The sequence below is a fragment of the Ruditapes philippinarum genome, unplaced genomic scaffold (assembly GCF_026571515.1).
Source record: "Ruditapes philippinarum isolate M1 unplaced genomic scaffold, ASM2657151v2 ctg1463_1_1_1_1, whole genome shotgun sequence".
NCBI classification, from domain to species: domain Eukaryota; kingdom Metazoa; phylum Mollusca; class Bivalvia; order Venerida; family Veneridae; genus Ruditapes; species Ruditapes philippinarum.
The window spans coordinates 38,562-110,650 of record NW_026855209.1 but is presented as its reverse complement, the minus strand read 5'-3'; the positions used below and the strand labels follow the sequence as shown (position 1 = coordinate 110,650).

Below are 72,089 nucleotides of genomic sequence, written 5' to 3'. Positions count from 1 at the left end.
GATCCTAGAATACAAGCTTATCTCTTTATCTCTTTCAAATAATCAATGATGTTTTTTGATGTAATTGTATTATAGAGTTCTTTGAGTGATTTACACAATAGAATCTATTACGGGCTTGTGAAAAATTATGACATTCAAAAAGAAAATGCTTGACAGTAAAATTTTCATTACAAGCTACACAGAAAGGAGCATTGTCATTTGTGAGGAGATAAGAGTGGGTAATTTTAGTGTGTCCAATTCGGCATCGAAGAAAAACTGTTTGATCATGGCGGTGTGACAGAGATAGAGATGGTGACACATCAAGAGATGTCTTTATATCCTGAAGTTTATTAAAAACGGTATTGTCCCAATTTGCTTTCCATTCAGATGACTCGAGTTTATTAACAGCCGGTCTAAAATCACAAGCAGGTAACAATAAACAAAAACAAGAATAAAGATCAACAAGGCAAAGGCAACGTTCATAGGACGGGCCACCGACATACCCAAGCATGACACCCAGAAGGCACCAAACAAAAACCCGGAGTGGACACAAGGGTGAAAGGAGTGGGACATGTAATGTGAAATAATATCAACTTAAACGGGCCCATAAAAGAATTAAAAGATATAAGGGCTGTATAAGGATGAAAAAGGTGGGGAGGGGGTTAAAAATGGGTGAGGGGGGAATTGAGAAAATACCTACCGTCAACGATAATCCAACAAGACAGACATCACAAAACATGCCCATTGTTATCTCGTTAAGGGCACACGCTTTTTATTACTTGGGGACCATATGCCGCTTTTTATGGAATGACACTACTGTGTCACATTGAAGGTTTCTATGATAACTGCCATATGAACACATCTACGGATGTTTCAAAACTCTAAATTTTACTTGTTCATGTTAAATGTTGAATTCTGCTTAAGCCGGTGCTAGGCGGCGTGACAGTATTTTGCACTTGACAGTACCGTCCATGAACAGTCTCAATCACACCGAGCCTGCAATATTTTCAATTTTGCCGCGTTGGGCTTTCTTTAGGAATTCTTATTTCACTTTATTTTCTCTTTGAAATGTTCAGGTGAATTTGATGACTTTGTTAATATTTATTTCCTGGTAATTAAAAGTCCAAGGTGGAATATCTTCATCGTCATTTTGAAGAATACTGTCTGGATTAATTTTAAGTTTATCTAAATTATCTTTTAAACGAAGGTCTAATGGTTTAACTTCCTTTGGTTTGTTAACAATTTTTTCAGTATAATAATATCTGTAGCTGGATTTTGCTATTAGATAAAATTCTAGTTGCATATTGATGTGGTAGCTTTTTTCGACGAAGTTGAAGCGATGGTTGCCTAGTTTCCGCATATAGACTTTGTAAAGGTGAGTAAGAAAAAGCACCTTAAGCTAAACGTTATCCCTGGTAATGTATGGTATCTAGCATTTAAAGATATGATTTTCTTGCAAACCAATATACTACAGAACCATAATCTAATTTCCGTCGGAAAAGACTCTGTATAATTTCAGTAATGTGGAAGAATTTGATCCCAAATTTGTACTTGATAAAACCTTAAATAAATTTAAAGCTTTTAGGCATTTAATTTTCAAATGTTTAGTATGTTGTATAAAAGAAAGATTTTTATCAAATATAATTCCTAAAAACTTAGGTTCATCAACTACTGGAATTTTAGAACCAGATATGTAAAGTTCAGGGTCATTGTGGTGTTTCTGCAACGACCAAAATGAACACATTGAGTTTTTGACTTTGAAAATTTAAAACCATTTTCTATTGCACACTTTTGAATTTATCTAAATTTTGTTGAAGTTGTCTTTCAATTGTTCTCGTAATTTTCGATCGATAGCAGATAAGAAAATCGTCTAAATATAAGGAACAATCTATGCTTGGTGTAAGAGCTCTAGCAATATTGTTTATTTTAAGGCCAAAAAGTGTAACAGAAAGTATGCTTCCATGAGGAACACTTTGTACTTGTCGGTGGTCCTCAGAAAAAGTTGAACAAGGTATTACTTTTTAGAAATCAGAAATGAAAAGAGGGGATTCAACATTATTCAAGTAAGATTATTGGAACCACCCAACTAGACAATGCCAAATAGTTCAAACTAGTGCAGTCTGAAGGACAGTTAAAAAAACAAGAATTAAGATCAGCATGGTTCATAGGACGTAGCCTCCCGACACACCCAAGTAGGGCGCCCAGAAGACACCGAAAACTCCTCTCCAGCAACCAAATAATGTGCTCTGCACATCGTCTCATGATGGTTATCACTTGTGCCAAGTTATTTTTTTATATGTTTCAACGGTTTAAAAAGTGTAGGGCGGTCACGAAATGTAGTCATTTTATCACTTGACCTTTATGTGTGACCTTGGCTTTGGGGGTAGCAACCCAAATATTGCGCTCAGCACATCGTCTTATAACGTCGATCACTTGTTCCAAAGTGTTTTATTTTTAGCGGTTTAAAAGTTAGAAAGCGGAAACGAAATGCCAAATTTTTAACACTTGAAATTTAAGTGTGGCATTATTATTTTACTCTGCACATCGTTTTATAATTGTAATCACTTGTGCCAAGTTATTTAAAACAAACTTTCAGCGGTTTAAAAGTTATTGAGCTGACAGGAAAATTAGGTCTGATCACTTTTGCCTTAAGTGTGACCTTGACCTTAAAGGTAAAAACCAATTATTGCGTTCTGAACATTGTCTTACAATGGTTTAGTTATTTAAAAGAAATTTCAGCGGCTTTTAAGTTATGGAGTAGACATGACATTGTTACGGACGGATAAACGGACGGTCGTGCCAACATTATTGGTTTTTGTGTTTCTATAATTATATTGCATATTTCCTCAGCTAGTAAATTAACCACACCCAGTCGGAACTAGACTATGGTCGGAATGACGCTCATAAAAAGAATAAAGGTCAACAAGGTAAAGGCAACGTTCACAAGACGCAGCCACCTGACAAACCCAAGCAAGGCACCCAGAAGACACCCAACCATTGTTAAGAATTATGCATTCAACAATGACTATAAAAAATCTCTAATTTTTAACAGTTAATTCTAAAAATGTAAATTTACATTCTATAGTTCTCTATATTGTTTTATCAAATAATTGTCTAATTCATCTGCCCCTATGTACTCATTATCTAAATGAATATGTATACATGTTAAAATCATGAAACTTTTATCAAATTGATATACACCAACGTCCAGAATAGACTCAAAATAATTACAATTTATTTGTTTCCTTACGTAAATAATCTGTATGTTTCAAATATACAAATCTCTCTTAGGTTCTTACAATATATTGTCCTAAAAATGGATTTAGAATAGTCTTTGATGATCCTGTCTACCTTGCTAAGAAAGCCCATGTCTATGAAAAGTGACATTTTTTTCTGAGTTTTGGCAGATCCTTCTCCTTGAAGTTCACTGCATCTTTTAAAAGTTATAGCAATCAGCAATGCTGTCTTCCACGTTAAAATAACTTTCCTAGTTTCATTGGTTCAAATGGGGGCTGTTTCAGTATCTTCCAAACAATAGGTAAATTCTATTCAGGAATCAATTAAAGCACTTTTTGACAAAAAATTAGGGCAAATATTAGGGCAATATTTAAGAAATTTTTAGTGCTAAAATTAGGAATTTTATAGTAAGTAAAATAAATTTAGGGCTAAAATTTTGAATTTTATTACTAAATTATGACCCCAAAAGAGCATGATATGGACTTAACTTTGCATATTTGACACAAAAGTAACTAACAAATAATGCTCTGGTTCAGTGTTCTTTAGTCAACAGTGAATAAATGGATTCACTGGTCAACTGCCTTTTAACTGCCTACGCTGAATAATAAGAGCTGAAAACTACATTAAAAATAACTAGAATGAATTTTTTTTTAAAGTTAGAAGTGTCCCGGAACAACCAACATTCAATAAGTTAAACTGTTATTAGCCAATAATGAATGGAAGGGGAAATTATGTTTTAAATTTATTATAGCTATAAATGCATTTATCAACATTATTTATTTTAAGGTTGGTAGATTGTCAACAAGTCTTGATCTTTCTAAGAAAAACAATAAAAACAAAAAGACACAATCAGGTCATTCCCAGGAATATTTGAACCTAAATTCAGACAGCAGGGTAAACACCACTGACGAATTTTTCAAGATAAAACAGGGCTACAAAAAATTGTAGAAAATTTTACAACAGTATCAGCCTATACAACGCTTTTCAACAGTTTTTTCCTGATTCAAAAAATAAATTTAACTAAATGTTATAACATAGGTATAGTACATTACATTGGCATGACTAAAATTTATAAAATGGCAGCTGAAGGTGTCACTTCTTAGTAGTCTCATTGGGATTCAAAATGGTAAAAGCATAAAATCATTACGGCCAGCTTACTTCCCCCACTTTATCATATTACCAAATATGGAAACTTGTCTAGATCTGTTAGCTGGTATAACTTACAAAAGATCTATTCTAGAGTCATTGCCTGAAAATAACTTTATTACAAATTAACATTTTATTAATCAGGACCCCTAAATAAAGTCTGATGAATATTTAATGGTACAACATATAAATAGTAAATAGTTGTTTTAAATACATCCAAGACAACGGTAAATGGTAAAACTCTGTAGCCAATAAAAAATTAACTTGCTTTCTCTTTTTTAAACATTTAAGTGACTATTTTGATGTAGTCAAAGTTTGACAATTTTAAAAAAACAGTTTCTTATTGTTTTTCTGATAACATCTGACAATAAGTATGGCATTTTCTGCAGGAGTTTGAATTGTATATTATATAACGCGTGACTTGTATGCAATTAAGTCAACATGACAATTCAAGCTTTGTTTCAACATTTAGGTTTGTGAATTCAAAAAATGGTTGTATCGGGGATAGGTATTATAACAAAAGAATAAAAACAATAGAATTTAGTGAAAAAAGGGTCATTTTGAGGAATTCCTTTCCATTTGTTAATGGAATTTGTAGTCCAAAAGCTGAAGAAAACTTAGTACTTTTGTAGGAATTTTAGGGACGCTGGTACAGCTTATGCAAATTTACATCTATGGAGGTTTACTACATAAAATAGTCTAATTTCAAATACACGCAGTAATGTTCAATTAGTGAGTGTTACAGAAAATGAATTGCTGACTTTTATGTCATTCTCTCTCGACATATGGTTCTTCATCATTTTTAAGCTCCATGCACTTTGTTATGAAGTTGGTCACTGATTCATTGAAGCATTATGGCCCTGGGTGCCCATGTATCATGGCAACAGGAGTTGCCTTAATTTGTAAGAGGTTATGCTTTTTCCAGAGTTTTTCTGTATCGAAATGACCCATTTTCCAGAAAGTCAGAAAAGTCAAACAGAAATGTGACAAACTCTGCGTAGATTCAAATCCTTCTTCCACTATAAAATTGACCCTGAAACTCCCTTCCCACTGACTGTCAGATAATTCTATCTGTTCCTTTGCAGTCATCATGAATTGATAACGTACACTATGAAGGGTACGGGGTTTTCCTTATTCATTTGAATAAAAAGACTGTCAAAGTAGCCCTCCAATTTGGGGGCCTCCGTGCCCGAGTGGTTAAGGTCGTTGACTTGAGATCACAGGTCCCTCACCGCTGTAGGTTCGATCCTCACTCGGGTCGAAATCTTTCATGTGGGGAAGCCATCCAGCTGGCTAACGGAAGGTCGGTGGTTCTACCCGGGTGCCCGCTCGTGCCTTAAATAATGCCCGAAGGGGCACCTGGGATCTTCCTCCACCAATGAAGCTGGAAAAAAATCGACGAAAAAAATCTCGGCGGGACGCTCTAGGATGGCCCGTCGCCCATATGGGCTTTCCGGCGGCGACCTTAAATAAACGCATTAAAAAAACCAACAAAAAAACCTCAAATGACCTTAAATGTATTATGAAAACAAACACAATGAAACAATATTCAATTGGTGATTTTAACGTGATAATGAAAAAATAATAATAATATAACTGGTATCAGATACAACAAAGAGCTTGTGGATGAGTAAAAAATATGAACATATATCAAGTTACTATCCTTGTTTTGAGTTTGATTCTTACCCAGTTTTCATAAAGAGATCCTTGCCTCAGATTTTGAACTGGGGAACCAATGTAAGTCAGTATATTTCCTTATTCAGAATAACTAAATATATTAATGCCCTTATTAATATATAAAGAGATGTTAATGCCTGAAATCAATGTTCGCCGTCACCACAATAATTACCATTATCACTTTTTATGGAAGAAGAATTCTTAAACTTATTGCTCAAAAGCCTTTAATCATCTGCTTTCTTGTCTAACAACATCGATAAGAAATCTTATGTGACTCCAATGACATCTATTAGGTCGAGCAAATGGGACACTCCTCAAGTCAGCAGAGTATTTGCAACATATAGACAATTATATCAATCAATCATCCAATTCATTCCATTGCCATCCAAGTCGATGAAGTTGACTGGAATAAACGTTATTACATGTTCATTTCCAAGTTTAATGATGTTGGAATATTTATAATTTATCCATAAGTAGGAAGTATTATAAATACAACCACAATTCATTTATATCTAAACGATGTAATTCATAATTTACAACTTGAACTCTGGTCAAGTTCGTAATAATGTGGCCCTTTGTCAATCAGTATAGCTGTCAGGGGCATTTTAATCTGAAAGTACATGTTTTTTTAAAACACTGATTGCAATCTTCATGTACCTTATTTTTGTGGCATTCGTACTGATATTAACAATTGCTTACGTCAGGATTAACAAAATTGTTATATTATCAAAAATAAAAATACACTGGAAATATTTAAACTGACAGATCAAATGGAGGACTCTAGCCCACTGCCCTTCGGGTAATAAAAAAGCTTCCGTACCAAATTTAGAGTTAATCAAACTTATAGTGATCAAGTTATGCTTAAAAATCATGAAATACAGAGTACCGGTTTTTATTTCACTGCCAATGAGATCTATAAATCTTTTAAGTTTCAAGCTCATGTTTAATATTTGAAGTAGAAATAAAGTATGAATTATTAACGAAGGCAATAAACTAATAAAAATAGTGAGTGGAGAATGACGATATTGTGCACTGCACTTAAGGTCATTGAAAGAAGCATGTATATCCAAGTTTTTGTAGTTAATCCGTCTGATAGTGAGTTTATTGAACAGCCTAAATGGGACAGACGGCAACGACACTGCTTTTCAAGGCTGACACAAAAATGGCTTTTTAGTACTGAAAATTAGAAATAGAGATATCTTAAATGTTTTATTATTTTGCGAATGCAGATTGTGGATACTGGGAAAAAATTAGACAATCATTCCAAATGTAAAATTTGCCACACGGAGTTGATTAGGAAAATTACATTTAAGTACGCTGAATACTTTTTTAACTCTTAGTGGGCTTGACAATAATTTCAATTGACTGATACCGCAAACATGAAAAATCATGAAATCATGTAAAGGGCGCATATATTAGCGTAAAATTATGATATAGTTTTTTTTTATTGTAATATCAAGTCCCTTTAACTCAAAGTCCTTGCTTTTACTTGAAGGTAGTCCAATTGTCTAATGTGCTATATCAAACCACTCTTAGGAGTGACACAAAATATAAAAAAAATATTATAAAATCTGAAAGGCAAGGGGTATATGCATGCTAAGTAAAATATCAGACCCATCAAAAATAAAATGAATATTTGGATATTCTAAAACTGCATTATGGCATATACTTTAGCCTTATTGTAAGGGTAACTCTCCTGCGCATCGGATCGAATGTTCCACTATTCGCCCACTTCTTACCTCTTGCTAAATATTGTAGGTTCAGAACGCGATATTATCTATTTTTAGACAGGAAAAATCCGTGTATCTACTCCACCAATCAGTGGACTAGCTTACTTGTAACACGACTTTGTAACATACCTGGAATTTGACGCACCGTAATGTAAATCAATGCGTTGTTCATTTGTACTTTTACTTTAAATTGTTTGTTTTAAACGTTTCTATTATAATGACGCAAAAATGGTAAATTCGCGATGAATATATTATTTAACGGATAGTCAATTGTAAATGAAGTCTACGTAAACGGTGCTCTAATACGCAATAATGGGTTCCGCACATTCTGGCTGCAAGAATTAAAGTCCACGTCAGGCCGTTAGAATGTTTTCTTTTTTCTCAGATACCAGTAAGCATTTCGATCAATTAACTCGAACCATCCTCGAAGAGCCATTCTTATATTAAATTTGTTATATAACATGGTTGAATAAAGGAAGAAGTTATCACACTGCTGTTGCAACATGTAACATCCAGGTGTACACTATGCACAAATGTAATAAAAATATTAATTGACTTGATCATTTATTAGAACGCACATTTGCTACAATTGTCAGTATATCTAGCTTTATGATGGTCATTTAAGAAAAATCCAAGAATCCATATTTGACGTACTTATTCATTCTTCTAGTGTTCCTAAGAGAATTGGGTCAGGTTTTTGTATCAGTCATGATTATTCATGTATAGTGCCAAAATGAACATACTATTTACATACAGTATATGTGTCATAATCTGCTAACACAAACTTATTTGTTTAAACAGGTCAATAGTAAAACTGCATTGGTTACTCATTTTGAACATTCAAGTATATTCTATCTTAATTAAATATTGTAGCGTAATTCGGAGACTACCACAGTGCAACGCACTAAGTTTGTCCCATTGAATATCACAAGGGCTGGTCCAATAGAACAAGTTGTTCTCATGACTTGATGATAAGTTTTGATAACCTAAGGAATATTTCATTTTATATACATATGACTAATGTCTTTGCAGTTTTTTTAATGTTCGCATGAGGCGCATGATTCTCATTTAAATTCACAGTATGATGTAGTCCTTTGACAGTGGTACCTCCAATGGTATATCTATCATATTAATTTCGGGGGGGCCGTTGCCGAGTTTGGTTAAGGTCGTTGATTCATTACGTCATCTTTGTCACTTCAGTCCTGCTGTGAGTTGAGAATGCCTGACAGGGCTATTGGATTCTTTCATGTGAGGAAGCTATCCAGCTAGCTTTACGGAAACGGCTCGGTGGTTTCTACTCAGGTGCCGTCGTTTGCGTGCCTGAAATAATGCACGTTAAGGCCCAGTAGGTCTTCTCTGCTCATCCAAGTAAAGCTGGAACGTCTGCGATATGATCCTAATATCTAGTGTCGAATGTGACGTAAAAACCCTAAACAAAACTATACAAATTAAGTTTCAAGATTATAATTGTTGCAGCAAAACTTTATACCATGTATTAAAATCAGAAGTTTACGAGGTCATACTTTCTGTCAAAATCCAGGTTGCCTACAGTTACTGGCCGTGGAAAGTGACCATTTTTATGATTCCAAAATTGTGTGCAAAGTCTTTTACACATGAAATGATATGGCGGATTTCAAAACCAAATGGTGAAGTGCATAGTCCGATATAGTTGCAAACGAAAAACTTTAAGATGTTACATACTGATCGAAGATATTCCATGGTGTAAAGTGATAGCCCCATTTTTTCTTCAAAAAGTTATAGCTATAAAATATAACTGCACCGTAGATCATTCAATGAATTTATTTCATACTCTCTAAGTCTTGATTTTTCAAAATCAATTGTGTAATATGAAATTAACAAATCTATGTCAATATTTCCTTATTGATTTAATACATGTAATAACCACAGTCCTAAATATAATGTATCAAAGTTTGGATCAATTAAACATAACAAAAAAAGAGTACATAAGTTGGTCTGTAAGGTGACTCACAATCTACAGGGATAGAAATTGACAATCTATAATCTCTATCTTATGAAGTTTAACAATTAAAGTTAAAAGTTACAGTCATAGGTAAAATTAGAATAACAGCAAATTATCAAACTTGATCCATACAACTAATATATTATACTATATATATATATTATATTATATAATTATATATTATATACTATTATATACTATATACTATATATTTATATTGATATATATATTATATATATTATATATAATTAGTGGTTGGTATAACAAAGCTAGTTATTGCGTAGGCATGCATTTTAATTTCAGGTTTTAAAAGTTACAATTTTGTTGCCTTCAGCAGCTGTGGATTAATACTTAAACTTTCTGAGTCCAGATAGCCCAGGTCATATTGTTACTATGTTCAGTGAATATCATGACTACCATTCACATTTGTTACATTGTACAAAACATTTTACTAAATATGCATTAATCATAGCAAGAGCCTACAAGTATTTTTATCTTATTTTGGGTAAATCAGTGTGTAATAAGTTTAACAATTATTTTCTTTGCAATCTTTGTTTTTATTTAAACCACAATAGTCATGCTGTACCAAGCATTTCTTCAATAATATTATACAGAAGTAACTTAGACACTTAAGGATATATTTTATATGTTCATTTCTTATTCATTGTACGCATGTAATAAACAAAAACCTCCTTTTTCTTTTAAACTGTTTTGGATTTCTAAGCTTAATCCAGCAAGTATCTGCAAATTAATAATTAATAATTTCTCTAATATGATCATATGAAAAATCATTCACTAAGATAAAAAAATTAAAAACCAGAAGAGGTCATGAATTGGCCGCTGTATGAGTCTCACTAGGTCCTGTATATAGGCCCTCCAATTGTGGTTGGTCGCATTTTACCCAGGGGCTTTTTATTTGATCAAGACCTTGTATGGACCATTTGAAGATATTTCAAGATTAGATATCTAAGCTCTAGCTTCTTATTTTTTAAGTTTTTATCTTTTCACATTAAGGCAAAAACAATGACCCTCTTCTGGGCGGGGCCAATTTGGTCCTAGGGATTTTTTTGAACATATCTTGGTAGAGCAACTTCACTAGAAGAGTATTTTTCATGCTTAGTATTACCTTCTAGCTCGTTGGGTGCTTAAAGAAGGTTTTTTAAGTTTCTTACTATTTCACAAATATAAGGAAATTCAAAGGCCCCTGGGGGCCAATTTTAAACCACAGGCTTTATTTGAACAAATGGTAGATACCCATTTAGAAGATGTTTTCGATGCTAATATCCTAGCTTTAACTCTTAACGTTTAAAATAAATATTTTTTTAAGTTTTTACTTATCATACAGGGAAATAACAATGATCCCCCTGGTGGCGGGCCATTTTGAAACCATGGCTTTTAATTTGAAGAAAAATTTTTGTGACACCATTATCTACTCTGCTTATTGTGGGTTTTTTAGTAGAAGATTTTTTAATTTTTACCATTAATACAATTAAGAAGAATCAATGTCCCTCAGGGCGGGCAATTTTTTGATCGCCGCAGGGCATTATTTGAAGCAAACTGTATAACACTGAGCTAGACAGATGTTTGCATGCCAAATATTTTAGTCGTCGACCATCTTTCGTGGGTTTTTTAAGAAGATATTTTAAGTTTGTTTTTTTCAGTTGCCTAATGAGCTACCGGAGTTTTCGCATGGAAATTAAAAATTTGATAAATTTTTTGATGTTGAACTATTCAAGGAACTTTCTTGTGAATGTTTGGGTGAATTTATTGGCTTAAGCGGTTTTTGAGAAGTATATGTCGTTTTAAGTAAATTAGTTTACGGACGAAGTACGATTGTAAGCGATACATAAAAAAATCTCATCATTTCACTTTCGTGACAGGGAGGACTAATTAATATATATATATAGAATATTTTGACATTGCATAATAAAGTACTGGGGAAGTGTCTGGTTTTTGAGCCTAAAACTTCAGAAAAGGTATGGTAATAATTTTGGTCGTTATATTTAGTCATTATCATTTAGACAGTGGTAATTGGCTTTATTTTATGCTGATGATTGTAAATAAGCTATACGAGCTTATCAATAGAAAATGTTCAATACTGTTTTTGAACTTCATGCTTGCAGAATGAATCAATTATTTGAAATATAAATGACCTGCTTAAGCAATTTTAAGAAAAGTAAAAAGAATTCTTTTCGAGTTTCCATGTATTAATACCAATATTTTTCCCTCAGCGGAACTTATAAGGACTATTTTAATTGAGTTTCATTGTTTTTGGGTTATTTACGTAGATTGGTTATAGTGCCATTATGCAAGTGTTGAATAAATGCTTTCTTTGTTCACTTTACAATAGTTTTATAACTTTTTTAATACATGTTGTGAAAATTTTAATGAAAAATTAGCAGTAGAACCTTGGAAGAGTGCTGCTTTCATAGTCTTAGGAACACATAAAAGTTTTAAGCATGTGACTTTTAAATTGTCAGAGCCATTGAACCTTTTCCGACATTAATGCCTAGCTAAAACTTTGATATCTTCTCGCCCAGTTCATTAATACGCTTACACTGCATAAGAATCCTGAGTGATTGTGCTTTCATGCAGTATACAGCCAGGTATTGAAGACTGAACTGGCTCCACAATGATGTCATCACTCTAACATTTAACGTTTTCATTCGCTGATGTATGATGAAAAAAGGTTCACTTTAATTAATATGAAAGCCAGCTCATGTCCATTAAGAAACTCCTACAGCGCTATAGGGTGATGAATAGATTTTGCTTATCAATTTGCTTTCATTTTGCACGATATTCAAAACAAGTTAGTTCAACAGTCTATAAAGCCATTTTAAAAGAAAGGCTTGCAACGTCGTATTTGTTGTTCATGAACTGACAAATATCATGAAATAATTTCATGTTTAAATGCAAAACTTGTTAGTTCAGACATTTACAAGTAGAATTAAAGACTAAATTCTAACTTAGGATGCAGGACCATATTCCCTAAACAAAATATCATGCAGGAATTTAGTGCGCTTGTTCTATCTATGAATTTGCTATATGTGAAACAAGACTTGTGCACCCAAGTGTTCATAATGCAGATCATTTACCATTTATTATAATTTCCCCTGCTAGATCTACATTTATTGTAAGACTGTAAAAAAATTATAATAACTCATTGTTAATCTAATTAAGTTTATCATTTAGGGATGCATAGTAATCATAGATATTTCTGGTATAAATATCTCCAAAAATTAAAATTGTATAAAGGGGAATTTCTATCATTCACAAAATACTGGTGGTCCTGATGTGCGCGAGAAAATGGAGTCAACATAACATTCAACTTGTTTACATCCTTATTGTCTTTTAACAAACAATATCTTCACACAGTAATTATTCAAGTTTTTCAGGAGAACGCTAATTAATAAATATTTATCACAAAAATTATCAAATATTGTAAAAGGAAAAGATCTAAATTTACATGGAAAACTGAATCCAAGAAATTTTAAGACCTATGTACAGCCATTGATTGTGAAAGTGTTGATAGGATAACTAAGATCTGATTATTAATAACTGTTTAAAAAGTTTGAAATTCGCATCATGCACATGTATTTCCATATACGCAGTAATAAAATAATTTTAACCAATTATCTGCATATTACATCTTCTTGATATAAGGTCAAATACATGCAGGTCACCAATACATACATGTTAGTTCCATGATATTTGTCACCTATAAGGCTGTCGCTTTTTCAACAAAACTTAACATTTCGGGAAACTGCAAGTAAACTTGACCTGAAGTTAACATTATATCTTTTCTATTAGAAGTTAATTAAAAGCATTCATAGAAATGTATCCAACACAACTAAATCTTAATCAATATGTTGAATGCTTGGTATATAATCATATACTGAGGGTATGGTCGCATACTGTACAATATTGAAAGTCCCCTATACTCATATATCATACATTTTTTGTTCATGGTGAAGACTTATAAGACTGCTTATTTATGGTTCTGATTGAATTTGACTTGTATTCTGATTTTTGCTGTATGTAAATGATGTACATAATTTCGTCCATCCCGAATATTAATGCTTTAAATAAAATTAAATCAGAAGTTAACAATTCTTAATTTTATCTTCATGTAATGTCATGTAATACATTTCAGTCTTTGTTCATCATTTACTTCCCACTTACTGAGGCTCTTCTAGAGCACAGATACTTTGAATACTGATTTCTTCTATGTTTTCTGCCTTAGGAGTATCACTGTACATGTTACTATTTCTAGATGGTTATTTTATACATGATATATAGTAACAGCAATGTTTATTTGGCACAATTCTGTTGGTCTACTTGTAGCTGTAGCTGTAATGTGCTGCAATGCTCTCAACCCTGTGAAGCTACTGGATGAAGACACAATTTCTGTTTTTTTGTCATAGTAATCCTAAAAACAGAAATTATGGCACATTTATTTCATTATTATATACATGTATATAGAGATTGGTACGAAATGAAAACAATCATTTTACAGTAAGCAGTCTTGTTGTTTAAAGAAAATAACCACTTTTTATGTTAATAAATGTCGAAAAATAGTCCAGCTGTTTTCAGAAGAGGGATAAAAGTAATGGTGGTTTGATCCATTAAACACTACAGATTCAGAAATAATGTAATGCGAAACTTATGTTAAGATTTTATTTATTCATAATATAGAAAGAACTGTAAAATTTAAAATTATAATCTCCTAAATATTCTTTGAGTACTGTTTAATTTATATCTTTCAATACCGGCCATAGCACCTTACATTTGGGAATTAGTAAATCCTCTTAGTCTACGCAAGGCCAAACTTAATAAGTAACTTTGTTTTTGAGGGCGCCTTGTATATGTGACCTTAAACTCAAACACGATATTTGTTGTTTCTTATCCAAAAATAGCCTAATTATCACCACAGGTGAACGTCGCGTGGCCCATGACTTTAGCACATGTACCTCCCTGTTCCTGCCTTACAACCCCAAACCCTTAAACATTCAATCCAAACATTCATACAGTATTGACAGTTAAAAAATTTATGAAAACAAAAATAATGACTATAAAAATATATTTTATATTATATTATTATAATATATTACCACTGTGTGATTAATGAATGGCTACTTATAATTTTTTCCTATTATTCCAGATTTGAAAATTGAAAAATCTCAATTTTATGACATGATATTCATAGTAATATAAATATAGATGAAGAATGTTATTATATATACATTTCCATAGTACAATTATATTACGACATATATATATATTATCACATTGTACATCACATAAATTATTTTAAGCTTGGTCAGAAGGTTGATTAGGTACGAAATAGGTATATTTTGTAATATTTCGCTCAAAATGTATTTCCCTGCAGAATATGCATCTGTGCTAATCATTACTCCTTATAGTTCAGTCCTTACAAGCAGCTGTCTTATATCCTGAGGTACATGATTACGTGTACATCTTACTCACTGAAAAGCTGTCCCTATTATATGATAGTCTTTGGCTATTGTACCAATGCATGTTAAATTTGACAATGAAAATTTTTAATAATAATTTTTGTGTGTTAAATTTAATTATGTTGTTTCTTCTAGATGTATGATTTGATTTCTAAGGATTTCACCCTTTATTCCTGTTTTATTTTTCAAACTTCAGAAGCCACAGTGTTTATAAACAAAAATCAACATCTATACAACATGTCATGTAACTGTATATTATTCAACTTACATTCAAACCTGTGTGTAGTGGGCCTAGGTAAGGTGTGAATTGATGCTAAAAGAAATATGGTACAAGTGATCCCACATACATCGCTAGGTTGACGTCACACTGATATAGTGTAATTTGTTAATATTATGTATAAAAAATGTTATTAATGTTAAATCAATCTTTAAAAGCCTTGGATTTTAAATATGTTTTTGCTGTTGCAAATAATGATTCAGCTCAGTTGGTAATTTATTTCATTATATTTTATATTTCACATATATTGTATCTTATCATATTAAAGATTATATTAGTTTTTTAAAGTAAAAACAGTAATAAAATGTCAATAGTTCAGAATTGTTCACCGTGTATAGGAGAGAAAATGGTGTGTAGGCAGATGGATAGGGCTATTGGTTATGGTACCATGGAAACATGTGTTCAAGTCCTGGTTCGAGGTCCCGATCAAAGGTTGGCAATTTTTTTCTAACCTGTGGACATTTGTGCAGTGAATGCAGATATCCCTAGAATTTATATTCACATTGCTCTGTACATGCACAGATAACCTTTCATGTCCAGAAGCTGAGGAGTCAATCATATATATGTTTCAGAAGCTGTGCCAAGTTGCAGACTAGAGAAATATGTGAAAAAGCATGGCAGGATATTTCAGTTGGTAGATATGGTCCAGGGTCAGACTGCAGGTTTTTTCACCCTAATGGGAATTTTCCTAATTTCTAGATATTATATAATTATGTTAAATCTATCAATTCTGTTTTAAAGTGTCGTTTACAGTTTTTTCCAAATAATTGATAACAGAAATTTGAAAAAAAATATAAAAATGATACATCATTTTTTTCTATCAATGAAAAAAAATTTTTGAGATAAAAATTACCCCCAAATTTATCATTTTTTCCGGGGTGATTTGACACCTCCCCTATTTTGATGAAAATTTTTAAAGTTAAAATAAAAAAGTTTCAAAAAAATAAAAACAAAAATAGAAAGTGGCTAGCCAAACGGCTCCAAAAGTTTCTTGCCTATGTGGGGTAAATTTTATGACTGCCACTGTATGTTTATTTGTCATTTTCCAAAAAATTTTTATCTTGTTTAAAACCCCCTTTGTAATAAAATTTTAAAAATTTGAAATCAAATTTGGTAAAAATTTAATAAAGTTTTAGCGGGTTTACAAACCTTGAAAAACCCGGGTAAAACTTTTAAACTTTTAAGGGTTTTTCAATCAAAAAAAGATCATTCACAATTTAGATGATTTTATAAAATTTTACATTTTTCTTTTTATCGTTTAAAAACATTAAAAAAATCTATTTCCCAACCCTTACGTTGGCAAATTTACATTTTTTAAATATAAAAAGAAAAATTTAAAATTTTAATTTATTTAATTTTTCTTATTTAAAGAAAAGGGAAAAAACCCCTCCTGAAAAAATTTAAAATAAAAAAAATTTTCTTTTAAAAAAATAAAAACAAACAAAAAAAAACCCAAAACATTGGAAAAAATTGGGTGGCTTTGGGGGTTGGCCAAATATTAAAAAGGCTCCTTTGGGCTTCCTTGAGGAAAAAACCCAATTGAGGGGGTTCAAAATTTTCTTATATAGTTGCCCAAAAAGTGTTTTTCAAAAAATCTATGCTAAAAAATTAAAGGAAATAGGGTTTGGTTTCAAATTAAAAAAATTACTTAAAAAAAATTTTTTAAAATTAAATAAGAAAAAACCATAAGGGGCCCGAAACCCCTTTAAAATCATTAATTTTGGGAATTAAACCAAAAAATTTAAGAAAAAACCAAAATCTTCACTAGAAAAGTCGATGTTTTTAAGTAAATTTTAAAATGCTTTCCCCGAAAACAGAAAAAAAATTTTAGAAGAAAATTTTTTTGAATAAAAGATTTAAAAATTGTTTTTAAAAATTTCCCCAAAATTCGGGCCCACTTTTTCCCCCCTTTCCTAAAAAAAAAAGGGAAAAACCCCACAATTTCCCCAATGCTTCAAATATTTGAATTTTTTATATACAGATAGAAAAAAAATTGGGATTTAAAAATTTCCAAAATTTTTCCTTACTTCTGGGTCTTTTAGTATATCTTTTTTTCATTTATTTTAGTTTTTTTAATTTTAAAAATTTTTTGCTTATCAAAAACATTTTATTTTTTTTTTTTTTAAAAAACCAACCCATTTACATGTATATTTACAAAATTTTTTTTTTAATTTTTTCCATTGCCAAAAATTTTAAAAATTTAAAAATAAATATAAAGTTAATTAACCCTTATACAAAATTAAAATTTAAATTTTAAATTAAATTAATTGTATTTTTTAAAAATTTAAGGTAAAAAGTCAAAATTTAAGTCTTTGTAAAAATATTTCATATTTTACATGATAAGTTTAAAATTAAAGACTTGTATACCTTTTTGGGAAAATTTAAATTTTTTTTTCCAAGCAACAAAATTGTTTTGGGGTTTTAATTTTTTAATTTTTAAAATTTAATGTCTTAGTAAAAAAAATTATTAAATCCTTTTTAAAAAATTTATATGATGTTTTTGTTTTTTGTTTGCCCCCTTTTACAATAAAATGTTAATTTTAAGTATGATATTTTAAATGGTGACAAAATTGATACATTTATAATAAAGGAAAACAAGTCCCTTTAAAAGGGTATTGTTTAGCAAAACCCCAAACCCAATTTTAAATTTTTAAATAAACAACCTTTTTAAATAGGGAAAAAAATTCCCTTTGGGTTTATTTTGCGCCCAACCAGGGGCGATATGGAGAAGTGGGTATCTTTTCCATTTCATTTTCCCCAAACCCCTTTCCCCCTTTTTTTTATAATAAAAATCGGAATTTTTGGATAATGAATTTAAAATTTCCTTTTGATGGGAGTTTACCCTTATTTTGGAAGGGGGCAAAAGCTTTCTTTGAGATGATAAATTACTTATAAGTTTTTTTTTGACTTGGTTCTATTGTTTGTTTTATGGAAATTTTTTCCCAATATTTTAAAATTTAAATGGCCAAACCCAAACCCCAAAAACCCTAACAAGGAATTGGCTTTTTTGGAGGATACCATCTCCATTACTGAATCCCCTTTTTGGGCCCAAAAGACATTTTAAGACCTTTGGGCATTTAATTTTCCGGGTTTCTGGCGGTTACAAAAGGGTTCTTTCGTTGCCTCAGAAATTTTTGGGGTATTTTTTTTGGACATAGAATGCCTTTTAACCTTTGTACTACTGAGAGGGGCCCAAAGGATGTTTTTAGGGGGTTAGGAGGGTCCCATACATAACGTCAATAGGATTTTGTTTTCCTGGCCAAACATAAAGTAAATTAGGCGTACATTTAGCTGTATCTATGTGTACACTTGATCTGTAAGCCATACTAATAAAAGTGAAGATGGTCATCCCAATCGTTCTGTTTTAATTTCACGAAATTGCTAACATCATTGGATGGTTCGGTATGTTTTCTTTCTTTGTAAGCCATCAGACCTAGGATTGTATACGGAACTGGTCCTTGTTTTTTTAGGCTACCTAGATATGCGACACATGTTCCTAAAAATTAATGACTCAAATCCAGGGACTTGATCCTTTGTACGATGTGGACAATTGAAGAATTCCATATCTGCAGATAACTCAGTCACTATTTTTCTGCTACATGGTGAGTGCAGTCTATGATTTAGCATAAGCTCGGAATTAGGAGAGTAGTCACTTATTACTACTACATAAAGAGTGCCATGTCAGACAGTGGGAGGTAAAGGTCCTAGAATAATTCAAGGGAAATACGTCTTAAAGGTGGGGGTAAGATATGTCTTGTTGGTAAATGAGACTGCCGCAGAATTTGACCTGGGCTTTCTTCTGGAGTTCAATTTCCTAATTGAATTTACCGCGCGCTTACATATATTGAAAGTTAGTCTCCCAATAAATATTTCTTTGTGGATTGAAGCTAATAGTTCTGTTCACTACCGGTTTATTGGCGCTATTCTACTTGTTATTGTTGAGAAATAATACTTCGACCTCAAGTTTTTTCAGAGAATAAAACGTAAGATTTGTTGTCTGTTTTCGCCGAAGGTTGTCTGTTAATGAGTGTAATAGACTACTCAAAAGACCCCCAGCCTCCCCATAATGTCCTAAACATTTGTAAGATTATTATAGCAATTTACTTTTGTTCTTTTCCAGTAAATTTTTTCTTAAGAATTAGCTATGACACTGATATCTGAATCTTGATTTTGAATTCTAAGAGTCCAATATTGGACATTTACCAATCAGATTGAGATTAAAACATGGTCGGTTGTTTTCGAGTTTGACTTTGTTTTAAACAATATCCTTTTTTAATGTTTGTACTTTTATTGTAAAATTATTAAGTTTGATTGTTATTCTAGGGTGCAAGTCTGTTTATGTGGTAAATAGGATATAACTGTTTGAGAAGTCGAATGTTAAATTACCATTGTGCATTTAATATACTTCCTTTTGGTAGTTGTGACCTTGTGCAATTAGTTTGCTCAGACTAGAGCAAGACGTCTTATGCAATTTTTTATCGTCTTTTGACGTTTGTTTTTAATATTATTCCCACCAGTCAGTGACAATTTTACTCTTTTGACATGAATATTATTACGGACTGGTATTCTTGGATGAAAATAATTGCATTAATGCTGTAGACACTTCCACGATATTGCACCATAAAATCTTTAGGTTTGTCACAGTATAGCTACCAGCGAGCTAACATATCCTTCCAGGTTCTTTGAAGTTTTTTTAGCTAACAGGGGAAGTTAATCGAGTTCTTACTAAAAACTTTCTGCCCAAAGTATATGTGTCTAATAATGTTTCACAAAAGTGAATACTTGCCTAAAAGTTCTATAAAGGTTGTTACAGTATTTTTTTGCGATTTGCTAAGAGATTTGTTAGACATAAAGATCACTTTTCCTGCACCCAGTTTTTTATTTGTGACAAGAGCACAGCCAATGCCTGTATTACAACCTTTCAGTATCTAATAAACAATCCATCTTCTGGGAAAAAATTAGAGATTGGAGGTTTGTAATTTATTGTTAATTGTCAAAACTTATCTTGGACACTTTTGTGTCCATACATTTTCTTTCTCTCTTTTGAGCTCACGTTCATTGAGTGCGAAAGTAAAGTTGAGAATAAACCAGGAACTTAACATTCCTATAATATGACAAAGGCCTCCTAAAAGCTACTTAATTCATTTTATTATTTGGGTGCCATGAGACAATTCTTAATATTCATTCTAATCTGTACCTGCGCTTTAGCTGCGGCTACGACAATGCGCTTTGCCCTCTGCACAAGCTGACCCTTATATTAGTATTTGTTTTTTTTGAAAATGAGCATTTCTTTGCTTTAAATGCTTTACATCTTTGAAGATTTGTTCAGTAAATCTATGATTATTTCTGTCTAGATAACTGTTTCCAACTTGTTTTCTTATACCATCTATATATACCGTAGATTGCGATCAACTTCAAGCATAAATATGATCCTATTTAGAAAGAGGTTTGCTGTCAGAGGTCCAATATTTATTTGGCATACCCGAGAGGGTTAAAGTGTTATTTAGACCCGAGAGATTCTTGTTTGGGTGATCAGAGCATCATATGATTTTTGGAGAGAGATAAGACATCTTTCTTCTGTAACAGAGTTAAGTTTTCTGCTAATCTAGACAGAAGCGGATTGAATTGTCTGGTTTCTTTATAAGTACTACAGGTGCTGCCCATGCACTTGAACTTGGTTCAATTATGTTCTTGTCTAACATTTTCTATTGTACTTCATCTTCAATTACTTGTTTTTGTGACAATGGCACACGCCTTGGTGGTATTTCTATGGGTTTTGAGTCACCTACATCAATATGATGTTCTACAATATCAGTTTGTATTTAATATTCTATGAATCATCTGTAAAATGTCCTTAAATTCATAGAGAACATAGCTTAACTGTTCTAATTTGTTCTTTAGTTAGGTTTTCAGAAGCTTTCATGAAGTAAAGATTGTAAATGACTAGGAAGCTCACAGGCATGACGCTTGTTGTTTCCTTATTGTCAAGTTCACTTACTGAAGAGACAGACTGGAATGTTGCCTATAGTTAGATTCTTGTCGAATTTTGATCGATTTTTGCTTCGCTCTAAATTTATAAAGTGACATACGTGGTATAGTCATTTGTTTAGATGACACAAGAGATCTGGCCATTAGAACACCATTTTCCTAGCATCACTTTACTGGTTCAACATAGGGGTGGTTTTTGAATCATTTAAGAATGTGCCTTCTATTTGCCTATGAACAGTAGTTTACAGATTCTGTGGATTTTGGAGAATAAGTGAGCTAATGCGTGATCGTTTGCTTGCTTTCTTGTCTGTAAGATTGTGTGTGTGTTTGCCGGATTACATGCAAGCTTTACCAATTTCAAAACTTTTTTCATCAAAAGTCTTCAAGGGAAATCTTTAGGACAAACGGCAGGTCATCTTTCAAGGTCAAGCCACAAGAAATCATAGGAAACGATTCTTATCTAGGTCAAAATAAATTTATTTTTAACGGACACCTTATATTACTTCCTTTGCTTGCAGTTAAAGTAATGAACGCTGAAGGTCAGCTAAGCATTCCTATTTTCTTTGCGAACTTATTTGAAATTATGCTTACAGCCGAACCTGAATCTATCAATGCTTTTGAACAATAATCGTGAATAACAATTTTAGAATATAAACACGTTCTTCTTGTTGCACTGTTGTAGATAATGATATCTTGCCCCTTTTCTTTTGTTTTATCACAGGCTGAACTTTTGGGCTCAAGATCAGCCTCAATTAGTTTTCCTTACTAGCTGTGGGACAATTTGATGCAATGTGACCTTTTGCGTGATATTTAAAGCATTCAATGTTTGATCTGTCTCTGCTATTTGATCTGCTTCTATTGCCTTTTGAAAGATTTTCATTCAAAGCTTTGAGAAGGGATGCTATGTCTTCTAAGGTAACATTTTCTTTACTTTTTACTTGAAACGTTTTTGCAAGATGTAGACTGCTCTTGCTCAAATCATGGTTTTTAAGGATTCCCTGAGAACTTTCAAAGGCTTCAAATTCTATTGCGAATGATATTGCAGAGTCAATTGTTGTTGGGTGTCTATATTGTACATGACTTCTGACTTCAAGCTTAAAAAGACCATTTATAAACTGATCAATGATGTATATCTCTCTGGCTTCAGGCTGTACTGTTGGAAAAGCTTTCACAGCTAATCTTTGTCAAGCGTAGCCATATTGTGAAGCTGTTTCAGACTAAAGGTTTTTACGATTTCTGAATTCACAGCGATATGCTGTTTCACGTTCAAGGGGGTTAAATCTACGGTTAAGAACTGACAAAATGTACTTATAATTATCCAATAAGTTTGGGTTAAGATCACTAAGAAGCTTTTTGAGCAGATCCACTAAGGCTCATAAGTAATTGTTGAGCTTTTTCAACTTCATCCATTGATTCCAAATTGCTACTTTTTCAAAGTGAACAATATAATCTCTCAATTCTATTGATTCCCCATCAAAAATTATCAGGCTCTTTGGCTTTGTGCCTAAGAGGAAACTGAGATGCAGTTTGTAATCCTAAAAGGGCTAGGTTAATATGTACTGTTGAAGTTTTGCATTTGTGGATTAAAGGCTTGCTTTTCTGGCCTTTGAAAAGAATGTATGCCATTCTGTGAATGAGTAGAACTATTGATAGTAGGTTTCATTAATGGATGCCTTCTATGATCAACAAAATGACTATTTGCCATTAAAGTAGAAGCAGAACTGTGTTCAGGTATTAACAATGCCTTCTGTCTGCTAATGTATGTACATAACTGATCTACATTGATAGGGCAGTACAATATTGTAGAGTCATACACTTGACTATTATTATATTTCAATGATATAACGGGATAATGACTTTGAGATTGGCTCCTGGATGTGAAATTTTGAAATTGTCTCTAGTCATGTCTATATATTACCTATACGTTTATCAAGAAAACTGGCATATGTGTTAAACAGTGTTTTGGCTGAGTTTTTGATTATTAACCTTTTTGACGATAATATATAGTGAGGTTTGAAAAAACCATGGCATGGAGTTATTTGAAAACGATCTGAGAATGGCGTGTTTCGTGAGATGAGGAACTGTCATTTGTGTATGCTTGTGTTTTGAGAGAAATGAAACATGACTACATCTCTGGTGTTGAGATTTTCCCTGTGTGTATTATCTAGTTTGAGACGTCTCCTGTATATGGAGTGTGCCATGTTGTTCTTTATCATTATGTTACTAAATCTTTGTGGAAAATACTCTTTCAGTAGGTTTCTTTCCATGGGGTGCAAGATCATCAAAATTTTGAGAGGATCCCCTACTTTTATTGTGTATATCAAAATTTTGAGAAGATCCCCTACTTTTATTGTGTATATCAACATTTTGAGGAGATCCCCTACTTTTATTGTGTATTTCATATTGTCTTGGTGTACTTTGAAAATGTGAATTATTTTCATTGTAAAATGAAAATTCACTTTTACTCGGTGTATTTGTGCTCTTAGTTTCAGATTTTATATGTTTAGATATGAAAGAAGGTTCATGAAGGGAAGAAAAAGGTTCACTTTGAGTTGAAACATTTATGAGAGTTTGTTAACATAACTGTTTTGTTATCAAAACAACTTGTGTGTAGTGGCGAAGTAACATGACTTTCCTTGAATGAAACCTTTTTGTTTTTATCTTCTAAAGGTATCCACCAAGAATGTGGCGGCGTTGTCATTTTCCTAGACAATTTTGAATTTAGTTTTTTTAAACGGACGAGCCCCCAAAATGTAGCAGGTTTACTAACCTTGCATACCCGGGTTAACTATAAACTCTAAGGTTTCAATCAAACAAAGATCATTCACAATTTAGATGACTTTTATGAAATTTACATTTCTCAAATATCGTTAATAACATTACAAAATCTACTACAATTTATACGTTGGTCATAATTTACAGTTTAAATATGAAAGCAAAGTTAATTTAAGTTATTTAAGTTTCTTATTTAAGAAATGGAAAACACTTCTGAGAAAATATAATAAAATAGATTTCTTATTCAAAAATGAAACAAACAAAAATAACCCTACATTGGTAAAAATTGTGGCTTATCTCGTTGACTAGGTATAAGCTACCTTGGCGTCCTTGAGGCAAAAAGCAATTGAGAAGGTCAAAATCTTTCTTATATAGTCTGACAAAAAGTGAACTCAGTAAAAATCTCATGCTAGAAAATAAAGGAAATAGGGGTAGTTTCAAATTAAACAATTACTTAAGAAAACATTATCAATAAATAAGAAAAACCATAAGAGCGTAACATTAAGTCATTAATCTTGAATTGACCAAAAATTTAAGAGGACCAATCTTACACTAGAAAAGTCATGAATTTAAGTGAATCTGAAATGCTTTACCGTAAACAGAAGAAATTTAGAGAGAAATTAATTTAATGAATAAAAGATAAATAAAATTGTTTAGAAATTATCAAAATCTGCCACAAAAGCATGTTTCTTACTAGTCAAAAGAATATCACCATTTTCGCTGGAATCCTTCCATATGTAAGTGGCAGAAATCTATCTACAGTATCTAGTAATTCCCAAACTTGTGTCTCCATCAGCGAAATACCAAAACAATCGGGTTTTCTTTCACACCAAGTTCACTATATAAATATGTTAACCCTTGAAAACACAGAGACTTTCTTGCACACACAAAAGTGTCATTGTTCTGCTCAATGATAGATTGTACCACTGCCTTTTGAAACGGTTTAATGGATCCATAATTGAAACGTTTTGCAAGCTTATCGAAAGTTGAATTGTTAACAGTCGGAATTTTGTTTACAAAATTTTGTGGAATTACCCGTCTATTTATAATTTTGTACACACGTCATTTGTTAAAACCAATGAAAATGCGTATAAAGATTTTCGGGTGATTTAGAATTTGGAAAACTTTCATTGGTCGTTCATAGTTCACTGTAAAGGTCAATATGCATTTTAAAGCAGCGGTCTGAAGTAACGTGAGTGTATTCAGTGAGCTGCCAAGGGAGCGTATTGTAAGGGATGGTTTAACTCAATTGCATGTCTGCTGACAAAAAATCATCTTTGTCAGATTAGTTAATTTTTAAGCCACATCTTGATGTCTCATTTACTCGTCAGAATATATTTTTTGATATATAATTATCAACAACCAAACAGTATTTTAAGTTTCGTTTATGTTTATCAAAAAAGAAAGCCACTTTTATCATTTTTCGCGCCGTGAAAATATTGATAAACATTGAAATGTATGTATATAATGTCATATTCTATGGAGTTTATTCGTTGCCAAAATCCAGCATTAGAAACTGGACAATGCATACTTCGGTTCTACTAAACAAGCATTTTGATTAGCTCGATTTGATGAAATGGAAGCTGTAAACATGCAACTTAGATAAGTTATAAACTGTATTTAAAATGTATAACTTCAAATTTGCGACATGTAGAAATGTAAACGATAGAACGTACATAATACTTTTAATGCTGTGCATCAAGACGTTGAGAATGTAACTGCATCAACTTGACACACTCAGGTTTACAACACCACACTTTTCTTTTACATTCTAACGCTATTAACATTTGTTAATGTTATTGCAGCATCCATATATGGAATTATCAAGTAAATAGACGAAAATTAGTAGGCGGAGTCAATTTTCACGAAAGCAAAATATAAAGAGAGGTAACTCTTGCCAGTACCAAAATAGTTCAAATTATATAGAAAATGTTATAAATCTCACATATATCAACTGCATTACAGTTGACTTTGAACATCCTCTGATTTAGGTTAGGTAAGTAATCGAACAATAGACCTTCAGATCGGTAGCCCGGCATCTATACCAATACACCACACTTCTCTAACGAATTTAGCGATATATTCGTTACATACCAGTGTACAAGTGTTTATCCAATGACCTTCACGGAAATTAATGAAGTGCTATTTTTTAGACAATATACAGAGAGTAATCAGGTGAATATCTAAATAAGTTTACATAATTGCCATGATTTGTTGCAATTCTATCATTTACTGTGCCGCTATGATAATGTGAAAATGTGTGTACACAATAGTTTACAACCTTTGTCTGAATAGGTAAAACAGGGTTTTTAAAGGCTTATGTTATGCAAGATAAGAAATGCTAGTAGAATTTGAAATGTCTCGATGGCAAAGTTGGTAAAGTCTTTGGGATGCCATACAACTTAAATAATTTTATAATGAGTTCGTAACCTCACAAGATGTCTAACTTTTTTCTTGCTTTTTCTTTCTCTATTTTTTAAATTTTACATAAGATGCAACTGAGATGGAATATAAAGGTGGTTTTGTTTTATTATCTAATAATTCAAATATAACGGTAATAAATACGGAATATTATGTTGTAGTAGCTTTCTGAGGCTTTGTATTTTGCTACGTGCAATTGATATCTCGCGAGACCGAAGGTCGAGTGAGATATAAATTTTTCAATGTTGCGAGGAGAAAATATATGGCCTCAGAAAGCTGTTACAACATAATATTTCTTTTATAATATACCTTATCGCTTTAAGTAAAAAAGAGTTTCAATATACTTCACTTATTAGTAATTTCAGGAAATAAAATGTAGCTGTCAAGAAAATAAAGACTTTAAAGAAATGCCATGACCTGGGACATTTAAGCTTTAGCTTAAACGGGGCTAATCAAATTAATATGAGCAAACTTGATAAAAGACTACCTATGAATGCTACAAAGTTTAGTGATCATTTATCAATATTTCAGTAGGAAATAATGTTCGAAGGTTATTTCTTATTTTTAGTTTTAGTGAGTGGCCCCTAAAAGGGGCTAATCAAATTAATATAAGCAAACTTGATAAAAGAGTACCCAAGAATGCTACAGACAAAGTTTGGTGACCATCCATCAATTGGTTCTGAAGAAGGAGATGTTTAAAGGTTTTTCTATTTTTAGCTTTAGCGGCCCCTTAAAGGGACCAATCAAATTAATATAAGCAAACTTGATAAAAGATTACCCAAAAATGCTACAGACAAAGTTTGGTGATCATCCATTAATTAGTTCTGTAGAAATAGACATTTAAAGGTATTTCTATTTTTAGCTTTTGCGGCCCCTTAAAGGTACCAATCAACATAATATTAACAAACTTGATAAAAGACAACCCAAGAATGCTACAGACAAAGTTTGGTCATCATCGATCAATTAGTTCTCTAGAAATAGACATTTAACGGTTTTTCTATTTTTGGCTTTAGTGGCCCCTAAAAGGGGCCAATCAAATTCATATGAGCAAACTATATAAAGCCTACCCGAGAATGCTACGGACAAAGTTTCGTGATAATCCATCAATTAGTTCTGTAGAAGAAGATGTTTAAAGTTTTTTTTCTATTTTTAACCTCTGCTGGCCCCTAAAAGGGGCCAATTGGAAGGACATGAGCAAACTCAAGTGTGACTGTCACAAGGATGCTACAGACCAAATTTGAAGTAAATCTGCAGAAGAAGACGATTGTTGACGCATGACGACGGACGCCGGAGCATTCCCCTTTGATACTAACAGCTCGCCCTGAGCCTTCGCGTCTGGTGAGCTAACAAGAAAAAACATGCAACATATTCTCATTTGATTATTAAAAAACTCATTTTTTTTTTGCGAAAAAAGTACAATCCGAACCTGGATGTCATGCATTGATATTTAACTTACCAGACAACCTTACCTACTGCGTTACGCGGACATGATATTTTAATTTTTATGGCAAGCCTGCTTGACTTGAGATAATAAGCACAATATGATAACTGTTCTACATCGTTACAGTGGACTTGACCTCCGCGTCACTAAAAAATTATCCTAAACGTACAGTACTTGGTATGGGCGATAAATTACACACGTCTATTCAATATCCATTGAAATTCTCACTAAACACAAAAGGTGATGCGCATGGAATAGTTGTATTCCAACCTTTACAATTTCCAATATCAAGTGTTGGTCAATTACCATTATAACAGTCAATCTTCTAAACAATGCATAGTCAATTCAGTTCAACTTGACAATGGAATAAAGAAAATCATTTAATTATAAAGTTGAACTGACATTAATTGATGCAGTTAAAAATATTTAATCAATCATAAATAAAAAGACCGTTTGTTAATGGTCGTTGTAATATTCTTAAAATAGAATGTCATAGCCTGCGGTTATAAATATTAAATTTTTGAAAAGATCAAACGTTCCTAGATACACATACATGTATAATACTTACATGTATAGTAGAAAATTAAGTACATTAGACATTAAGTTGGCAACTGAATGTTCCTTATCTCTTAAACAGCACAAAATGCATGTGCACTGTGTAAGTGATAATAAATTGAATAGAAATTGGCTTGGCCTTTCCATAAATGATAGTGATAAATAATATTTTCTACCTTTAAAACATTTCTGCGCTGGATGAGGCACCCAGGCACCTGTACTGAACATCAAAGTTTAAAAAATGGTAAATATGTGAAATTAAGTTAGTTCGTGTGTTAAAACAATTTTCTAGCTCAGAAAATAAATTCATAAAAAATAGACGTACTGTTACAGCCACATTTCAATGAAACGTCATATTAGTAACCAGTATCATCCCTTGTGCATATCGCCGGCACGTAATGCTTCTTTGCACAAAATGGCCGCTAGAGGTATAAATAGAAAACTCTTGTGTGCGCTTCATCTCCAAAACCGCTGGGGAATTTCAGTAAAACGCCACAAGAGTGACAAGAAAAGCATTGATGCAAAGCATTAAAGGCGACGCCAAAAATATTGATCAAGTTTTTTTACCTAAATACTTAACAAAAGATGTGTACTTTAGAGCAGTACAAGTACATGTGACCTGGAGGCTGAGCTCAGTTTAAGTTGAAATTTAAACCAAAAAGTATAGACTCTGTATAGACTCTGTCTTGCCAAGATGCAAAGAAAATTTATACTCAATTAATAAATCACTTATAAGACTCATGCCATTATAGAGAATTTCTTCAGATTTATTTTACAAGATACAAGGATACCTGAGCCATCAGCATATAATAAAAGCTTATTGCTTAGGGTTGCAGACATGTCATTGACATACATGAGACAAAAAAGAGGACCTAAAATGAACCTCAGGGGGACACCATAGGTACTCGGAGCAGAAGAAGTATGAGTACCAGTCACATCCACCAGCTGCTGTCCATCAGAGATAAGACTTGAAGTTTCATGAAAAAGAAGAAGAAGAAGAAGAAGAAGAAGAACCTCTTCATGTGCAGTATAATATGATCAACTTATCAAATGCCTTTTGTACAATACAGCCTTTGTCCATTTCAAATTTAATACAATCTGATAAATGAACCAAACATGTCTCAGATGAAAACCACTTCTAAACCCGGACTAAAACTGCCTGACCATGACTCAAACCCATGACTGTCAGAAGACCAATTGAGTTATCCTGCCGGTTACACATTTTCTCTTTAAAAAAGAACAGTTGTAAACCACAACATATTTCACCACTATATTGATTTGTGTCCTTGAATTTCTGATGTTTACAGAGCATGGTGAATTAAACTCAGGCTTGTATGCAGTCACAGGATGAGAAAAACTTTCAGCTTAACCAGAACTCGAACCTGTGACCCACAGAACAATGTACCGTGACTGTAGCGATTGAGCTATCTGGCCGCTTACACATTTTCTCCCCTAAATAGTGAACAGTTCTAAACTCTGACAGATACTTTTAGATTTTTTATTTAACAGGTAGATTATTTCTTAATAAAACAAATAAGACAAAAAACTTACATACTCATAGTCTTAATCAAAATAACAATTGATATATTGTATAATTAATTTTACTTAAAAAGGGCTTAGACAGTTATTGGTTGTGACATTCTTTATAAACTGTCAATTTGAAAGTGAACATAACTGTACTTATACATGTACAATATACAATTTTTTGTACAGATAAAAAAACTGACCTTTTTTCTATGATAAGAAATTTTATGAAGGCTGATTTGTATTTTGCATCAGGGGGCACCGGGCGAAAACATGAAAATACAACAAACGAACCACTTTGTAGTAGATTGTTTTTTCATGTTTTCATTTGGTGCCCGGTCACTTTATTGTACTTTGTTGGTTTTCATGTTGCACAAATCACCCACTTTAAAATTTAGAGCACAAATTTATTCAAGTGCAAGTAACAATCTACTCTATGAAAAGTCTGTTGTCAGGTTGACTCTAGAGACCTGGAGGTTGAGACCGGTATCCCTCCTTTCCACATTGATAAGACAAAACTGTCCTTTTCAAACTATGCACATGTTAGAAAAAAATAGAATAACAATTCAGAATATAATTTTGTGAGACTTTATAAATTATATTGCCTGATCCAAATTTATAAGGACATTTTGAATCAATACATGCATTATTATTTATAACTTTAAATGAAAGTCTAATCCCTTTAATAATAATGTCATAACTGTAAGTCTTTAGATAGAGAAGTATTTTACATCATATCATATCCATATACTAGGATATACATGTATGCACATAACATTAATAATTCCCAGTTTCTATTAAATAAATATGAAATCCTTACATTAACATTAACATTGGTACTAATGGATGGAATTCAAAATCTAGTACCTAAGAAAGAAAACTATAATGTATACGAGTTAACTCTATTATAGAAACTATTATTAGCCAGTTAACACTGGGTATAAACATCTATAACCTGTAGACTAATCAAAATATGTATTATCATTTATAAATTTAAATGCAAGTCTCATCCATCATAACTGTAAGTCTTTAAATACAGAAATATTGTAAGTCTCATCATATCCATATACTAAGATACACATGTATGCACATTAAATAAATTATTCCCAGTTTCCATTTAAAATAAATATAACATCCCATTAAAAGTGGTACTTGGATGGAATTCATAATTTTAAAGCAAAAAAATCTAAAATAGTCCATATACATGTATATCATATAATAAAGATTGAGTTGTATGAGTGTCTAAATATTAAATGCATATCTCTTACAGTAACAAATACTGTCCTTCTTATAACCTTCCATTAGACTTTACTATATACCGGTAATTAACTGCGTTTAAAATTGATAACTTTAGGATGTAATCCTTTCTCTGTTTCAATATATGAACATGAGCACCTATATGCAAAGCTTTAATTTTCTACCTTTCATTTTATTATTTTATTAACAATTTATATACAAACACATAGAAAATAATAATTAGTTTCACATAGCGATTAGAAGATTCCTGTAGCAAAAAACCTGTAGGTATGTACTAACTGAACAAACTAGAAATATCCAGTCTAAGGTATCCTACCGTGACCCAAATTCGGCGTTCTCCTAAATTCGGCGATGTTTTGTTTTTCATCATTCACGCGAAATTTCAGAGATATATAAAGCCAGTAAAAATAAATCTATCAATATTCACTCCTCAGGGCCACTATACTTTTGATGATCTTACAACTGGTAAATTTTATAAAACAAAAATAGTAAGTAATACTTAAGACAGAAAAGAACAAATAATTTAGCAAACATGAGTTACTTCCCCTTTAAATAGAGAAAACCTGAAACCCAAAAGTCTTTAAGAACACCGGTACCCTAAACAGCAAAATTATGAAATGTTGCAGGCTCAGTTTTATTAGATAGATAAATAAAAAATCCCTAAAGAAAGCCCAACACGGCAAAATTGAAAATGTTGCAGCCATGCAAAGTAATGGTAAAGTATTCATAAAAAATTAGATGACCATGTGACAGCAGTATTGCAGAAAATCGGTTGGCTTTCCACACCCGGATATTAGTACACTTTGTAAAAACAATCATTCTGTGCAATAGATAATCGTAATATGGATAAAATCAATAGGATAATCGTTTACAATAGTTCCATTACCAATCCTAATGCTCATTTGCAGGTGAACGTTCTTCTTGTAGGAAAATTTTGAAAATATATAAATGAATGAAGAAGAATACGGCATCAATGTAGACCACAACGATATTCGAAATCCGGGCTTTAGTATTGCAAATAAAGCTAAGGGACAAGCTGTTAAACTGGGCCTGCAATTTCGTGAAAATAATATCACAAGGCACATGCTTTTTACATAAAGTAATTAAATACAAATATAACAACATATTTGTTTACTTGATTTTATCAAAATAAAACTAAATAACCCAACATGACATTAACTGCTAATAATAACAGCTCCATCCATAGGCCAAAATAAAAAGCATTCCATAAGAGACGACGCCGCTCACCAGCGTCTCCAACAAGTATCGTGCCTTTTGCATATCGCCGACACGTTAAGCTCCGCTGCAGAAACTGGCCGCCAGATCTATAAATAGAAAAAATCCTGTCCGCTCTTCATCTCGAAAACCGTTGGGGGATTTCAGGGGAAATAGATGGCCGCCAGAGCTATTAACACACCGTACAGACAGCAGTCCAAGCGTCGACAGCTGTACTACTATAAACATGTCGGTGCAGGAAACGCAATTAACGGACGGTAAGTATTTATCTATATTTAACATAAACAACTGTGTTCGTTATAGATTCATAGTCAACATCTAATGGAGCATGCTAACAAATTTTTGGCCCTGTGCAAGCTTTCCTTCACGTGAATTTTGACTGAAAATAACCACACTATGCGATGTGATGCGCATTTTTATCTTTAAGTCACAAAACTTTTATTTTCTCATAATAATAAATCCTTTTATCATACCATTCGTAAACGTCAACATTTCGTCATTTCATATTCCGAACCATACCTTCAAAAATGCTTTTCTCTGAAAGTTATAGGGTATTTCACAGGCACGAGTATCGGACCTGGGAAGAAAAAGTATGATCAGATTGATAAAAAAAACCTGTTTTCATCTTAAAAGTGTCAAAAACCAAAACAAAATGTAAATTATGACCCCCTTTAAAAATATACTATAAGTTAAAAGATGGCCGGAAACTTCAGATTCGAGTCTACGAGCAAGGGAATCTTATCCCGGGCCGTTAGCCAGACAATTAAAAAACTTTTATCACTATTTCAAGTTTGTATTAAGCTTCTCGTTCATGAAATATCTATCAGGAAACGAGCGAATTTGTGCTAAAAATCCTTGGTAGACAAAATTGCGGCACAACGATTCGGTACTTAAACATAGACTAATACATGTTTGTCAGCTGAGTACGGGTCGAAATCACTTGAATTTACTAAATAATATTACTATATACATTAAAATATAGAAAATAAGAATCTCTAAAGAAAGTCCAACACAACACATTGAAAATGTTGCAGGCTCGGTTTGATTGAACCTGTTCATGGACGGTACTGGAATTTGCAAGTTACCGTCCACGTCCCCAGCACCGGATTAAGCAGAATTCAACATTTAAACATGAAATGGTGAAATTTTGAATTTAGAAACATCCGCAGATGTGTTCATACGGCGGTTATAATGGAACCTTCAACATGACACTTCCGCGCCATTCCATGACAAGCGGCGTATGGTCCCCAAGTAATAGAAAGCGTGTATAATTTGGACCACTCACAACCGTCAGTAACATCTGATACACGCGAAATTCTAACACGGCCTTTAGATTCCTTTTTACGCCATTGTCAATCAGCTGTTCGATATTTTGTAACGAGTCTTCTGATTGGCCAATAGCAACGAAACCGAAACGTTTCACACAAAGATGCCTAATGGCGTAGAAAACAATTGAAAGACCGTGTAAATGTTAGAAACTCGAATCTCGTGTGTATCAGATGCTACTGACAGTTGTGAGTGGTCTCATTTAATGAATTTAGTAATATTATATTGTACATTCAAGTGATTTTGACCCGTACTCAGCTGACAAACATGTATTAGCCTATGTTTACGTACCGAATTGTCAATCAGCTGTCCGATATTTTGTAACGAGTCTTCTGATTGGCCAATAGCAACGAAACCGCAACGTTTCACAAAAAGATGTCTTATGGCGTAGCAAACACTTGAAAGACCGTGTAAATGTTAGAATCTCGAATCTCGTGTGTATCAGATGCTTCTGACAGTTGTGAGTGGTCTCATTTAATGAATTTAGTAATATTATTTAGTACTTTCAATTGATTTTGTGTGATTCAAGTGTTTACGGCCTTCTCTTATCTTATAGTATATTTTTAAAGGGGACCATAATTTACTAGTATTCATGATACTTTCTAATAGACCTCATGCTTACGAAATCAATCTACTCTTCAATAATTTCTAAATTGTCCACCATAATAAAAGATCTATTTCACAGCAGTCATATTCAGTTAATTTGTAAGTAAGTAAATTTGTTGGTTGGCTTGCTGGGTCATTGAACGCCGCCTTTCCTTGTTGATCTTGTTTATCATATTTTTTGGTTTGTTGGTTAATTAGTATGTTGCTGAGTTCTCTTGACTGGCTATTATAGACCTCATGCTTACGAAGGCCATCTACTCTTCAATAATTTCTAAATTTTCCACCGTAATAAAAGATCTATTTCACAGCATGTATATTAATTTAAAATATGATTATTAGTTAGTTAGTTAATTAGCTAGTTAGTTAATTTGTAAGTAAGTTAATTTGTTGGTTGGCTGGTTAATTAGTGTGTTGCTGAGTTCTCTTGACTGGCTATTATTTCATGTTGTTTCTTAGCTGAGAGATCTTTATCTCCATTTCTTTATCTTCCACTGTATTTCAATATAAAAAATGCAAAATATAAATCTGTTTCTGAAAAGTTTAATTTAAATTAGGTAAAGGCAAATTTACGCTTCATTCGAATATTTAGTCATATAAATGAAGGCATCCATCAAGTGTTATTATAAATAATGGCATAAAGCGGACATGTCCACACGTACAAACACGCACGCACATAAAACACATACATGCATAAATACATACATACATGCGATTTTATTGGATAGTGCAATAAAAATAATAGGCATTCTTAAAATTAATTTTTATGCTTTAAATAAATCATTGATATAGCAGACACACAGTCATTCACTACACTACAAGGAACATGTCTGCTGATGCCATTATTTATAATAACACTTACTTACTAATTAACTAACTTACAAACTAACTAAGTAACTAACTAACTTAAATTAATTTACATGCTGTAAATTAAATCTTTTATTATGGTGGAAAATTTAGAATTTGATAAACAAGATCAACAAGGAAAGGCAGCGTTCAATGAACGCAACCCCCATATGACCCAGCAACAAGAACCAACGGCAAGGAGCCCAGGCGGACCAATTATTGTTTGTTTGTTTGTTTCATTTTTCGCTTTTCCCAACAGTATTTCAGTCATATGGGCCGGTAGTTTCCTAACCATCGTTCCTGGAGAGTTACACCAGTAATAAACTACCTTCCTCCGCGCTAAGCTACCAAAGCATCTCCCGGGGATCGAACTCACGCCAGAGAGGTAACTGGATTAGAAGTCATCGACTCTAACCCCTCGACCACGGAGGCGGTAGAGAAATAATTGAAGAGAAGGTGGATTTATTGAAGAGTAGATGGATTTCGTAAGCATGAGATCTATTAGAAAGTACCATTGATACATTAATAGTTTAAATGAACAACAAGATTGCATTTGAGAAAAATGCTATGACACCGCATTAATACAACATCAAATAGTAGTGTAGGAACATATTTTGTTTTGTTTCTTTACAATTGAAGATTGTCATAATGCACAGGTCCCTGACCTATCTAATTCTTATTATCAGATTAGTGGAAAAATCTATTGTTAATCCAATAAAAGATCAGAGTAGGAATATATCAATGCACTTTAATCTAGTGAATTTTGTGGTGAAGATCATATTTCAAACAGCCTAAATTTCATGACTACATCAAAGGACAACACAGTAAGACACTTTGTCAAAATCTAGGTCAGCTGATATCAAAGTTAACTTTACAATTTTTAATATGTGCACATAGTTCAAATTTCATAGCTGTACATCAAAGGACAAGAAAGTAGGTCACATCATCAAAACCCAGGTCATCTGATATCAAAATTCAATTTTACAATTTAATTTTCAATTTAAGGGATTCTGTATTTATCTATTTTATGATCACATCCGTGTTATTTGTGCCGTGTGGCGGCTGTGAAAGGTCTCCCCGTACATTTAATCAATGATGTTATATTTTCGATCCTTGAAGATCGTTCAGCACGACATTATTGCTGTGCTTGTAGTATTTTAGTTTCAACTTTTCGGCATTTTCTAGTTGGGTGGTTCCAATATTCCTATTTGAATTATGTTGAATCACCCTTAGGATATGTTGCCTGCTTTTTAAATTTGTCTTTTGACGTCTTATCTGTCATACGCAGGCTTCATGACCTCTGATCCCCTTTCAAAATTCAATTTTATTTAGTTCCGCCCATTGTTTTCTCGTTTAGGGCACACGCTTTTTATTACTTGGGGACCATACGCCGCTTGTCATGGAATGGCACGGAAGTGTCACATTGAAGGTTCCATGATAACCGCCGTATGAACACATCTGCGGATGTTTTTAAATTCAAAATTTTACTATTTCATGTTTAAATGTTGAATTCTGCTTAAGCCGGTGCTAGGGGGCGTGGACGGTAACTTGCACTTTCCAGTACCGTCCATGAACAGGCTCAATCAAACCGAGCCTGCAACATTTTTCAATTTTGCCGTGTTGGGCTTTATTTAGGGATTCTGTATTTATCTATTTTACAACTAAAACTGTGCACATGGTCAAAATTTCATCGCTGTACATCAAAGGACAAGAAAGTAACTCACTGGGACTGGGCAAGGCAAAATTTTGACCCAAGGGTGTAATTCAAAACAATCTTGATACAGGTCCACCAAACAACATTTCAAGTCAAATATCTAAGCTGTAGCTTTCTCTCATTCAGAAAACATTTGTTTTATTTTCTGTTTTTTGGGTGTGTCCGGGGCGGCGTCCTGTGAACGTTGTCTATGCCTTGTTGATCTTTATTCTTTGTTATTTTACTATGTACATAATGAGAATCATGCCCCGGGGCAGGGCTAATTTTGACACCAGGGGAAAATTTGAACAAGTTTGGTAGAGGACCTATAGATGATATTATATAGCAAACATCAAAGCTCTATGCCTTGTACCTTCAGACAAAATTATTTTTTATTTTTTTACTATATGTACATAATGAAAATCAATGATTCCGGGGCGGAACCAATTTTGACCCCAGGGATATATTTTCAAATTTGAACAATCTTGGTAGAGGTTCACTTCGCAAAGTCTCATGCCATATATTTAACCTCTAGCCTTTGTCATTTCAGAGATTTTTAAGTTTTTACTTTATACATTTAAGGAAAACTATCGCCTCTGGGGCAGGGCAATTTTAACACTAAGGGCATAATTAAAAAATTCTGGAAACAAAGTGATCCCTCGGAAACATTAATCACAACACAAGAACATAAGAATTGCAGACTCGGTTTGATTGAGTCTGTACATGAGGGATAACAATCTCAACAAAATAACATAAGAATTGCAGACTCTGTTTGTTTGAGTCTGTACATGAGGGATTATGAATAAGTGCAACATCCCTCACGCCCCCTAGCACCGGCTTGAGCGGTACTCAAATCTCAACACTTTATAGTGTTGGCATCAATGATCCCGAAGAACCTTCACCTCCCTTTACGTACAGTGGAGTTGACTATTTTGGGCCGTGGTTAATAAAAGAGGGTCGAAAAGAATTAAAACGTTACGGTGTGGTTTTTACTTGCTTTTGTTGTCGTGCTGTTCATTTAGAAACAGCTAACTCTTTAACAACCGACTCATTTATTAATGCTTTGCGCAGATTTTTAGCTGTACGTGGTCCAGTTAGAGTGTTAAGGTCAGATAGCGGAACAAATTTTGTAGGTGCTGAACGTGAATTAGCTAATGCTTTGTCTGAAATGGATATTTCACAAGTTCATAGGTTTTTGCAAAAGGAAAGTTGTGATTTTATAGAGTTTAAAATGAATGTTCCAAATGCTAGTAACATGGGTGGTGTTTGGGAAGGTCAGTTACGTTCTGTTAGAAGTATACTGTCATCATTATTGTATCATCACGGCGCTCAGCATGATGATGAAAGTCTGCGTACATTCATGTGTGAGACGGCTGCGATTATTAACAGCCGCCCACTTTCACCTCAAAATTTGAATGATCCTTTATCTTCAGAACCTCTTACATCAAATCATTTACTTACCATGAAATTAAAACTACTGTTGCCACCTCCGGGTAAATTTTTGAAGACTGACTTGTATTCAAGAAAGCGATGGAGACGTATTCAGTATTTAGCTAACGAATTTTGGTGTTGATGGCGCAAGGAATATCTGCAAAACCTTCAAGTTCGTAATAAGTGGGTTGTTCCAAAGCGCAATTGTTGTGTAGGTGATGTCGTACTTATTATAGATGACAATCAACCAAGATGTCAGTGGCGTATGGGCAGAATTGTTGAATTGTACCCTGATTCAGATGGTCTAGTTCGTAAGGTTAGACTGTATGTTGGTACTTCAGAATTAAGTAGTGAAGGGAAACGTGATAAACTGTCATATTTGGATAGGCCAGTAAATAAGTTAATTGTACTTTGTGAAAATGTGTGATTCCCCGTCGAGGAGCCGTTTACTTTGTAGTAAAAAAAGGAACTAATCAGTGATTTCAGTTTGTTTGTTACGTTGTATGTATCATATTTTTTGCGATACTGTCGAGTGAACAATTTTGCAGATAAAATTTTTGCAATTTTGCTGATACAATAAGCAATTTTTGTGAACAGGCTCAATCAAACCGAGCCTGCAACATTTTCAATTTTGCCGTGTTGGGCTTTCTTTAGGGATTCTGTATTTATCTATCTTATGATCACATCCGTGTTATTTGTGCCGTGTGGCGGCTGTAAAAAGTCTCCCCGTACATTTAATCAATGATGTTATATTTTCGATCCTTGAAGATCGTTCAGCACGACATTATTGTTGTGCTTGTGTTATTTTTAGTTTCAACTTTTTGGTATTTTCTAGTTGGGTGGTTCCAATATTCCTACTTGAATAATGTTGAATCACCCTTAGGATATGTTGCCTGCTTTTTAAATTTGTCTTTTGACGTCTTATCTGTGATATGCAGGCTTCATAACCTCAGATCCCCTTTCAAAATTCTATTTTATTTAGTTCCGCCCATTGTTTTCTCGTTTAGGGCACACGCATTTTTTTACTTGGGGACCATATGCCGCTTTTCATGGAATGGCACTAACGTGTCACATTGAAGGTTCCATGATAACCGCCATATGAACACATCTGCGGATGTTTCAAAATTCTAAATTTTACCAGTTCATGTTAAATGTTGAATTCTGCTTAAGCCGGTGCTAGAGGGCGTGGACGGTAACTTGCACTTTCCAGTACCGTCCATGAACAGGCTCAATCAAACCGAGCCTGCAACATTTTCAATTTTGCCGTGTTGGGCTTTCTTTAGGGATTCTGTATTTATCTATCTTGTGAGTTTGATTTTTATATATATTTTGATGCTGCAAACTAAGCAATTTTTGCGGCTTTAATTTTTGAGAATTGGCCAAAACCGTAAAGTAATTTTGCGAGCTTGGTATTTGCGTATTTGTATTGACTTGGTATATTAAAATAATCTGCGTCAGCTTAGAGTTCTATGCCTATTTAGGATTAATTAAGACTATTTTGCGAAAGCTGCTTTTTATTATTTTGCGTAATACTTTTTTAAAAATAAGATTCCTTATTTTTGGGGAGCCATGTTACGGTATCTGTACGACATCTGTTCGGATTATATACTTGTTTAAGTATTTGCAGAGCTACTTCCCCTTTACTGTTTCCGCCATGATTTGATATTTTCTTGGGCGAATTTGTCGTAATTGTTAATTTTAAATAAATTACTGCGATCGACAAATATTGGGAAATGGAGAGGCAAGGAGGTAAATAAATAACGGATTGCTGTTTTCTGCTTTTTAATTACGATGGCAATGCCAAATAATCCGGATGTAAACAGATGTATTTTATTGCATTTTTCGATTGTTCGCAATAGCCGCCATTTTACGCCATGATTTAAAAGGCAATCGTATGTTGCAATCATATGTTTTGATTTTAAACTTTTAAATTGTAATAATTTGTTTTGATTTATTTCAGTTTTCACGGAGACTGTTGGACACAATTAAATATCATTCAATCAACAAGTCTTTTGTTTGTTGCCCTTGCAATTCTCCACCACCAGGCACCACCAATTTCTGCGAAAACTACAACACAGTTGTTGTAATAGTATCTGTAGCTGGATGTAAATATGTAGGTGACCGGTTACTAATATTAAATAAACAAAGCTGAAAGTTATTTAATAAACAAAGCTGAAAGTTATCTATCTATTTTTCAGTTATATTACCCTTGTTATTTGTAGATATACTACCCACATAGGATTGTGAGCATAAAAGTCGCCTAAGAGAAGGAAAGTTGATGGTAATTGTCGGACAATACTATCAAGTTCATCACTTGTTATCGTTATATTTGGAGGAAGGTATAGAGAACAAATTGTTAGAGGTCGATGTATGGTCACCTGCACAGCCATTGCTTGTAATCTTGTGTTAAAATAAAGAAAATTAGAATCCCTAAAGAAAACACAACACGTCAAAATTGAAAATGTTGCAGACTCGGTTTGACTGAGCCTGTTCATAGACGGTACTGTCAAGTGCAAACCGTCCACGCACTCTAGCACCGGCTTAAGCAGAAATCAAAAATTAAAATGGTAAAATTTTGAATTTAGAAACATTCGAGATGTATTCATACGGCGGTTATCTTGGAACCTTTGGAAGTGCAATTCCATGAAAAGCGGCGTATGGTCTCCAAGTAATAAAAAGCGTGTGTCCTAAACGAGAAAACAATGGGGGAACTAAACAAAATGGATCAGAGGTTATGAAGCCTGCATTTAACAGAGATAAAGTTAAAAAGCAGGCAACATATCCTAAGGGTGATTCAACATTATTCCAGTAGGAATATTAAAACCACCCAACTAGAAAATGCCAAATAGTTAAAACTAAAAATACCACACACACAACAATAATGTCGTGCTGAACAGTCTTTAAGGATCGGAAATATAACATCTTTGATTGAATGTACGGGGCGACTTTTCACAGCATCCACACGGCACCAACAACGCTGATGTGGCGATAAAATAGAGAAAATAAGAATCCCTAACCCTTTCACTGCCATAGGGACGGCTTATGCCGCCCTGTTATTTTCGGCGTATTTGCCATATGGACGGCTTTAGCCGTTTCTATAATAATAATAGTAATAATAATAAATTTATAATAATAAAAATAATAATAAATATAAAGACAATTATACAGTCGACAATAATTATTATTATACTAACAGATTTGGAAACATATATAATTATTATAATACTAATAACAAATAATAATAATAATTAATTAATTAATAATATGGTAATTTCTTAGGAAATATGATGAAAAAGATCGACAAGGTAAAACCCTCTGGCAAATAGGTGATCAAATAGGTGATCAAAAAAGTAATAACTCTCTGGCAGCGAAAGGGCTAAAGAAAGCCCAAGTTAAGTTTAAGTTCTTTTTAAGGAACGCAATTTGCGATAGCAATGCTTGTACCACCTGATGTTCTGGCGTTACTAGTGCATGTAGAGTTATAAAGTGTATAAGCTTTTATAGAGATATTATCTTTATTTAAATTGTTATCTTTAAATCATGAAAGTCATTAAAGAGGTTAATATCACTTATCAACAGATGTTACGTAAAAATTGGCTAGTTTTTGTAAGTTTGGATCATGCACTGTCTGAGTGGATTGTATAAAAGAACGACACAATCAATGGCAAGCATTGCTTCTTTGACTGACAATCTACAAAGGTATGTCCTGGATTTAATTTGTTTTGATGTGAAGGTATATTCATAACATACTTTAATTAAAATTATGAATATGACATAAAATGTATGTTCTAGTGTATTTTAGTGTTTAGTGAAACAGTAAACAAATACAAGAATGAGAGATGATTGAATAGAACAAGTAGTTCAGCTAAGAGATACATAATCATAAATGATCTTTAATACTGTAACCCAGCGAATATTCGCGACCAATTAATATTCGCTTTATTCGCGGAATCCACGAAGCGCGAATATTTGTTTGCGCGAATAAGTCCGCACGATTTCGCGAATAAATTGGAGAGAAATTTTTATTTAGACGTTGTTCATGCAAAGCTACTTGACCGGATATATTCGAATTTTACGGGCACCTGTTAGGAAGTAATGAATTGTTATGAATATTGCCATAAAGCAATAAAAACACAAACGAAGTAAACTACTACAATGTTATTAATATCAAAAGAACTCTCTGTCAATATAACAATCAAAATAAACATCCACATTTTAATACAGTTTATGAAATACTAGTAGGCCCATTGTCAATCACGTTCCGTGATCACAATTCACTTACCAATACAATATAAGGCTAGCGTATTGTTAATCCCATTTAAGACACCAATAATGACCTCAATTATTGAAGATTAATAGTCGGCTAATGGATTTAACGGCCCCATCGGACTTTTCAATCCGCGAATATTTTTTTCGGAAACCAAGAAAACGCGGAAATTAATATTCGCGAATATGTCCGACCTCGGAAAAACGCGAAAATTTGTATTCGCAAATATAAATTGGGTTACAGTATGTGGCAATAATTAATCTGGATTTGCTCTTTATACCATTCAATGCAATTTTGTTAGAATTGTATACTCTTTAACTACGAGGGCGCGTCCGTGGCCGAGTGGTTAATGTCGTTGACTTCAAATTACTTGCCCCTCACCGCTGTGTGTTCGGAACCCGACAGGAACTTTGGCTTCTTTCATGTCAGGAAGCTATCCAGCTAGCTTACGGATCGTCGGTGGTTCTACACTGGTGCCCGTTTGTGCCTGAAATAATGCACGGGAGAGCATCTGAGGTCTCCTCCACCAGTAAAGCTGGGATGTCGCCATATATCCTATACTGTATAGATGTGGCGTAAAACCAAACCAAACAAACACACTACGAGCACTGGTTGAAACAATACTAAATTGCATTGAAATTACTTTATATAGTCATTAAGATTGAATAAATAAATAAATTCGAAATCAGTATTGTGAGCATATTACTATGATTGGGATGTACACATATTTTACCGGAATATAACAACAGTCAAGGTGAGCAATAATTCAGTTTGGCAATCTTAATAATCACCGAAAATAATCTAATAAAAGCTTATTTTCATTGAACATTAATATTTTACATAAAGAATATACTGTTTATCACTTCTATTATTCATATTATGCTAAGCTTTTTTATGGACGTACATAAATAACACACCGATGACAGTTTTATAAACTAGGTAGAACTATAGTGCGACATTTTAACAAATACAATTTTAAATATTAAATACAATCCGTTATGTTTAACCATTAAATTAACTCGTGCACTCAAAAAGGGCAGATCGTTTTTAATTTTAACTTTTTTTTAAATGTATTCTTTTTTTTTGTTTTAGCAAGACATCATGAAGTTAGCCATTTGTCTCCTGGTAGTTTTGCCTTTGGTTTTGAGCGTTCCTCCCAACTTTGACGAGAAACGATTTCTCAACATTCATTTGCCATCAGGTTCACATATTTGATCCGATAGCCCATATGTTGAATGAAAAAAATATTGCCAATTCAATTGTCATTAGGTTAAATTTTACCTTTTAATTTACCATTTTCAGCCGAAATATCCTTAATATAAGGCTTACGCTATGTTTTCTTTTCGCTTATGCATTCAATAATAAATCAAGCAGAAATATATTTTAATCTTTATGTAGGAAAAGTAAATTCGAGCCCATAAGAGATCATTATCATATTTTTTATATGACACAGTTAAATTAAATCAAACTTTATTTTATAAGCTACACACTTTTGCCTAAAACAAACTAGACAAAAATAGTCAACAATAAACATCGATAATTGATTGTCTCTGTTCTGGGAATGTATAGGTTTACAAATATGACAAATCGTTTTTAGTTCATGAACTTGGGCAGAAGATTGTCACTTTGCTCGGATCAGACACCTCAGAAGCTGCATGTGAAAAGGCCTGCCCAGCTGCACTGAATGCTTTAGTCCCAGGAGCCGGCCTGCTCGGAGGAAGCCTGTGCGATCCAGCTTGTCATTGGTAAAAACATTTTCATTACTGCTTCAAATTCTGTCTGGATCCATCTTCGTAATATATATAATAAAACATGTCAATGTTTATAGAAGTTTTTTTTATACATGCATCATATCATATTTTATAACGTTACATCGTATGCAAAAGATTTGCTTGGTGACTATGTGTATTGTGATTGTAATGAACTTTTTGTGACATTTTTAGCTATTACTATCTACCATTTTTAGCTATTTATATCTGCTATTTTTATCATTTCAGGGTACAGAATCATATTAATGGTTAAACATGATGTATAAAAGTTGAATTAAAAAAAGAGTTTGATTTAAATTAACCTGTGTTTGATTTTTCAAATCTTGTTTCTGGTTTAAACAAGAAGCAAATTACACCCCAACTACTGTTTCTCTCTATATGCATTACCTTTAACCCTATTTAGAATGTAACGGTGCCATGTATTACATTACAACAACGGACTTTGATAAAATTATAGATTTCGCTCTATGCAGACACTAGTGTAAAAACCTAATCAAAATTATTTTCAAAACAAATTAAAGTTGTGCCGAATAAAGTTGTGCCGAATATTGTGAATAATGTAAGTTTTAATAATAACAAATGGAACATAGAAAGCATAATAACTACAGTTTTAACAAAAAAGCCAACTTTAAGTCATTCGTTTTATTTAGATTATTTAATTATGACCACAATTGTAACAAAGAAGCGCAAAGTCTATAAAATACCGACAGCTAGCTATATTATTTTGCATGAGTCAGACAACATGTAGAAGAAAAACAAATGGATACATATGTTGTTTTTAAATCAAATAAGATATCACCTTTCCAGCGAATGTCTTTCACTTCATTTTTTTATTAAATAATACGAACACGAACTTTTAATGCTTCGCTATGTACATGTACATATAAGTCATGTAATACACCACTGACGACGGCATTACAAGCTTTATTATGCAGTATATTCAGCGTTATAAATATATTTATATATAAAAAAGCGATCATGTAATTGATTCCTTCTTATAGAAGGATCGATCAAAACGCCTCTAGGTTTTGCGATACAATATGAATACTTAGGATAATATTATATTTTTCCAGTAATGGAAAGGTTTTAGCATTTTGTCAAACGTCGTTAGCTCAGTCAGTATGAACTTTTTTATGGACGATTCTGTAAGCTTTGTATAAATGTACTGTAAAAACAAAGCACGATAGAACAATGTAAATCACACTCACTCACCGGGTTAACACATAATAAATAAGTGTACATTAGCACGATAGAACAATTTAAATCACACTCACTCACCGGGTTAACACATAAGAAATAAGTGTACATTGAATTTTTTCGTCCGTCGTCCGTTCAAATTTAGTTGTTAACACTCTAGCGGTCGCATTTTTGCCTCTAACATCATCAAACTTGGTCAGGATGCTTATCTTGTTGATAGCTTGGATGAGTTCGAACATGGGTCATCTCGGATGAAAAACTAGGTCACAAAAGCTAAAAATAGAAAAAAAACCTTGTTAACACCGAGAGGTCACATTTTTGCCTCAATCATCATCAAACTTGATCAGGATGCTTCTCTAGGTACTTGCTCAGATGAGTTCGAACATGGGTCATCTCGGATGTAAAACTAGGTCACAGGAGCTAAAAATAGAAAAACCTTTTTAACACTCTAGTGGTCACAATTTTGACTCAATTGTCATCAAACTTGGTCAGGAAACTTGTCTAGGTCATTGCTGGGATTAAATTAGCTTGGATGAGTTCGAACATGGGTCATCTCGGATAAAAAACTAGGTCACAGAAGATAAAAATAGAAAATCTTGTTATCACTCTATTGGCTACTGTTGTGATCCATATATCCTGTAAATTGGTCTGAAAGTTTGTTTTGATGATTTCTAAGTCAAGTTCGAACATGGGTCTTCTTGGATGAAAAACTAAGTCACACCGCCCAAATATGGAAAAACCTTGTTAACATTCTAGTGGTCACATTTTCGACTAAATTATCATCAAACTTGGTCAAGATGCTTGTCTAGGTAATTGCTCGGATGAGTTCGAAATCGCATGTGAAACTAGGGCACCGGAGCTAAAAACAAAAAAATCTTGTTAACACTCTAGTTGCTACTGTTTTGATCCAAGTATCCTGGAAATTGGTCTGAAAGCTTGTTTTGATGATTTCTAGGTCAAGTATGGGTCACCTGGGTAAAAAACTAGGTCACACTGCTCAAATATGGATAATCCTTGTTAACACTGTAGTGGTCACATTTTTGACTCACCTGTCATGAGACTTGGTCAGAATGCTTGTCTAGGTAATTGTTTTGATGAGTTTGATGGGTCAGGTGAGCGATCTAGGGCCATCATGGCCCTCTTGTTATTTCAAAATTTAGTTAATATTTCTTAATAACTTACCAAAGAAAGAACAACAGACTCCCTAAAAAAAGTCCAAAATAGCAAAATTGAAAATGTTGCAATCTTGGTTTAATTGAGCATGTTTATGGGCAGTACTGGAAAGTGCAAGTTACGGTCCATCATCTTAGCACCTGTTTATGCAGATTTTACATGAACTGGAAAATTTTTGAATTTTGAAACATCAACAGATATATTCACATTGTGGTTCTCCTGGCAGATTACTTAACATTTTGTATCATTTTAAACAAAACAGTTTGATGCTAACAAATATTCAAGTCAACTTGATTTTACACAACTGACAAAACTGAAGCCGTAGCAGTCGTAGCACAATTTGAAACAAACAATATGATCTTGCCAAAATACATTTTACACAAATAATGATTTAAAATTGAAGGGAAGTGATTTAACTATATATTTCTATTTTATTTTAAAAAATGTTCTTGGAACGGTTGTTAAAACATTGACCATAAAGAAACAAACATAACATTTAAGTAACGGGATAAGGATTAAGAAATAGATATCTAAAACAAAACTTGGGAGTGAACATTTAATGGACCTTTGTTTATGGTTGTGTATGTAAGCAGAAACAACAGAAATCATGCAGTTTACACCCTATTATTAAGTAAGATAACGGACGTAATCGCGGAAATATTTCATGCGTTTGGATGGACATTGTAATGTAATGACTTGTTATTATTAACAGAAACTTGGTGATCGCAAAGAAGTAATATTGACATTTATGATTACGATAAATTTGTATGCAACAGACCGAAATAGAATCGTAGATCTTAACATGACAGTGAAAGGATTATAGTCTACTTTAAATCTTGGTCATTTGGTAAAATTGAATTGATTAAAAGCGATATTAGGGGCATTGTACGGTTTAAACTAAATAAAAAGGAATAAAGACTTAATGTTGATATTTGTTTTTGTGTTTGTTACATACTGCCCAAGAACTCTATGTATACAAGTACAAATGTTGCTGCAATGCAGCAATTGAGATGCTCCGCGCTAAAAAAATGTACTCATTACAGATACCATACCAAATTATTCCTACGCACAGGTCATGTTATATTCAGATTAAGTACTATTGTAGATTTTTCCGAATGTTTTGTAAACCATTTTTTGCATAATTATACTTATCTTATGCACTGTCCATACTTAAAAAGAGGGGAAAAATATTTAATATAAAAAATGTTTTCACTGATGCCTACCTGGTAGGGAAAGTAATTCCATTGAATACAAGCAAGACTTACAAGACTTGTAAATGTTATGTGACATGACTGTACTGTGTTCTGTTTCAGTAACAGAAGATAGAAGATAGAAATATAAAAGTCTGTTATAATTGTAACAAATATACAAATAGTAACAAAAGGGATTAATATTTTGATATAGTAATATTACATGCATATTTTTCATGTCAAATTAGAAAAAAATGGTTTCTTTCAATGCTGAAAGTAGAACACACTCTGGAATGAAAAAATGGGATGAATTTCAAAAAGACCAAATTCAGGATTTTTTGTTTATTATACACGCGTTACATGGTGATACAGTATTTATCAATATAATAGAATATGAAATATATGAAAAACAAGATCAACAAGGAAAGGCGGCGTTCAATGAACGCAACCCCCATATGACCCAGCAACAAGACTGTTACCTGAATTTTAGGTAGGTATGAGGAAATTCACTAATATCATATTCGCGCGAGACAAAGATATGAAAGCTATTTGACATCAGTAATATATAAAAAAAAAACTATTGTTAATTAATTTTTAGGGAGATCAATATATATTTTTTGATGAATTGCTTTAAAGCCATTCATAAAAAAATTACACTTCATGTTCAAACTGCAGATCAAAGTTTCTGTTGTTGTCATGATAACTATCTATAGCCTATGCTTAAGGTGATTCCGCTTTGTCAGCCATGTTTGTTTTAACTAAAGTCTGTCCAAAGTGAAAGTTGGCCAAAATTCATATAACAACAAAGCTCTTATTGTAAAATGATGAACCATTTGAAAATACACTTCATGTTTATATTTAAGGACAATTATAAACAAAAATAAAAATGATAACAATAAGAATATTTACCTTGAATGTGCTACATTTCTGAAGACCAAAAACATTCTGTTACAAAGTTTTATGCACATTTCATGAATGGCAAAATCCTTATAAAAGTCTTGTTTTAGTGCCAACAAAAGCTATTTTTTGCAGCAAATACAAAAATCTTTCAAAACTAATCTCCAAATAAATCAGTATTTCATGATCTTCTAAGCACATGGCCACCATTATTTTTTGTAAAAAAGTAGTGCAAGAAAACAATCATCATTTATAGCCTTATGAACTACAATTAAATGAAAACACAATCAAACTTTAAAATCTCACATTTTTATGTGTAACAGTGAAGTGTGTCATGTACACAAGAAATAGGTAAATGATGTTTATTTTCATGGTACTGCTTTTTTACACATGTCATGGAGGCCATGTTTTTCAGGTCAGATAAACTACTTTCCTAAGATTTGTGTTTTTTAAGTTTTTTTTTGTATTTTCTGCAAAAAAATAGCATTTGTTTGCACTAAAATAGACTTTAAACTGGATTTTGGCATTCATGAAATGTGCATAAAGATTTGCAACAGAATGATTTTGGTCTTCAGAAATGAAGCCCATTCAAGGTAAATTCCTTATTGTTATCATTTTTATATTTTGTTTAAAATAGTCTATAAAACATAGAATTGGAAGTGTACTTGCAAATGGCTCATCAAACAACAATGCGAGCTTTGTTGTTATGTGAATTTTGGCCTACTTTCACTTTGCACAGACTTTGTAAAACCAAACTTGGCTGACAAAGCGGAATCACCTAAAAGACGGTCCATCCGCTCGTAAAGATACGAAATGCAGCTTTCGTTGTCGAGTACGGACCCCCCGAATATGTCACCAGCCATACCATTATCACAAAGTGGTATGCTGTCCCAATGACGCTAGCGAAATGTAACGTTATATACTAAAGTTTAATTATTTCAAAACAACCAATATATCATCAACATGTTATTATTAAACATTTAATTTCATAGATATAAATTAAATATAATTATCAAAAGCAAAATTGTTAAAATCTTTGGCCTGAAATCTTCTTTATGTTGACAAATTTAATCACTAATAGTATACTTGATATGCTGTGTGTAAATGTATGTCAAAATGTAACAAATTATAATTTCATGTACTACTAAAAAAGGGAAATAACAAATTTATAACAATCAAAACATTTATAGCTATTTATAGCTTTCAAATTTATGTAACAGCAGAACTGCTTTCCGGTTCTCATTCATTAATATGACATGCTGCGAAACACCGACGGGGAAACCAATATAGAAATCGAAAGGAGTTCTTGAATGCAGATTTACTTTGAGCTGTTAATCGAAAGGATTTATTGCTCAAATCCGGGCCAATGGACAAAAAAATAGTAAACACAAATAGCTCCGCGCCTGTGGACGCGGAGCAATAATAATGTGCATTCTAATCTGCATAAATGTGATTTCTTTGAACTATTAAACGATGATATACTGTTATATTCTGATAAAAGGACTGTCTCAATGTCTGACTGTTTTAACAGGGCACACCAATAGCAGAGGGGATGAGAGGAGCACGATTATATTGATGATATGAATTTGAATAGATATGTATATATGCCTAAGAATTATAGGAATAATGATATATTACTATATATCAGTATTCAGTTCCAGTTTTCCTTCTTGAATACTGTATAGTCACCCTTAGGATATGTTGCCTGCTTTTTAAATTTGTCTTTTGAATTTGTCTTCATTACCTCAGATCCCCTTTCAAAATTCCTTTTTGTTTAGTTCCGCCCATTGTTTTCTTGTTTAGGGCAAAATGCATTCTTTTACTTGGGGACCATACGCCGCTTTTCATGGAATGGCAGTACTGTGTCACATTGAAGGTTCCATGATAACCGACGTATGAACACATCTGCGGATGTTTCTAAATTCAAAATTAGCGTAATAAATGTTGAATTCTGCTTAAGCTGGAGCTAGGGGGCGTGGACGGTAACATGCTTTTTCCAGTATCGTCCATGAACAGGCTCAATCAAACAGAGCCTGCAATGTTTTCAATTTTAATGTGTTGAACTTTCTTTGGGGATTTTGTTTTTCTTTTTCTCTATCTTACATACTATGTGTTCAATCGATAAAATTGTGAATACATTTGGCACAAACCTGTTAACCTTATGTAAAGAAAATGATCGTCGTATTGTAAACGGTAGATTTGAAAAGGGAGATTCTACATTTAGATGATTGAGTAGATGGCATTATATGTACTTATATCTAATTTTAATTGAATATGAACATTTAAATGATACTGCATTTGTCACCAGTTTCCTGTAGCGAAAACAGATGGCAAATGCGTTTTTGCAAATTCTGGTTCAAAACAGGCCTGATCTGGTCCTGCTTTTCATTAAAACCATGCTGATTTTTCATATAGGAGTATATATGAAAAGATTTTTTGTCGGTAGACATAAACACATTTCTTGTCAGTAGTGGTTTCAGATGCAATAATGTAATTGCTATTGTACCTATGAATCCACTTATTTTAGGTGGACTTTTACAGCATATATTGGAAATAAACTTGTCAACAACTCCCAGCATTAAACTACTATTTGTTTAAATGTTTAGTTTTTTTAGCAATACCGCATCTGTTCTGTGTATTCACATGTGTCCGAGGTCCAGACTGACGTAAAGGGCCGAGAAGTTGCGATTGCCCTTGAAATAACCATGCACTACATCTGTATTAAAAAATGCTTGCAATTATAAAGAAAATAGAACAATATATTTTATCAAGACGTAATAAGACTGGTTTACTGGGAGAAAAAATAGTTGAAAGTATTTTGACGGGTATTAATTGAAAAATAGATACACAGTCAACTGTTTAACGGAAGCGGTCAGTAAGATGTTTCGAAAATGAAAGTACACACCAAAAACGCTTCAAATTTTCATTCTCTGTGTAATTAATTTACAGCGTGCGTAAATGAACGCAACAAATTGGTAACCTCGTGCGTTTTTAGTTGATTTTGAAGCGTAAAATACGTCGATATACACGTTATCTGGAACTATTGACATTTTTTTAGGAAAGTTGGGATGGAAACAATACTTTTAGAATGTAAAAAAAATATTTTTATAATTTAGGTTGCGTGGCCTAGTTTTAAACCCTAGATAGTCCATATTAAAACATAGAAAAGAAAACATCCTTTCTGAGTATTTCCCAGGATATTTAGACCTTAACAGTACCTGGGCTGTGTTACCTAGCTTTTAACCACTGGTGAACTATATTTAAAATTTCTTCTGCTAAGGTTTTAAAATATTTTAATGAGTTAAAATTAGGAAAAGCGGCATTTCAAACATTAGCTTTAAACGATTTTCGTTTAAATAGATTTTTCCTATCTTTTCTTAAAAAAAAAAAATAACACTTTTTTTGATCTCGGTTATTTCCCCACAAAGTTGACTGAAGCATACATCATCCATACACACAAAAAAGTGATACAGTCAAACCTACCGTGTATATCCATTAACGCAGGAATTTGCAAATAACGCAGGCATTGTGCAAAAGTAACAATGAATTGTGCAATTAAGTGGCAAAAACGATCAGCGCGATAAGTAAATGGACCAATACTTTTTATTGTACACCAAATTGGAAGAAATCAATAAACGCATACGGTTGCTTAGACATTATACATTAAATATACCTCATCAAAATATTTCTATGTAAATGTTTATTTTACAAGATCATTCGTGAAAATGACGACGTATTGATGGAGATTTTTGATTTCGTTGATATCTTTAAATACAATAACATACATATTACTTTATTTATTTTTATATTTGGTGTACCTGAGACATTTTCCAATCTACTTTTGTCATATTACACTTAATTTAGCAGGTAAAACGTAATTGGGATCATTTTTACGAGGTAAAGCCGAGTTCGTGAATGAAGCACTAAAGCAACGGCGGTTATCTCATTTCAAGTAGCTTAAAATATTCCTTGTATTCTTCTTATACGACACTATAAGTTTGATAAATGTCTTAGGTATACAGAATATGAAAAAATGAATGTTTAAAAGGTGTTATAGATAAAACACAAAAGTCACATTAAAAAATGTTATCAGGTTGTCTTCCTTACGATTGATCTTAAGAAGTTAACATATTCCTGAAAAAAAAAATGTAACGCTGGTTAAAGTATAATGTCGTAGCAGCCGTTTGTAATCATTCATTTCTTTAAATTTAATTTAGAATAAAATATTTTGGTTCGTTTACTTACTGTGTTATTCGTATTGGCAATAGCGGTGCACAAATTCGGTGTACTTTTAAGTTATTTGCACACTCTTGCTTTCCTGGATATGCACGATGGAACATGGAAATTACAGACCAATTACTTTGTGAAGTACTATAGACTAGCTAATTATTTTTGAATTACCGATTAAAATTTTGGGCCGAAGACCTATTGAGCACATTGAATCCGGAAAAAATATGGAAACGATTGATAATATTTTCATTCTACACGGATTTATTACTCATATGCTTAACAATAACAAAAAATGTTTGTAGCCTTTATAGATTGTAGCAAGGCATTTGACTTTAAAATCTCTTGTATGACATGATGCTACACTCAAACTATCTAAGCTCTGGACTGACGGACGGACAAATTTTAATGACAAAACTCACCTTTGAGCTAAAGCCCCCCCCCCAGAAAATAAATAAATAAATAAATATTTTGTTTATTCCTGTGACCCTGTCAGTCGTTATTCAAATTGTTATCTATTAACTTATGAAAGTAACTAAAGAGATTAACATTTATCAGCAGATTTTACGTAATAATTGGTCAGTTTTGGTCAGTTTTGTCATGCGCTGTCTGAATGGATAGTATAAAAGATAGACACAATCAGTGGCAAGTATTGTTTCTTTTGACCGACAATCTACAAAGGTATGTCTTGATTTAATGTTTTTTTATGGGAAGGTATATTAGAAGTGGATAGTTACATTACTGGAGATAATACATGTATAATAAATATGACGAAAACTGGAAGGTCTGGTATATTTTAGTGAAACAGTTAACAACACAAGAATGATTGATTCTTTTGAATAGAATTATTAGTTCAGTGAAGAGATGCTTATTTATAAATGATTTGTAATATGTAGAAATAATTTATCTGGATTAGCTCTTTATACCATTAATACGAAATTGTTAGAATTGTTTACTCTATAACTACGACCACAATGATTAATTGCATTAAAATTACAATGTGCTATGAATAGTCATATAGATGGATTAAATAAATAAGATTACCGTATATAGTCATTTAGATTAAATGAATAAATAAATTAAAATCAGTGTTGTGAACATTTCTATTATAATTGGGATGTAAAAATTTATTTCGGAATATTACAATATTCAAGGTAAGCACGACTTCAAGAGTAAAACAATCTGAACAATTAAAGACAATGAATTGATGGTACATTTCATTAAACATTAATATTATTTTAAACAAAGAATATACATATTATTTTTAACAAAGAATATATAATTTATTAGTATAAAGTTCTATTATATGTTTTATGCTATTTTTTTTGTATGAACGTACATAAATAAACACAATTGTTACACCGACAATAGTTTTGTTAAAGTTATGTGACACTTCAAGCAACATGTATAATTTTGAATATTAGATACAATTGGTTATGTTTAACGATTAAATTAACTCGTCCTCCCCTATAGTGTAGATCGTTTTCATTTTTTCACTTTTTTATCTAATATAATGTTTTAATTTTAAAATGCTTTTTTGTTTGTTTTAGCAAGTCATCATGAAATTTGCCCTTTGTCTCCTGGTAGTTTTGCCTTTGGCTTTGAGCGTTCCTGTCAACTTTGACGAGAAACGATTTATCTTCGGACACATTCAATTGCCATCAGGTAAACGTTCATTTGATCCACTAGCTTATGTATTGAATTAAACAAATATTGCCGATTCAATCGTCAATAAGGTTAAATATTACCTTTCAATTTACCATTTTCAGCCAAAATATCCTATATATAACGCTTACAATATGGTTTTCGCTTATGCATTCAATAAAAAATTAAGAAGAAAATTATTAAAATTCTTATATAGGAATGGTAATTCGAGCCCAATACTCGAACTTTGATTTAAAAGCTACATAATTTTGTCTAAAACAAACTGATAAGAGAATGTTTAAAGGAAAATGATCAACAATAAACATCAATAGTTGATTGTCTGTCTCTTTTCTGTGTAAGTAAAGGTTTATAAAATATGACAATTGTTTTTAGTTCATGACCTTGGGCAAAAGATTATCAGTTTGCTCGGATCCGACACCTCAGAAGCTGCATGTGAAGCCGCCTGCCCAACTGCACTGAATGCTTTAGTCCCAGGAGCCAGCTTGATCGGAGGAAGCCTGTGCAGTCCAGCTTGTCATTGGTAAAAAAAGTTGTCATGACTGTTTCACATTTTGTCTGGATCCATCTTCGTTTATATTAAAAGTATGATAACAAAATCAACAAGGAAAGACAGCGTTCAATGAACACAAATGATCAACATTTAAAACATGTCTATGTTTAAAGAATCTTTTATACATGCATCATATCATATTGTATAACGTCATATCGTATGCAAAAGAATTGCTTGTTGACTATGATTATTGTGATTATCAGGAACTATTTGTTGCATTTTTAAGTATTAATATCCGCTATTTTTATCATTTCAGGGTACAGAGTCAAATTAATGGTTAAAACATGATGTATTGCGTTAGTATTAAAAATAAAGATAAAAAGATTTACATAAACTTTGTTTGATTTTTCAAAACTTGTTTCGTAGCGTGAAAAAAGAAGAAAATTACAGCTTAACAACTATTATTTGACCTCAATCCCTACTTGGAATGTAAGGGTGCCATGCATAACATAACGGACTTTGATAAAACAAGCAATTATCATAGTATTGCAAACAATCCATACATCCTCTACCGGTTAGAACCCCAGCAACATTCTGATGGGCCATTGGCCATTAAATTATACAATTGAATGAATGAATGACATCAATGAACTTTAATCTTTTGAGTCTAAGTTTGTCTATATTTTTGTGTTGGGCTCTCTTTAGGGATTCTTATTTTCTCTATTTTACACATCTGTGGATGTTTCAAAATTAAAAATTGTACCAGTTCATGTTACATGTTGAATTCTGCTTAAGCGGGTGCTAGGGGGTGTGAACGGTAGTTTGCAATTGACAATACCATCCATGAACAGGCTCAATCAAACCGAGCCTGCAACATTTTCAATTTTATCGTGTTGGACTTTCTTTAGGGATAATTATTTTTTCCAATTTTACAAACTTCGTAGGATCATGGGTCATAGTAATTTTTCTGCCGTCTTCACTAAAATTATCAAACGGTTTATGTAAGAGGTATGACCCAAATTTTTAAGGCATATCGCATGCTTGGTTTTCAACCCATTTACAGTTGGACGTAGCTACGCTTTCCTCTTTTAATTACATCTCATCTAACGACTAAGTGGGAGACTCTATGGTGGACAGTTCTTAAAGCCCTTTGGGACTGAATTGTCTTAATGTTCTGTCTTGCTTCGTCGGGCCCTTGTATGTGATTTTCTTGTTGCTCTGACTTCCGTTAAGGCATCGATGACTTTGGTAATGGTCATTAGGCTGTACCTTCTTCTACATATTTACACACATATCAACTACCACTGACCGTTCCAAGGCGGTACCCCGTTGTGTCCCTTCACGTGTTTTCATGACTGTATTGTTACTTGTTTTTGAATGAGTACATGGTTTGTGATGTCTGCCTTTTTGGATTTTCGTTTACGGTAGGAATTTTCTCACGCCCCCTCCCTTTTTTACCCCCTCCCCTTTTCACTTTTACAGCCCTTATCCCTTTTATTCCCATATGGGCCCGTTTTAGTTTATATCATTTCACACATTACATGTCCCCCTCCTTCCACCGCCCTTGTCCACTCCAAGTTTTTTTTGTGTCATCTGGGTGCCCTACTTGGGTGTGTCGGGGGCTGCGTCCTGTGAACGTTGTCTTTACCTTGTTGATCTTTATTCTTGTTTTTTTCATGATGACTGAACTGAAACTGTATGCCATATAACATAATTACAGATGAATATCAAATTTTACGTTTACTGCTTTATGATAAAGCAATACGATTATTGAGTTAATGTGAAATTACACCACATATATAGGCCTCTTCGTATCAAGAACGGCTACCGTGTCTATTTTAGTGACACGTTTGGGTTTTCCAATTTAAATTACTTTGCCTTTCAACTCTCGTAGTTCCCTTGCTAATAAATTTAAAGATTACTTTCAATTCACGAGTTCAAAATATTGTGAAACACAATGTCCGGTATATTGAGTTGTCTAAACGATTGTTTTCAGACGAAGTCCGTCTGCTATCAGTTGGACTTCCTGTAAGATCTCATTGGTGGTTTTAGTGGTGGTCAATCAAACCGAATCTGCAATTCTCTTGTAATTTTGTTGTGATTTATGCTTCCGGGGGATCACTTTGTTTCCAGATATTTATAGAATTGCAAACAGAAATTAGTAAATCTCATTGGTCATTCTTCAATTAAATGTAAAGGACAGTTCTAGCCATTCTATAATAAGTTTAAAGGGATAGTTCTTACCATTCTAAAATAAAATTTTTAGGATAGTTCTAAAATAAAATGTAAGGGATAGTTTTAACACTATAAAACACAATGTAAAGGAAAGTTCTAAATAAGAATATACAAGAATTAGGATAGTTCTTTAACTTTTTCGGTAAATTTGTAAATGATTAAAAAAATTAAAATCAAACGTAAAACAAGTTAAAGAGACACCTAAAATAAAAGTTGTTCTTCTTTGAAAAGTCATCAATATAAATGTTAATTTAATTTCAATGTTAACAAAAACTACAAGAAATAATTGTTATGTCATCGTTTTGCTAACTGAAAACTTAGAAATAATTTTGCATGCTTACCAGTTTTACTTCGGTCGAGTATCTTTTTGAAAGATACTTCTTGTTTCACTTATAATGCCCCATTTTGTAGACACATTTTAACGACCAATATGTTAAATTTCGTGCTTGATAAAGTAACGTTTACGTGTATTAAGAACTAAACATCAATATTCATTTTTATTGTTTTAAATATAGTTAAAGCGAAAACACAACATATTTTGTCTGGTAAAATGAAGGATCCCAAAAGTCAAAAGTTATGTCATTATATTAAATTAATGTAACACGTTCATATCTAAGGAAAGAAATTTGGATACGTTACAGTTGCAAAAATCGACAAAGAACGAGAATATAATTGAATAGTCAACGGTAGAAGCCCAATAATTGAAATTTGTGCAAAAGAATAAATCATTTTATACCATTTCAAGTTTAATGTTGAATTCTGTTTAAGCCGGTGCTAGAGTACTTGATCGGAAGCTTGCACCATACATGAACAGTCTCAATCAAACCAAGTCTGCCACACTCAACCTAATTTCGAATGTTTACATTGTGTTTTTTTAGCTCACCAGAGCACAAAGTGCTAAGGTGAGCTTTTGTGATAACAATTTGTCCGGCGGCAATCGTCCGTCAGTGCGTCCGTCGTCAACTTTTATACAAACGACCTCACCTCAGAAACCACTCGGCCAAATTTGATGAAATTTTCCAGGGATGTTTGTAGCATGAAGCTCTACTAAAAATGTTCAAATTGTTCTGCTTAATTGAATATTTGGGTCAGGAGGGCCAAAATAGATTTTTGAAATGAAATCTTTAAAAATTTTCTCATGAAAGTGCAAAGCCTAGAGATTAGATATTTTGTATGTAACATCATCTACTAAAACTCTAAAAAAGGTGTTCAAGTTATAGCCCTGAGGTCAAAATTGGCCCCGTCCCGGGAGTCTTTGATTTTCATTATATACCCCCCTCCCCTTTAAAAACTAAAAAAATCTACTTGTAAAAAGACAGAAAGAGCTGGAGCTTAGGTATTTGTCATGAAGCATTTTTGTGGATATTTAACAAGTTTGTTTAAATAAAAACCCTAGGGTCAAAGTTGACCCTGCCCCGGGATCATTGATTTTCCTTATATGTATTAAGTGAAAACTTATTTTTTTCTCTAAAAAACCGAAAGAGCTAGAGCTAAGATATCTGGCATGGAACATCTTCTAGTGGATGTCTACAAAGTTTGTTCAAATAAAACCTTAGGTTGAAAATTGGCCCCGTCCCGGGGTCATTGATTGTCCTGATATATAAATAGTTAAAACTTCTTGTAAAAAAACCCGAAAGAGCTAGAGCTTAGATATTTGGCATGAAACATCTTCTAATAGATGTCTACTAAGTTTGTTTAAAAAAGCCCTAGGGTCAAAATTGGCCCCGTCCCAGAGGTTATTGTCCCCCGCCCTTTCGATATAGAAACAGGGTCCTTCCGTCTGTCACACTTTCGTGTCCAGTCCATTACTTTGTCATTTATCAAAGAAATTTAAAATAACTTTGCACAAATGTTTGTTATAATGCGATGATGTGTCATGCGCAACAACCAGACCCCTACATCCAGGGTCAAGGTCCCACTTGCTCATTCAGGGTCAACATTGTCTATTTGAGAGTATATGTCGTGTTCAGTCCATAACTTTCTTAATTTTGAAGGGATTTTGTAATTACTTGCCACAACTGTTCACAATAATAAGGACGATGTTTCATGCGCAACAAACGGCCACCTACCTCCAAGGACACACTTGGAGGTCAAAGATTTACATAGTCTGTTACAGGGTATGTTTTGGGTCCGGTCCATTACTTTTTCATGATCAAAGGATTTTTAAAATACTTAAATAGTCACTATAATTAGACAAAGTGTCATGCACAACACCTGCATCCCTACCTCCGAGGTCAAGGTCACACTTAGAGGTCAAAAATTAAGTATATTTTGTATCTGATCTAGAACTTTTACAGAGTTCAAGGGATTTTGAAATACCTTGGCACATATAGTCACAATAATAAGACAATATGTCAAGTACAACCCCTACCTCAAAGGTCAAGGTCACACTTAGAGGTCAAAGGTTATTAGAGTTTGTTATATGGTATATATTGTGTCCCGTCCGTAACTTATTCATAGATCAAAGGAATAATATGACAATATGTCAGGCGCAAAACATGGGTCCCTACCTCCAAGGTCACACTTAGAGGTCAAAGATTAACATAGTCTGTTACAGGGTATATTTTGTGTCCGATCTATAACTTCTTTATAGTTCAAGGGATTTTGAAAATACTTGGCACAAATAGTTACAATAAGAAAGACGATATGTCATGCACAATAGGGAAGACTTAAAAAATCTTGTAAAAAACCGAAAGAGCTAGAGGTTAGATATTTAACATGAAACATCTTCTAGTAGATGTCTACCAAGTTTGTTCAAGTGAAAGCCCTAGGGTGAAAATTTGGCCGGCCCAGGGGTCATTGATTTTCCATATACATGTATGTATTTTGTAAAACTAACAAAATCTTTTTGTGAAAATCCAAAATCAATAGAGCTTAGATATTTGGTATGAAATATCTTCTAGTGGATGTCTACCAAGTTTGTTCAAACAAAAGCCCTAGTGTAAAAATTGACCCTGCCCTAGGGGTTATAATTATTTGTATATGCATTCCATTCTGCATTAACCTCCCGTTATTAAGATTAAATAAAGTTTTGCATTAATAACAAAAAAAAACAACGTTTTATTATTTCTATTTTTTAATTTATGGTTAATTAAGATATGAAGAAAAGATTTATCAAATGAAAAATAAATTTATAAATCTTCCTTAGCCTAATCAGCTTTCAAATAACTGCAGTATATATAGCGAGAGTTGAACAGCATTCGATATTTCACATTGTATATTTTAACTGTAATAACAAACACATGGCTGAAGTTGTAAATACTATAATTTACCAAAGTGAATGCAGGAATAGATATCTTGACTACATTAATTGCTTAATAGCCAAAGTTATCGGTAAGATGTAATTATTCTGTTATAATAACACTGTGTCATTTCTGTAAGTGCAATTTAAACAGCAGTCATATCCTATGTTAAGACCCTGTAACACAACTTTTTTTATGGTTTTATATCATAAATCTGATGATCTTTGACCTCTACTTTTTTTTAAATTATAGCCTTCATTTAAAAATTGGCCCTGCCCCGAGGAACATTGAATTTCCTTTGATGTATACAGTATGGTTTTTTCCAGATCTACAGAAGCTAAAGCTTAGTTTCCATAGCATCAAGTCACTTCATAGCTGCTATTTACTTAAAGATCCTGTATATAATGCTCAAATGAAGATTTATCAACATTATAGTTCCAAAAAGGATTATTTGTAAAGGTATTACATTTCATGTCAATAAAGAAAGGTAATTAGAAATAATTTATTTTCTATAAAGTCTGAGTCAATGTTTTTTAAAAAAAAATGAATGCATATATTGTTAATGATTACATATAATGTGGACACAAATTAGCAGTACATATTTAACATATTCTTCGAAGTTTGTAAATTGTTTTAGAAGCATAATTATTTTTTTTTTAAAAATATAAAACTTCACTTAAGTGTTGTAACTATCTAGATTACAACATACAGGGTTTTATAGCAAGCACACCATTTATTGTGTACAGTAACCAGTGACTTCTTGTTTGAGTAAATTTTGTCCCCCTAGCAAAAGCAAGCAACCAATAATGTTTTTACATTGGCACTATTTCAGATACAAATATGAACTTTGTGATATCAGTTTAAGATTAAGATTTTATATCTGCTTTTCTTTATAGTTTTCAATATAACTTGTTCATTGTCATGAAGGGCATTAATATAGACTTGAATTTTAAAGTGTTACAATTACTGATGCTAAATATAGCAGCTGATCTACTTTTGATATCATTTGACCTACTTTCTTGTTTTATGACATACAGACTTGAAATTTAGATTGGTCAGGATGCTTGTTTATATAATTGCTTGGATGAGTTCAAACATTGGTCATTTATGATAAAAAACTAAGTAACAGGAGCTTTCAAATCAATCAAACCGAGTCTGCAATATCATGTACTTTTGCTGTTTTTAATACTTCCGATGGCTCACTTTTTCCAGATAGTTATGGAATAATTATAAAATAAGGGAAAACGGAATCCATAAAAAACGCATAACACGACAAAAGCAAAAATTTTGCAAGCTCGGTTTGTGTGATTATCCTGTCCGTGCTTTAAGCCTGCGCTCTGTCCTATTTTTGTTTTTTGGTCCTCAAGGGGTTCTTGTCGCTGTATCTTGTTGCTGGGTCGTTTGGGTCCTTGTTGTTCTTGTTTATTATATATTTAAGTCTGTTCATGGAAGGTTCTGGAAAGTGCAAGTCAGGAAGTTTCCCCGGTACAAAATATTACAGTACAACCCGTTTAGTGCAAAGCCTTTTTAGGCAAAGATATTAGCTGAGAAATATACTCTAGAGAGGTTAAATAACAGTTCGATGTCGTCATTTCTTCATGTCTTGTACTTTACAGTATCGCCCATGAACAGGCTCAATCAAAACGAGCGAGCCTGCAACATTTTTAATTTTGTCGTCTTGGACTTACTTTTTTATTTTCTCGTTTTTATATTTTAGCATATATTAAAAATAAGGATCCCTAAAGAAAGCCCAAAACGAAAGATTAAAAATGTTGCAGACTCGGTTTGATTGAGCCTGTTCATGGACGGTACTGTCAAGTGCAAACTACCGTCCACGCCCTCCTAGTTAAGGTTGGACTGCAATGCTAAATTAACATTTCATTAGAAATAGATTGTCGGATTGGTCGAAATACGTTTTCGATATAATAAAGAGTTTTTGATTTTATTGTTGCAGTTGATGGCTATCTATATCTGATTATTTTTTGTCTTTGTTTAAGCTTAGCAAAATTAAGGTTATATGACGCCGAAACAGTAAAGACAGATTATGGCTAACCTCGTGTGTCACCAGGGGTCAAAACTACTTCACCTGCCGGAACTTAAGGATGCATATCTTCTAGTAGTTTGGATCCATCAAGTCGCCTGTTACAATCACGCAGTGATAAACAGTAGAATTCCGATGCCTCAACCTTTTATGGCAACCACTCACCCAGTCACAAGGGGAGTTCTAATGCGTCTGTCCTTAAAGGCAACACCTCAGCCATAAGTTGATTCTTTAGTAAATGCTATCGAAGTTCATAGTTTTTAGCTCACCTGTCACAGTGACATGGTGAGCTTTTGTGATCGCTTTGCGTTCGTACGTCGCCCGTCCGTCCGTAAACTTTTACTTTAAACGACATCTCCTCATAAACCGCTAAGCCAATTTCATCCAAACTTCACAGGAATGTTCCTTCGGTAGCCATCTTTAACAAAGGAAAGAAAAAAACTTTAAAATATCTTCTTTTAGAAAACCAAAAGAGCTAGAGCTTAAATATTTGACATGAAACATCATCTAGTCAGTGTCTTCCAAGTTTGTTCAAATAAATGCCCTGGGGTCAAAATTGGCCCGCCCGGGGGGGGGGGGTCATTGATTGTCCTTAATTGTATATAGTTAAAACTTAAAAATCTTCTTTTGAAGAAACCCAATTGTTAGAGCTTAGATATTAAGCATGAAACATCTTCTAGTGAATGTCTAACAAGTGTGTTCAAATAAAAGCCCTGGGGTAAAAATTTGCCCCGCCCCGTGGGGTCATTGATTTTCCTAATTATATAAAACTTAAAAAAATCTTCTTTAAAAAAACGAAAATAGCTAGAGCTTAGATATTAAGCATGAAACATTTTCTCGTGGGTGTCTACCAAGTTTGTTCAAGTTAAAGCCCTGAGGTAAAAATTGGCCCCGCCCTAGGTGGTTCTTTGTGTTTCCCTTTATGTATATTATAAAGTAAAAAATGTCTTCATTAAAAAAAAAAGAGCTAGAGCTAAGAAATTTCGCATGAAACATCTTCTAATGGGTGTCTAACAAGTTTGTTCAAATAAGGGCACTGGGGTTAAAATTGGCTCCGCCCCGGAGGTCATTGATTGTCCTTATATGTGTACACTGCATAGTAAAAACTTAAAAAAAAATCTTAAAAAAAAAAACAAACCCCAAAGAGCTAGAGTTTAGATACTAAGCATTAAATATCTTCTTGTGAGTGTCTACCAAGTTTGTTCAAATAAAAGCCCCTGGTTTAAAATTGGCCTTGGCCAAGGGGCCTTTTACAGGTGATCGATTTTAGGGCTATCATGGCCCTATTGTTTTATTTGTTTTTGTTTTAGCAACCAATTATGAAGTTTGTCCTATGTCTTCTAGTTGTATTGCCTTTGGCTTTGAGCGTTCCGGTTCACTCCGATGACAAGCGATTCATCATTGGAATTTCAGGCATACTGTTTTTCTTGCGTTTAATAAATATTTATTTATAGATCGTAAGCTAAAACAATTGATAATTATTGCTTATTCTTTCAACTGCTTGAAACTGTTAAATATTATCCGTATTTCTCTCTTCCCAACAAAATAGAAAAAACAGAATCCCTAAAGAAAGCCCAACACGGCAAAAAAACAATATAATGCTTATTACATATTCCGGCATTTTGCTTTCCCATCAACGATAACAGTTAAATTGATGGTACAACTATCCATTCTCAATTCAATGAGTGTTGGTTGGTTCAAGAATCGGACACGTACTTTGTTGAATAAGCAAACAAGCTTAATAATAATGATCAACTACAAATATCAATAATTGCTTGCTTCCCATCTGTAATTGTTTAAGTTTACGAAGAAGGAAATTGAAAGAATAATTAACGATTTATTTACGAAGAGTTATATAATTACAATAATAAAGCCTTATTAAGTTAATGACGTTGACAAAATAAAAATGTAGCCTACCTATTATGTATACATGGAACTTTGAAAATAGTAGAAAAAGATTGCATTCTTTTTTATAGCTCATGAACTAGGACAAAAAATTCTCGATGTGCTCGGATCAGACACTTCGGAAGCTGCATAAGAGGCCGCCTGTCCAACAGCTTTAAATCTTTTAGTACCAGGATCCGGTTTGATCGGAGGAAGCCTGTGTGGTCCAGCTTGCCATTGGTAAGAAAGTGTTTTTTTTAATTGCTTTGCATTTTGTTTGATCTCGTTTAACCATTTATAACAAAATAAATATTTTAAATATTTACGAAAGCTTTTGTCTAACATCATATTACACCAAATATGTATATCATTACGCAGAACATTTTGTCTTTTACAATGTAGAAATCGATAAAAACTGTTGGTAGCCATTTGGTCAGATTTATTAATAAAGATGAGTAAGTGTTTCTTTATATCGTTTCAGGGTACAGAATCACCTTGGTTAAAAAGAAATTGATATTTTTTATAAGTGAATAGAACATTAAATATCGTTATCTACCTGTGTGTTTTATCAGTCGTTTTTCAGATGATTTCTGTGTTTATTTTTACAGTTTAAATGAGTTTTAAAGATTAATATGACACCATACTATCCCTTTAAGGTAACTGTTATGCCTAAACAATTATAGGAGACAAAAAGCTTACTTAAGAAGTAAAGTTCTTCGATGCTGGCCATAGCTAGCTTGCAAGAAAAAGTCTTTGCGAAACAAATTTTTTCAAGCACTGACATAGAGACTAATACTAAAAAATTGAGAAAATAAGAATCCCCAAAGAAAGTCCAAAACGGCAGTATTGAAAATGTTGCAGGCTCGGTTTGATGAACAATGAAATATTTGACACAATCTTTCGTTTTTGTCGAGCCCGCTTGCGTTGAGCTCGACTTGCGTTCATTGATTTTGTTTATCATACTTTAGCCACTTTTGGATTGCTCATTCCTTGAAGGATTACAAATTTATTTGATGTAAATATGTTCACCATGATGAGGTGGTGTGCCGTGGTTTTGCCGCGTTCAAAGGTGAAAGTCACAATTTGGGGGTTGGCCAAAAACACGTGTCCGGAGCGTAACTTCTACATGCGTGGCCGGATTTTAATACCATGTATAACATTGGACATGTGTTCTCAATAGTTAGGCGTAGTGTCGCGCGATAAATCCAGGTGTCTGTATTAAAGATAAAGATCTCACTTCAGGGTCAAAGGTCAAATAACAAATTCAAATATTCATGTGTGAGTATAACTTCTATATACATGGATGGATTTTAAGATAACTAAGAACAAATGTTCTCCATGGTAAGCCAAGTTGTCGTGAGCAAAATGAGAGTCAATGTCACAAGTGGTCACAGGTCAAATAAAAATTTCAAAATTAGATTGTCCGCACTTTATCGTGCTTATAATGCTTTGAAAAATTATGCTTAGTGGCCAGAGGACTTGCTTGCGTTGAGCTCGACATAGTGTCAAAATGTCAATATTAGTGTGTGCTTGAGTGCATCCAAACTTGTCCATGCCATAACTTCTTTGTTCGTGGAAGAAATTTCAAACAACATGAATTGAGTGTTTAAGGCACAATCGTTCATCATGAGACATCATGCAATGCACATGAACCAGGTCACCGGTCAAAGAAAGCCAATATGATACAATGTCAAGATTTTGCCTTGGGTATAAAGCGGATGTGTTGCTTTCATCTCAACTTTTAGCTTGATCAGAAGCCTATATGTTCAGGTTTGAATTAAATCAAGACGAGCGAGCTCGACAGTCTGCTTGTGGGGATGTCTTGTTATGCTCCCCGAAACATTTCGGGGGAGCATAATTATAGTCGCCGGGTTGTCCGTCCGTCAAGGTTATGTACGTCCCGAATTCGTGTCAGACCCATAACTTTAGTATTTGAAGTCGGATTTTAAAACTATTTCACAGAAATGATCACCATATTGAGACGATGTGTCGCGCGCAATATTTGCGTCGCTACCTTCAAGGTCAGCATGACCTTAAATCAAAATTGTTTCCGGCACATAACTTCGTTATTTGAAGTCGTTATTTGAAGTCGGTCCGTCCGTATGTACGTCCCGAATTCGTGTCAGGCCCATAACTTTAGTATTTGAAGTCGGATTTTACAACTATTTCACAGAAATGATCACCATAGTGGGACAAAATGTCGCGCGCAACATTTGGGTCGCTACATTTAAAGTCAGGTCACAGCCTGACCTTGCAGCAAAATGGTGTCCGGCCCTTTACTTCATTATTTGAAGTCGGATTTTACAATTATTTTATAGAAATGATCACCATATTGAGACAACGTGTCGGGCGTAACATTTGGGTCGCTACTTTGAAGGTCAAGGTCACAGCATAACCTTGAAGCAAAATCGTATCTGGCCCATAACTTTAGTATTTGAAGTCAGATTTTACATCTATTTCACAGACATGATCACCATATTGAGACGACGTGTCGCGCGAAACATTTGGGTCGCCACTTGAAGGTCAAGGTCACAGCATTACCTTGCAGCAAAATCGTGTCCGGCCCATTACTTTATTATTTACAACTTTTTCACAGACAAATGATCAACATATTGAGACGATGTGTCGGGCGCAAGTCGGTAGATAGATCTAATTGAGTAGAAGTGCAAAGAACAGTAGCTCTGCATTGTCTAAGTTTTGAATTATCACACTTTGAACTTTGTCTGGGACATAAATCTGAAACTACAAAAGATATACTTTTCTGTGTAAAAATCCTAGTCGGGGAGCATCGCCCAGTTCAACTGGCTCTTGTTTAATAAAGATCTTACTTCAAATATAACTAATATAACAATTTTTTTTTAATGTTTGAAAAGTAACACAGCATTTTCAGAATAGTCATTGAAACAATTGACATGTCAGTGGAATGATATGCTTATCACGTTCAACAAGCACTTCTAACATGCAATTTTGATATATTTGTTTCAACAGTTTTAAAAATCACAATAAAGTTTATTTATGTGACTAAACGTTTATTTTTAAGGTTCGAAGTTAGGGGCAGCTACTTAACTACCTCTTTACGTTAACCATTGTACCCTCAGTCTAAGTGTAGAATTTTATGCAATTCTATGGACCATTTGTGGTTCTTTTATTTAGTTAATTCTTTAAAAAGGCATTTTAAAAAAGAAATTGGCAAAGAAAATGAACAAAAAAACTCACTGTTCTAATTTTGAACAATCACGTATAAGATAATCAGGCAGCATATTGCTTAAAAAGCAGATAAATAAGACAAGAATAAAGATCAACAAGGCAAAGGCAAGGTCTTGCTTGTGAACTATCTGCATTTGAAGTAAGCAAAGTCCGCAATAATCAGGGAGAATACATTGAAAACGACACCGATCATCCAAATTTTGTTTTGCTTTGTTTTTTGTTTTGTTTATATATATAAGAAAGAAAGTAAGTCACGAGCGGGAAAATACACATAGAAAAAATCGCACGAAAAGTCGGCCCGCCACAGCTTAAACTCGAACCACGGGTCTCTGAATTGCCGGTCCAGTATAAGTAAAAAAGCTCGCCGATTTTCGTGCGATTTTTACATGTATAATTTCCCGACCTTCTGTCTTTCATATCATATTAATTCTTGGGCGGTAGTGGCCTTATAAAATAAGAAATGTGATTGCCATAAGATATTTATAATAAGAAAAAATATTAGTGACTGAGTCAACCAACTGCAGTAAAAGTAGTATTAATAGAAATAGCTCGCCGCTATGGTAACAAGAGGGCCATAATGGCTCTGAAATCGCTCACCTGTATATAGGCCCCCAGGGCGGGGCCAATTTTAACAAAAGGGCTTTTATTTGAACAAACTAAGTAGACATCTATGAGAAGATGTTTCATGATAAATATCTTAGCTCTAGCTTTTCGGGTTTTTTGACAGAATATGTTTTAAGTTTTTACTGTACACATATGGGGAAAAACAATGACCCCGTCCCCCTCAGACATGCCAATTTTGATTCCAGGGCTTTTATTTGAACAAACTTGGTTGACCTTCTCTTGAAAATGTTTCATGCTTAGTTTCTAAACTCTAGCTCTTGTGTTTTTTTTAAGAGGATTTTTTAAGCTTTTACTATAGACATATTAGGAAAATTAATGACCCCTTTGGCGGGGCCATTTTTAACCCCAGGACCCTGATTTGAACAAACTTGGTAGGCACCTATTAGAAGGTGTTTCATGTTAGATGTTTCATGCTAAATATCTTAGCTATAGCTCTTTGGGTTTTTTAAAAAAAGATTGTTTAAGTTTTAACTATTTACATAAAGTGAATAACAATGAACCCCTGAGGCGGGGCCAATTTTGACCGCAGGACTTAATTTGAACACAGTTGGTAGACATCCACTAGAAATTGTTTTATGCTAAATATCTAAGCTTTAACTATTTGGTTTTTTTTTAATAGAAGATTTTTTAAGTTTTTACTATATACAAACAAGAGTTACCAACGTCCCCCACCTCAGGGAAATTTTATATGAAGCATTAAATTGTTAAGATTGAGGTATGGACCTCAGGACTTTCAGTCCAAAATAACGATCAATGCTAGATCTGCACATTCAACAACAAATTTATTAAAAAAAATAAAATTAAACACGGAATTTAAAAACTTATCATGTTAAGCTTTGACCTCTAAGTGTGACATTGACATTGGAGGTAGGGGTGCAGGTGTTATGCATGACATATCGTCTTATTACTGTTACGATATGTGCCAAGTATTTTCAAAATCTTTTTGAACTATAAAAAAGTTATAGATCGGAGACAAAATTTACCCTATAACAGACTATGTTAATTTTTACCTCTAAATGTGACCTTGGAGGTAGGGACCCATACTTTGCGTCTGACATATCGTCTTATTAATGTGATCATTTGTGCAAAGTATTTTTAAAATCATTTGATCTATGAAAAAAGTTATGGACGGGACACAAAATATACCATTTAACAGATTCTGTTAACCTTTGACCTCTAAGTTTGACCTTGACATTTGAGATAGGGGTGCAGGTGTTGTCCTTAGACATATTGTCTTATTATTGTGACTATCTGTGCTAAGTTATTTATAAAATCCCTTGAACTATATCAGGCACATATATACCTTTTGACAGACTATGTTAATTTTTGACCTCTAAGTGTGACCTTCAACTTGAAGGTAAGGATGCAGGTGTTGCGCATGACACATTGTCTTATTATAGTGACTATTTGTGCCAAGTATTTAATCTATGAAAAAGTTAAGGACCGGACACAAAATATACCCTGTAACAAACTATGTTAATCTTTAACCTCCAAGTGTGACTTTGACCTAAGAGATAGGTGTCTGGTTGTTGCACGTGACACATTGTCTCATTATTTTGAAAAATTGTGGCAAGTATTTACAAAATCCCTTCAAAGATAAGAATGTTATGGACCGGACACGACATATACCCTCAAACAGACAATGTTGACCTTGAATGAGCAAATGCGACCTTGACCTTGGACGAAGGGGTCTGGTTGTTGCGCATGACACGTCGTCTTATTATAGCAAACTTTTGTGCCAATTTATTTCAAATTCCTTTGATAAATGACAAAGTTATGGATCAGACACGAAAGTGTGACGGACAGACGGACGGAGCTTTTTTCTTTCTCCCCTTTTTTTCTTCGAAAAGGTGGGGAACAATAAGGAAAATCAATGAACCCCGGTCGGGGCTAATTTTCACCCTAGGGCTTTTATTTGAACAAATATGTAGAAACTGACCAGATGTTTCATGTCAAATATTTAAGCTCTAGCTCTTTCTGTTTTTTGAATGTAGAATTTTAAGTTTTTTCTTTCGGTTGCCCTGGGAACCAGAGTTCTGCATGGAATTTAATTATTTGAACAATTGTTAAAGTTGACTGCTAAAGAAACATTCCTGTGAAGTTTGGATGAAATTGGCTCAGCGGTTTATGAGATGATGTCGTTTAAAGTAAAAGTTTATGGACGGACGAAAAGCGATCACAAAAGCCCATGTCACTTTTTGACAGGTGAGCTAATAAAAGTGATGACGCTACAATAAAGTTTAAAATAACTAAAATATATAAGGCAAATTAGCACGAAGAAAACGCAACGGTCGCTGTGGTGAAGTGGTTAGCATACTGGACCTGCAATCCAGAGACTTCTTTTACATTCACACAAACTGGAAAATCTTTTTCATTTAATTGACACAAATATCTTAAATAATTCGTGTGATTCAGAATGTAAAAAGTCCAACAACGTCTCAGCAATTGATACTTTCGCATTGTTTAATGCAGCAAATAAAGAGGTTTGTTTCGCATGTATGTCATGAAGTGTTACCTTATGTATCGTATAGTGACATAGTGACCCACAATGCGTTTACGTTTAAATCGTGATTTCTTTTTGCCATAAATGTACAAAATGTTATGTCACATAGATAACCTTACAGAATGTCAAAGCTATATAATTAGCCTGATTTCGCTTGTTGCCACACTGTAGTCAGACTAACGTTTTACACAGGTAAGCATCTTGTACAACTTATTTCCTTATACATAATTTTATAAAACATTATTATATATTCCAATATAATTATATGTGCTGAATATAATACAAGTATATTGAATATAAAAGAATGTTTAAAACACGTTACGCAAACAATCTATTTGTTCTCATCCAAACCGAGTTGCCATAATTTTCTGTCTAATTTTGATTAAACAAAAACTCATCTGATGCTGGGCAAATATATAAGCGTCAGACTTAATAAACGGACTGCAGCAACAGTAGCACACAAGTCTGATGCAGAATAAAAAAAACAACGTTTTGTTATTTTGCTACATTTCCTTTTGATACTGGACAAGTTGTCTTGAGTGATCAGTCGGATAGATCGTGCAGTATTATTTTGTATATGCATTTAAAATCGAAATATGTCTCCGATCTAATGTGTCCATATAAATATAGTTATTAAATATGTTGGTAACATGATATCATACGATGCGTCAAAGTTTTATACCACTGCATATATTACTTACTAATGTACTTCAAAGCTTCGTCTGAGGAGAAAACGGGTAACATGTTACGTTTGGGCGTGAATATTATCCTACCAATTATTTTTTAAGTAGCCCATTTTCTTTCAATTTAATTTATCAAACTTTAATTTATAGTTAACAATTCAATATAAACAGCATTTCATATATAACATGATGTACATG

The 72,089-nt window shown here is 33.2% G+C and overlaps 2 protein-coding genes and 1 long non-coding RNA gene across 3 annotated transcripts; all 3 read left to right on the top strand.

Annotated features, from left to right (window-relative positions):
* The first annotated feature begins 15,805 nt into the window (after positions 1–15,805).
* LOC132742506 (uncharacterized) lies at positions 15,806–39,024 on the top strand. Its single transcript, XM_060730944.1, has 3 exons — positions 15,806–15,933; positions 38,085–38,659; positions 38,834–39,024. Exons 1-3 carry the CDS (start codon positions 15,806–15,808, stop codon positions 39,022–39,024), a joined length of 894 nt encoding a protein of 297 aa, XP_060586927.1.
* A 3,219-nt stretch (positions 39,025–42,243) lies between these two features.
* Positions 42,244–44,934, top strand: LOC132742504 (uncharacterized). The gene is made up of 4 exons (XM_060730943.1): positions 42,244–42,330; positions 43,957–44,065; positions 44,462–44,609; positions 44,862–44,934. The coding sequence occupies exons 1-4, from the start codon at positions 42,259–42,261 to the stop codon at positions 44,884–44,886; spliced, it is 354 nt and encodes a 117-aa protein (XP_060586926.1). The 5' UTR covers positions 42,244–42,258; the 3' UTR covers positions 44,887–44,934.
* Positions 44,935–64,966: 20,032 nt separating this feature from the next.
* Positions 64,967–65,429, top strand: LOC132742501 (uncharacterized). Its single transcript, XR_009627435.1, has 2 exons — positions 64,967–65,114; positions 65,356–65,429. It is a non-coding gene; the product is annotated as an uncharacterized LOC132742501 (long non-coding RNA).
* Positions 65,430–72,089: the final 6,660 nt, after the last annotated feature.

Coding starts and splice junctions, on each gene's coding strand:
- LOC132742506 (XM_060730944.1), top strand. CDS start 15,806: ATGTCAATAGTTCAGAATTGTTCACCGTGTATAGGAGAGAAAATGGTG. Junction 15,934..38,084: donor GTTCGAGGTCCCGATCAAAG/GTTGGCAATTTT, acceptor CTTTACGTACAG/TGGAGTTGACTATTTTGGGC. Junction 38,660..38,833: donor ACTACTGTTGCCACCTCCGG/GTAAATTTTTGA, acceptor TACTTATTATAG/ATGACAATCAACCAAGATGT.
- LOC132742504 (XM_060730943.1), top strand. CDS start 42,259: ATGGCAAGCATTGCTTCTTTGACTGACAATCTACAAAGGTATGTCCTG. Junction 42,331..43,956: donor TAATTTGTTTTGATGTGAAG/GTATATTCATAA, acceptor TTTTTGTTTTAG/CAAGACATCATGAAGTTAGC. Junction 44,610..44,861: donor TGCGATCCAGCTTGTCATTG/GTAAAAACATTT, acceptor TTATCATTTCAG/GGTACAGAATCATATTAATG.